Source organism: Antechinus flavipes, chromosome 2 (genome assembly GCF_016432865.1).
Source record: "Antechinus flavipes isolate AdamAnt ecotype Samford, QLD, Australia chromosome 2, AdamAnt_v2, whole genome shotgun sequence".
In the NCBI taxonomy this organism is placed as follows: Eukaryota; Metazoa; Chordata; class Mammalia; order Dasyuromorphia; family Dasyuridae; genus Antechinus; species Antechinus flavipes.
This window is the reverse complement of record NC_067399.1, coordinates 681,816,265-681,888,353: the sequence shown is the minus strand read 5'-3', so window position 1 is coordinate 681,888,353 and position 72,089 is coordinate 681,816,265. Positions and strand designations below refer to the sequence as shown.

At 38.6% G+C, this 72,089-nt stretch overlaps 1 long non-coding RNA gene across 1 annotated transcript; it reads left to right on the top strand.

Moving 5' to 3' along the window:
• The first annotated feature begins 16,874 nt into the window (after positions 1-16,874).
• LOC127547219 (uncharacterized) lies at positions 16,875-71,055 on the top strand. Its single transcript, XR_007950097.1, has 3 exons — positions 16,875-17,123; positions 69,127-69,258; positions 70,505-71,055. It is a non-coding gene; the product is annotated as an uncharacterized LOC127547219 (long non-coding RNA).
• Positions 71,056-72,089: the final 1,034 nt, after the last annotated feature.

Below are 72,089 nucleotides of genomic sequence, written 5' to 3'. Positions count from 1 at the left end.
GATACTTGGGCAGCAGTTTGGCAATGCTTGGATTTACTTTGTTATCTATCTTAAGAAATCATTGCATCAAGCGGAGGTCTAGAGTCTTACACTGTTATTTTCCTTATTAATGTTTGAATTATATATATATATATATATTTAAATTCAGATTATTTCAATTACACATCAATTCATAAAATTCACCAAGGCTCTTGGCATCCATATCTGTTTATTTCTTACAACAAAATCACATATCATTATCTTTATCACAATTTTTGCAGATACCCTCAGATTAATGGGTACTCGTTCTTTGTAACAAATTCTTTTTCTGTCTTTGATCTCTTTGGGATATGTCTTTAATAGTGGCACTCCTTTTTTTAGCCTTGAGAAATAACTGTGTAGTGATTTTTTTTTCTTTATTGATCCAAATTTCTTTTCAAATTTTTGGACCATTGTGCACCTCCACTAATATAGTACATTATTTTATCTGTCATCCTTCAATCAATAAATAAACATTAAGGGACACACACTGTTTTAAGTTCTGAGGAAGAAAGAAAGGGCAATCCCTGCCCTTTGAGAGTTTATATTTGAACAGAGGAGATGACTTGCGCAAATAATAAAAAATAATCATGGCTAACATGTATTATAGCACCCACTATGTGCTATGTGCTAATAAGTATTATTAAAAGATGAACTACAACCTACCTCATTTAATCTTCACCAATCTTGGAGAAGAGAGTGTTGTTATTATATGCATTTAACAGATGAGGAAATTAAGATAGACAGTGAGTGATTTGCCCAGGATCACCCAGGTAGCAAGTGTCTGAAGACAAATTTGAATTCAGAATTCCTCAGCTCCAGGCTTGATAGTATATTCACTCTTCCAACCATTGCCAAAATTTATACAAATCAAATTATATATAGGATAAATAGGAAATGTGAAGGTCACAAGTGGGCCAAATCAACATTATAAAAATGACAATTCTAGCTAAATTAATCTTTACTCAGTGCCATACTGAGCTATTTTATAGAGGAGAAAGGTAAATAACAAAATTAATTTTGAACAAAAGCTGAAGGAAATCAAGGGAATCAATTAAAAAAAGGAAAAGATGGCATGCCTATACCAGATCTCAAAACAGTATTATATAGAAGCAATTAACAAAACAATCTTATGCAGGCTTAAAAATAGTGGTGGATCAGAGAAATACATTAGGTACAAATTATATTATATAGTAAATGACCATAGTAATCTAGTATATGATAGAATCAAATTATTGGAAAAAAACTTCTGGGAAAACTGGAAAATAGTTTTACAGAAACTATGTCTAGATTAATAGTTTATACCATATATATATATATATATATATATATATATATATATATACCAAGATAAGGTCAAAAGGGGGTGGTGGTGCATGATTTACAATCACAGGATGATTCCATAAAGAGAGAATGAGATAGTATATCTGGCAGATTTATAAAAAGGAAAACTTTTAGAACCAAAAAAAAAGATATAGAGAACATTAAAAATATAAAATAATTTTGATTATGTAATTTTTTTGCACAAGCAAAACCAATGCAACCAAAATTATAAGGAAAGCATAAATGGGGGTTGTAACAGATACCTCTAATAAAACTTTCATAATATTTAGAGAACTGAGTCAAATTTATAAAGATGCAAGTGATTCTCCATTTGGTAAATTGTCAAAAGATATGAGCAAGCTGTTTTCAAATCAACTAAATCACTACTGATTGGAGAAATGAAAATTAAAGCTATAAGGTTTAATCTCATAGTTATCAAATTTATTAATAAGAAAGAAAAGGAAAATAATAAATTTTGGAGATTTGTGAAAATTGGGACACTAATGCATGATTTGTGAAATGATCCAATCATTTTAGAAAGCATGCTCAAAAAGCTATCAAACGGTGCATAATTTTTTATCCAACAAAGACATCCAAAAAAGGGGAGGAAACTAAAAGTCATTTTTTTTGTGGTGGCTAAGAATTGGAGATTGATAAGATTAGGGAATGGCTAAACAATTTGTGATATATGTAGAATATTGTTGTTCTGTAAGAAATAAATAGAATGATGTCAGAAAAATCTGAAAAGACTTGCATGAATAGATACATAATGAAATCAGCAGATACAGAAGAACACTTTACATAGTAAAAACCATATTATTGATGAAGAATTGTAAATTACTCAGCTATTCTAAGCAATACAATGATCCAAGACAATCGCAAAAGGACTTGTAATGAAGCATATCATCCATCTCCAGAGAAGGAGTTGATGCTTGAATACAGACTGAAGCATGTTATTTTTTATTTTCATAGAAATGCTTCTTGTTTAAAAAAAAAACACAGGGATGTTTTACACAATTACATAAGTATAACCTATCTGATTGCTTGCCATCTCTGGGATGGGTAGAAGGAGGAGGAAGGGAAAGAATTTATAACTCAAAACTAAATAAAAATGTAAAAAAAAAAAACTAAGCAAAAGAAGATAATAGGATTAATAAGGACTAGGGAAGGATTCTTATGAAATATGGGACTTGAAAGGAACTCAGGAAAATTGCATCTAGCACATTTTTTCCAAATTATTATTTTTGGTTGTTGATAAGCATGATTTGGGGTCCCAGTTGTTTGCACTTCTCATCATTATTGAAATGAAAAGCCCCTTTCCCCAAACATAGTTATTATAAGTTAGCTTTCTTTTGACTATTAATATTCATTCATTTTTACCCTCTCTTCAAAAATGTTTTCCTTCTGACCATCCTCTCAATATAGCTTCTCTTCTATCATCCCCTCTTTTCTTAAAAATTTGCTTTCTACTTTTCTGTAGAGTAAAATAGATTTTTATACCCAATAGAAAATGTATAATATTCCTTCTTGACCCAATTTTGATGAGAGTACGAAAATTCTTCCTCAATCCTTCCTGTCTTCCATTCCACAATACTTTTTTTTTCCTTGGCTCTTTTATGTGAGATAATCAATACCTTTCTATCTACCTCTTCTCTTTCCATTTCTCTCAGTACATTTAACTCCCTATTGTTTTAGATATCCTATGTCCTCGGTCTATACATATATGTGTACTACTCCTTATGCTCTAGTGAGAAAAAAATTGAGTATCTTGCCATGTAGGAATATAAACAGCTTAACCTTAAGTTGTTTTTGATTTTCCTTTTCTATTTATTTACCTTTTTATCCTTCTTTTGAGTCTTGTATTTGAAAGTCAAATTTTCTTTTCAAATCTGATCCTTTAAGAATGTTTGAAAGTCATATATTTAATTGAATATCTTTATTTTCCCCTGAAGAATTATACTATTTTTTTTTAAATTGGGTATGTGATTTCTGGTTATAATCCTCATTTCTTGTCCTTTGGAAGATAATATTCCACAGTCCTCTGATCCTTTAAAGTAGAAGCTGCTAAATCTTGTGTATGCTGACTATGGCTCCATTTTATTGAATTGTTTCTTTTGGGATGCTTGAAATATTTTCTCCTTGACTTGGGAGTTCTGGAATTTGGCTGTAATATTCCTGATAGTTTTCATTTGGGGATCTATTTCAGGAGTTAATTGTTGGATTCTTTCTCGTTACCATAGTACTCTCTGGTTCTAGAATATTAGGGCAGTTTTCCTTGACAATTTCTTGAAAAGATGAAGTCTAGATATGCTCTCTTGCTCTCTCTCTCTATGTCTCTCATGGCTTTAAAAAGGGTCATTAAAAAAAAAAAAAAACTCTCCTGGACCTATTTCCATATTGTCTTCTTTTAGTTTTGTTTTATTGTTTATTTCCCACAATCATTCATTTTCATTAGCTTAATTGTAAATTGTAAAGAAATATTTTTTCATTTGGCTAATTCTATTTTTTAAGGATTTTTTTTCTTTAGTGAATTTTTGTCCTTCCTTTTCCATTTACCCATTTCTGCTTTTCAAGATATCCTTTTTTCCCATTGAATTTTTGTGTCTCCTTTTCCATTTGACCTATTCTTTTTTTTAAGATATTATTTTCCCCAGTATTTTTGTCTACCTTTCTAAGTTGTTGATTTTTTTCATGATTTTCTTGCATCACTTTCATTTTTCTAAGTAACTTTTTTAGCTCTCTCTGCCTTGATTTTCAAAATCCTTTTTCAGCTCTTTCATAGCCTGAGAATAATTATTTTTCTTGGAGGTTTTGAAGAGAGCTCAGTAGATTGACTTTATCATTTACTGAATGTGTGTTTTGATTTTCTTACCATGCAAATTTTATATGATCAGAATTTTTTTCTATTAATTTGCTATTTGTCCCAGCCTATTTCTTGACTCTTTGTTAAAGTACAACTCTGCTTCCAGGGGGAAGGGCCCACTGGCCCAAGCTTCAAGGGTTTGTTTTCAGAAATACTGAAAAGGGCCAGTAAGTTGTCAGTTTTTGGTAGTATTCTTAAGGAGCTGTGTGCTTACTGTTCTGACCTGTAACCTGCTTTGTGCATGACCAGAAGCACTCTCCTCTGCCCAAGAACTATGAGGATGGTCCCTGCTTCTCTGTAGCTGCAAGCTCTGGAGAGCTCGGGCTCCTCCTCACCTTGGGACTGCTACCCAGGACTAGTCCCCAAGTCTGAGTGGACAAAACAAAGACCCTGCAATCTCCTCCTAATCAGGAATCTAGCTCCCTCACCATCTGTGGGCTGAGGGCTCTGAAAGCAGCTGCTGCCTTCGCTGATACAATTGGCACATTATATATGCTGATATATATGTAATATAGTTATTAAAGTGGTTCTCAGGGCCAGCTCCTGACCTGCTGGGGCTGAACTACACTGGACTGCACCCTAGTCTCAGCCAGGCCCAACAGATGTTTGCCGAGCTAAGCTGTAAGGAAAAGGTTACGTCCTGTGGCCTTTGTGGATTCTGCTGAGTCCAATAAAAAACTAATTAAATAAAACATGTTTAAACTGTTGATTGCTTAATACTGAAAGTTCACAAGTCTATGGATAACCTGAAAAACATTTGATTTCATTTTTTATTTATTTTTATTTTTTATTAAAGCTTTTTAATTACAAAACATATGCATGGGTAATTTTTTAGCATTGATCCTTGCAAAGCCTTCTGTTTCAAATTATCCCCTCCTTTCCCCCATCCCCCACCTTAGATGGCAGGTAGTCCAATGCATGTTAAAATATGTTAAATCCAATATATGTATACATATTTATGCAGTTATCTTGTTGCATAAGAAAAATCAGGTCAAGAAGGAAAAAATGGGAAAGAAAACAAAATACAAGCAAACAAAAACAGAAAGAGTGAGAATGCTATGTTGTGGTCTACACTCAGTTCCCACAGTCCTCTCTCTGGTTGTAGATGGCTCTCTTCATCACTGAACATTTGGAATTGATTTGAATCATCTCATTGTTGAAAAGAGCCACATCCATCAGAATATATCCTCATACAGTATCGTTGTTGACGTGTACAATGAATGATTTCCTAGTTCTGATTATTTCACTTAGCATCAGTTCGTATAAGTCTCTTCAGGCCTCTCTAAAATTCATTCTCCTGATCATTTCTTACAGAAGAATAACATTCCATAACATTCCCATACTGCAATTTATTCAGCATTATCCAATTGACAGGCATCAAATCAATTTCCACTTTCTAGCCACTACAAACAGGGCTGCCACAAACATTTTTGCACATAGGGGTCCCTTTCCCTCCTTTAAGATTTCTTTGGGATATTGGGATACAAGCCCAGTAGTAACACTGCTAGATCAAAAAATATGCACAGTTTGATAACTTTTTTTAATTTTTTTTTTATTTAATATCTTTTTATTGACAGAACCCATGCCAGGGTAATTTTTTACAGCATTATCCCTTGCATTCACTTCTGTTCCGATTTTCCCCCTCCCTCCCTCCACGCCTTCCCTGAGATGGCAAGAGTCCTTTACATGTTGAATGGGTTGCAGTATATCCTAGATACAATATATGTGTGCAGAACCAAACAGTTTTCTTGTTGCACAGGGAGAATTGGATTCAGAAGGTATAAATAACCCGGGAGGAAAAACAAAAATGCAAGCAGTTTATATTCATTTCCAGTGTTCTTTCTCTGGGTGTAGCTGCTTCTGTCCATCTTTGATCAATTAAGGCTCTCTTTATCGAAGAGATTCACTTCCATCAGAATACATCCTCAAACAGTATCGTTGTTGAGGTATATAATGATCTCCTGGTTCTGCTCATTTCCCTCAGCATCAGTTCATGTAAGTCTCGCCAGTCCTCTCTGTATTCATCCTGCTGGTCGTTTCTTACAGAACAATAATATTCCACAACACTCATATACCGCAATTTACTCAACCATTCTCCAATTGATGGGCATCCATTCATTTTCCAGCTTCTAGCCACTACAAAAAGGGCTGCCACAAACATTTTGGCACATACAGGTCCCTTTCCCTTCTTTAGTATCTCTTTGGGGTATAAGCCCAGTAGAAACACTGCTGGATCAAAGGGGATGTGCAGTTTGATAACTTTTTGAGCATAATTCCAAATTGCTCTCCAGAATGGTTGACTTCCTTCACAGTTTCACCAACAATGTATCAGTGTCCCCCTCCAACATTCATCATTATCTCTTTCTGTCATCTTAGCCAATCTGACTGGTGTGTAGTGGTATCTCAGTTATCTTAATTTGCATTTCTTTGATCAATAGTGATTTGGAGTACCTTTTCATGTGACTACAAATAGTTGCAATTTTTTCATCTGAAAATTGTCTGTTCATAGCCTTTGACCATTTATCAATTGGAGAATGGCTTGAATTCTTACCAATTTGAGTCAATTCTTTATACATTTTAGAAATGAGGCCTTTATCAGAACCTTTGAATGTAAAAAAATATTTTTCCCAATTTGTTGCTTTCCCTCTAATCTTGTCTGCATTAGTTTTGTTTATACAAAACTTTTTAACCTAATATAATCAAAATTATCTATTTTGTGATCAACAATTGATCTCTAGATCTTTGGTCACAAATTCCTTCCTCACAGATCTGCGAGGTAAACTATATATATACTATGTTTTTCTAATTTGTTTATAATATCATTATGTCTACATCATGAACCCATTTTGACTTTTATCTTGGCATATGGTGTTAGGTGTGGTTCAATGCCTGGTTTCTGCCATACTAATTTCCAATTTTCCCAGCAATATTTGTCAAATAATGAATTCTTATCCCAAAATCTGGGGTCTTTGGGTTTGTCAAACACTAGATTTCTATAGTCATTGACTATTTTGTTCTGTGAACTTAACCTATGCTCTATTTTTTAGCCAGTACCAAATGATTTTGATGACTGCTGCTTTATAATCTGTTTTTAGATCTGGTACAGCGGGGCCACCATTTATTTTTTTTATTGATTCCCTTGAAATTCTTAATCTTTTGTTCTTGCAGAAAAATTTTGTTATTTTTTCTAGATCAGTAAAATAGTTTTGGGGGAGTTTGACTGGTATAGTACTAAATAAGTAGATTGGGTTAGCTAGTATTGTCATCTTTATTATATTCACTCGACCTATCCAAGAACACTTTGATATTTTCTCAATTGTTTAGATCTGACTTTATTTGTGTGGAAAGTATTTTGTAGTTTTGTTCATGTAGTTCCTGACTTTCCCTTGGCAGATAGATTCCCAAATATTTTGTAGTATCAACAACTATTTTAAATGGAATTCTCTTTGTTTCTCTTGCTATTGGGTTTTATTTAGTGACATATAAAAATGCCAATGATTTATGTGGATTTATTTTCTATCCTGCAACTTTGCTTAAAATAGCAGACTGCTTCTGATAGTTGTTTAATTGATTATCTAGGGTTCTCTAAGTATACTATCATATCATCTGCAAAGAATGATAATTTAGTTTCCTCGTTACCTACTCTAATTCCTTTAATCTCTTTTTCTTCTCTTATTGCCAAAGCTACCATTTCTAATACAATATTGAATAGTAATGGTAATAGTGGGCAACCTTGTTTCACTTCTGATCTTGTTGGGAGTAGTTCTAGTTTATCTCCATTGCATCTGATGCTTGCTGATGGTTTTAAAAAGATGCTACTGATCATTTTTAGGAAAAGTCCATTTATTCTTATACTCTCTAGAGTTTTTAATAGGAATGGGTGTTGGATTTTATCAAATGCTTTTTCTGCATCTATTGAGATGATCATATATTTTTGTTGATTTGGTTATTGATATAGTCAAAACTATTAAGTCTTCCTAATATTGAACCAGCCCTGCATTCCTGGTATTCCTACTTGGTCGTGGTGTATTATCCTGGGGATGATTTTCTGTAATCTCTTTGATAATATTTTATTTAAAATATTTTCATCAATATTCATTGTAGGAAGATTGGTCTATAATTTTATTTCTCTGTTTTCATCCTACCTGGTTTAGGTATCAATGTACCATGTCTGCCACACAAAAATAATTTGGTAGGACTCCTTCATTTCCTATTTTTTCAAATAGTTTATATAGTATTGGAATTAATTGTTTGTGTTAAATGTTTGGTAGAACTTGCATGTAAATCCATCTGATCCTGGGGATTTCTTTCTTAGGGAGTTGATTAATAGCTTGTTGTATTTCTTTTTCTAAAATGGAACTAAATAATTTGTTTTCTCTTCTGTTAATCTGGGAAATCTATATTTTTGTAGATATTCCTCCATTTCGCTTAGTTGTCAAATTAATTGGCATAATGTTAAGCAAAGTAACTTCCTCATTATTGCTCTAATTTCCTCTTTGTTGGTGTAAAGTTCTCCCTTTTCATTTTTAAGACTGATAATTTGATGTTCCTTTAAAATTTTTAAAAATCAAATTAACTAAAGGTTCATCTATTTTGTTGATTTTTTTCATAAAACTAAGTTTTATTTATTAATTCAATAGTTTTTTTAATTTCAATCTTATTAATATCTCCTTTTATTTTTGGAATTTCAAGTGTGGTATTTGATTGGGGTTTTAAAATTTGTTCTTTTTCTAGCTTTTTTAGTTGCAAGACCAATTCATGGTTTTCTCTTTTTCTAGATTATGCAAGTAAGCATGTAGATATATAAGTTTTCCCCTTATTACCACTTTGGCTCCATGCTACAAATTTTGGTTTGTTGTTTCATTATTGTTGTCATGCTCTTGGGTGAAATTATTGATTGTGTCTATATTTTGCCATTTCACCCCTTTATTCTTTAAGAGGAGATTATTTAGTTTCCAATTTTTGGTCTTTTTTGGTCTTTTATTGGTCTTTTATTGAATGTAATTTTTATTGCATCAGGATATGAAAAAAATGAATTTACTATTTCTGCATTTCTGCATTTGATTTTGAGATCTTTATGTCCTAATATATGATCAATTTTTGTATAGGTTTCATGAACTGATGAGAAGAATGTGCACTCCTTTCTGTCTCCGCTCAATTTCCTCCAAAGATCTACCATATCTAACACCTCCTTAATTTCTTTCTTATTTATTTTATGGTTTGATTTATCTAAATGCATGCTGGGTCCATGCTGACTCATTCCTGGTGTTGGGTGGGTATGGCTAGGTCCCATGAGATTCTGGTGTTTTGGAGTTCATTATTTACCGTTTGTGTTTGTGTTGGGTGTTTTATAACTTCTCTGCTGCTCTAGTGGCTTGCAGCCAGAGCAGAGTGGTAAAAACACTGCTGTAGATTCCTCCCTATAGATTTTCTGGCCCATGGAACTCACACCACCCTGGTTCTGTGCTGTTTGCATTAGTATCTGTGCTAGGCCTGTTTCGCTTGGCCACCTCCCTCTGTGCCCGATTGAAATAAGACTTTTCTGGGGTCTTTAAAATCATCTTTTACTAGTAATTTGTTTCACTTCCAATATTCATTGATTCTGCTGGTCAGAGCTAATTCAGAGGCTTAATTTGGAAATTAGTCTGAGGGTTATAGGAGGTCAAAAAGAAGCACTATCTCTTCTATCTTGACTCCAGGCCCCCATTTGATTTCTTATAGCCAAACATATTATTCTATTTATTAAATTGTGACAATACCTTAAAATTAAATAATCCCAAAATTTATCAGGGAAGTTACTGTGATTAAATATAAGTATCAGAGAGACCAACTAGAGTGTTAGAAGCCAGAAGACCTCCTAGGAAGTGATTTTTAAGAAGCATAAGAATCTGAGCAAAAGTGTTTGCTCTATTGAAGAAGAGCCAGATATACCAGAGGTACTAACAGAAATAGAAAATCCAAGATTTGACTAATAAAATGTACATGTGAGGTAGAGAAGAGTGCAGAGACAAAGATATTGTCAAGTTTACAAAAACGTAAGTTGTTTGATATCTTCCACCAAAAAGAAAGCATATTGGGGAGTACCAGATTGGAAGTATTTATTAGGGAAGTGATAATGAATAACATTGTTTTATTGTACTTAGTTTGAAATGTCAGTCAATAAATATTATCTACACTGTGTCTGGCATTGTGCTAAAACACTGAGGATAAATATAGAATAAAGACATTTACTCCCCAGGAACTGGAAATCAAGGACGGGGAAGGAAACTGGGCAGATAATTAACACAGGGAATAGTGGAAAATTCCGAAGTACTGTGGGCAAGTGAGAAATACAATGTTTTTCTACATGATGTTCCTTCCCAAAGGAGGAATGCCCCAAACTTGCATTCATGGCTCTCCACCTCGGATTAAACACACAGAAGTGTTGAGGAAATGAGCACCTACGGTAGATGACACCTTTCAGAATGATAAGATTTTGTCACCAATGAGTTTTTTGGGTCCTGGGGGAAAGCCAGAAAAGTTACAAAGTGTTACAGACAATTAAGAAATGAGGAAGGTCCAATAGACATGGTAGATTGTCAATAGACATGTCAACCGATGGGATTTTTTGTATATGTCCATGCAGATGGGGAAAGGAGGAGAATGGAAAGCTTTTTTTGTTGTTGTTTTTTGTTTTTGTTTGTTTGTTTGTTTTTTTTTCTCCTTGACAATGGCAATAAAAATGCAAGAAAAACTCACAGGGTTTTGTGCAAGGAAGAAAGGGGTCTATTCGAGAAATGAAAGAAAAAATATTTTCTTAAAATCTGCTAACCTCCCCTTCACACACACACACACACACACACACACACACACACACTCTCACTCATACACTCACTCCACGTGATAGTGGAAGCAGTTATTCCACTATCTTAGGTACCCAATTGGAAACTCAATATTAAATATTGAATGAACTATTGAGTAACGGAATGAGACAATATTTGCAAAGCACTTAACACAATATCTAACAAGTAGTAGGCACTTGATCCCACCCTTCCCTACTCATAGTTGAAAAAGGAAAAGCATTATTGTGGAATAAGCTGACAATTCATGGACCACTGGTAGGCAAAGTTGCTATCTGCCCCGGGTACAGCACAGAAAGGAGGCAATGAGGGACATTTTGTGTAGAAATTCGTAGAAATGATTGTTAGTATAATTGAACTGCCAACTTATTGAGGAAGTTGTGTTCCCAACACTTAGCCTGTTGGCTGGCACATAATAAGGGTTTAGGAAACATTTGTTGACTAGACTTGAGTTTTAGCGGCTGGGAAGTTCCCCATTCCTGACATGGGGATTTATAGTGATAGAGGTTGTGACTTACATGATTTATAGGGAGGGATCTAACTCTCTCTGGAATAGGAACACATAAGACAGTTCAGGATCTTCCCACTGGCATCTAATTGCCAAGCTTTAACTCATTTACCCTCAGTCACCTTCTGGCTTTTAACCAAAGGTCTTTTTTGTTTTCTATAACAAAAGAAAATGGGCAGCACCATGGCAACAGATGGCCTTCATTGTGAGAGATGAGAAGGCATAACAGGCTGGCAAAAATAATCTTCACAAGGATGCCTGTAGACTAATGGATGTGAATGAGACTTAACCTCATAGAAATGGGCTGCCATAGTGGGAGCTAGTTTGAATAAGCAGGAGGTGTTTGTATTAGACAGAGAATGACAAGGGTAAAACATAATTCTGACGCGAGTAGATATCATGGTCCATAGTAGTAGCTACTCTGATGTATTGGGATAGCTTTATCTCAAGATGCACAGAGAGAAAAATGGGAAGGACTCAAAAGGATGAAGCCTTGACCTCTAAATTAGTGCTTTCAAGGAGCTGGGCAGACCTGGGTGATGGTCAGGTGCCCCCGCGGGCTCACTTCTCTGATCAGATGGAGAGAGGAAATATAGTATGAAATGGAGAATTCGCCAAGAGATCATTTACATATTTTCTACAGATTTTTTTTCCCAGACAATGATGACAGAATTGAAGACACGGCTTGTAGAGTTCAGGAATATATTTTCATTGTTTTAACCACAGCACCCAATATGACAGAATCCTCTTACCTCAGTTCTTCTGGAGAATTTTCTGGGTATAAAAATGAGATGTCCCCAGCTGCAAGTGACCAATAAGGAAATGTCTTAATTTGCTTATATTATAGTTGTTTTCATGTTGGCTAAAAATGTCTACATTCTTGAAATTAGTATTTTAAAGGAAAGATTCTTATTTATCTTTTTGTTTTCTGTGTTACTGAATGGGAGATTTAGAGCATTCTATACAACATATATAAATTCACATACAACCTTTTGATCTTAATTAGGTGCTTTAAAAACCTCTTGAATACCGTTGGTATTATTGTTCTCACTCCCAAAAGGAGCCACAATCCACTTCCCACACTTTTCAATAGTTAAGAGAGAAAAGAGGGAGAGAGAGATTAGTACAATACTCCAACTGCTACTGGTACTGTTGCCTATATTAAGTAGAGATTTAAAATTTGTGATGCATTTTACTAATAGGAACTTAATCTTACAACTTTTCTGGGTGCTGTGCAATTATTCCCATTTCACATAGGGTTTAAATAACTTGTCTGTGGGAGCCTGGATTTGGTCTCAGGCCTTCCTGACTGGAGGTCCCGTCCATAGCTGAGGTTCGACCAACATGATTCTCTGGCTGATTTGGGCTCAGCTGCCCCCCATACCTGCTCCTGGGAAGACTGGCCCTGCCCCTTTGTTTCTCACACTCTCCGCTGAGGGGGCTCTTGGTCTTAGGGGATTCCCCTCCCTGTCAGCCTGAGTTAAACCTCCCCTCAGCCGCTTGACTATTAAAACTCGAATGTGCATTTCAGATTAGACATTTTCTCCCCTAAAGTTTGTGGGTCTCTGACTCTGACGTCCCTTCTCTCTGGAGGACACCACGAAGGGCTATTGGCTCAACTGTAATACTAGGGATACGGAGGCGAGTAGAGACTGCTTCAATGTTAAAATGGAGCATTTAATAAGCTAGCCGGCCCATGGGGCTGTGGTGCAAAGCATTTGGGGCAGAGGAACTGAGGCCCAGAGTTTATATGGGATTGTAACTAGCAAAGCAAGCAGGTGGTAATAGAAGTAAAGAGAATGCACTTGGGTCATTTCCTATTTATCATCAGGCAGCTGTTATACAAGAAAAATAGGTTTTTCACAGCCTAAAACAAAAACAGGAGGCGGACAGTGGTGGGTGCAGGGGGCCCAGGGGGCTGAGCAGGAGGAATAGGGTCGGCCTCAAAGGAAGAGAGCAGCCGTGGGGTAGTTTGAGTGAGGAACTGGTGGAAGTGATGCTCCCCCTTCTCTCAGGCTCCTTCAGGCTTTGTTTTATATTATATCATAATCCTACACATTTCTTTAGGTGAACATAGTCTTCAGCCATGTGTCTGACTTACTGACCTTTAATGTTACTACATTTGACATTCAATATTTGAGTCAGTTTTTTATGGTTAAGTGGTAATTATTGATCACATTACATGAAACCAATAATAATGAAAGGTAAAAGTTAGACAGGGTTAAATGTCAGTGGATTTTGTTAGTTTGCATATATCTTGTCGATTCTATGGATTGTTTGATTCCTCTACTTCCCTGATTGAAACCACATACATGGTCACTTAGGGTAATTCCTAGGTATGCTGGACCATCTTTTGGTTCCTAGACATACTGGCCTTTTCTGAGTCCGAGTTGGTGAACACCATTATTTCCTGGACCTTTGGATCCTTTTTGATAGTGACAAGGCTTCCATGGCGTTCTCTCCTTTATCATTTGTCTCAGTGAGAGATTGGTTTTATTAGGACAGAATATGCAGGTGGAATCGTTTCCAGTTAACTTGCCCAAATTCCCCATCACCAGATTTTTTAGACACTGTTTCAATAATATAGGAAATGGCAATCCACTAATGGGAATCTCAGAAGGAGACGTTGTTCCTGCACGAATGCCGGGCACGTTTGGCCTCAGGGCTGGGCTTTGCGGCTCCCAACAGGCGGGAATGAGCTTAGGATGCAGGCAGGGGTGGGAATGGGTTGAAGGACCTTCCAGGGTCAGTATTTTCCAAGAACAATAACTGATCTTATCTTGCCCGAGGAAGGGGAAGAACAGCAAGAAGCAAGGTCACTCTGTGGTCACGTTTGTCACTTTGACCTGGCGTGTGAGGTTCAGGTTCTCGTGAGAAACTAGGGGGTCCTTTTTGGTTCAGCACGTTGAAGTTGCCCGCATGGCTCTCCTGTCTGTCCCGGGTTTGGGAGTTTCCAGCCCTGCTAAGGACCACGAGTGATGGGCGCTTGGCTGCAGATCATGGTCTGGCTGGAGCCCCGAGCACTAGAGGGAGGGAGGGAGGCAGGTGTGATCCCCCCCCCGGGGATGGAGGCTGGGACAGGGGAAGCAGGAAGGCCCGTGGAATGCTGTCTGACCGAGCTTTCACCCTGCATCTTGGCTAACTCCAGGCAGCACCACGTGCTTGGTAGGGATGGCAGGAGCTTCCATCCTCGCCAAACTGAAGGCCGGCAGGCCATGCCCATAGCTGCCTAGGGCAGGCAGGGGCCCCACTGGTATTCTTAGGTCGGGCTGTGGCCAAGAGGCCTAAAGACAAGACCCCTCCCAAACCTCCAGAACCGGGCATTTTCCTGGTAGCTGCTTCCTTCTCCATCCTTAGGACAACTGAGGGTTACATCCCCAAATGAGCCACATGTGACCCCTCTGGAGCCATAAAAATGATGCTGGTTTTCCTAGTAACTGGGCTTTCCTCGCAGCCATGGAATTGTTTTATGGTTGCGTGTGGGGCTAGAAAAGCACCATTGCTCATCTGGACCTCAGACTCGAAAGTTGGCAACAACCATTGTGGAGGCAGCCGGAGCCTCGGAGCTGGGTCCAGGGGATGAGACAGGGAGGCAGGGCCAGTGTGACTCTGGGAGGCCGAGAGGGAGCAAGGGAATAAGCATTTATTAAGCACATGTTATCAGCCTGAAACTGAGACTAGTGCTTTATGCACTTCTCAATTCGCTTGTGAAGTGGGTGCCATGATTATCCCTATTTTTACATATGAGGAAACTCAGGCAGAAAGGGATAGATTGAGTTTCTAGGGGTCACAGACAGAAAAGTAGCTAACTCCTACTATGTGCACTGTGCCCTCCCCCCCACCCAGCAGCCCACGGACGCAATAATTTCTTGTCTCTGGAGCCTGCCCCACCAAGACGCCATCTAGTCACAGACTCAATCTGAGGAAGCTCTGAATGTAAAAGAAAAGACAGGAGGGAGTGAATGAAGGAAAGGAGGAAAGGAAGAAAAGGAGGAAATGAAAGAAAGGAAAGGAAGGGAGGGAAGGAAGGAAGGAAGTCAAAGAGGCGTACAAGATCCACAGAGTGCTGGTCATGGAGTATAAAGGACATGGGATGGAACTGATACACACTCCAGGAGCACATCCCCACCTCCCTCTGTAGCATCTCAAACTCAACATATTTAAAACAGGGTCTCATCTTCTGGCCTTGCATCTTCCTCGAGAGGGCACAAGGCACCCAGCCGGGGGAAGGACTATTGAGTTCCTCCTTGACTCCTCACTCTCACCCACCTGTTCCCAAATCCTGTTATTTCCCCCTTCACAACATTTGGAAATACAATGATTGCAGGCGCCGCCCCATGCCCATCACTGCTTGGCTGGCCCCTGCGTTGGCCTTCTACCTGAACTGCGCAGCCTGTGCTCACCCGGCCCCTCCACCCCAAACACTGGGGGTCCCTAGCACTCTGGGCAGCTAATAGCTCACGTCCAGCAGGCCTTTCACACTACTCTTGTGGCCCCCCAACTCTTCCCAGGACCTCCCATGGGCTCTGCAGGAGAGTCTCCTTTTGCTTCCAGGCCGTCACCCTCGGGCCATGCTAGGAACGCCCTCCCACCTCTGCTGGGCCACGAGGGCGTCCTGGCCTTTGTCCCATCGGGCTCTGCTTCCCATGCTGGCGTCCTATTATAATGTCGTTTCCTGGGGCAGGATGATCTGTAGCACACACTCACTCAATGCCTCGCCGCTTCTTGATTTGCTGACTGACTGACTGACTGACTGACTCACTGACTGACTGACTGACTGACTGAAATGCTGTGTTATTCCCCAAACAATGAAACGAGCAGGAAGAACCGCTCACAGACCGGCCGGTGGCCGGGGTCAGCTGAGGAAACGCCCATTCACGTTAAGATGATGGAGGATAATCGGTGTCCTGACCTCCCCACTATTTTATCCCCACGGTGCATGACTGTTAGGTGGTACAGTGGAGAGAGCCATGGGTCTGGGGGCTGCAATCTGGTCCGGACACATCCAGACTGCGACCCTGGCTAGGTCGTGTCACCTGATCTTATGAGTTTCCTGAATACTAAAATGGACCTGACAACCCCCAGGGCTGTTTCTCTGAGTGTTAGCACAGCACCCGGCCAACAGAAGGTGCTGCATAAATGTACTGATGGTCACTGCACTCCTCAGGATGCTTAGACTAGTGAAGGGGGCTGAGGGGAAAATGGTGTGTTCTGAGTCTGTAATAGTTTCCACTGTTGGTTTATATTTGAGATGCCGGTTCCAATCTGGGGGGTGGGAGGGAGGGTGAAAAGGGTCTGAATATTTCCCTACATTGATGTAAATGTGCCGTCAGAAGCTCTCCCATTTCTAACCGCAGCCCCCCCCTCCCCTTCCCCCATTAAGCCACCAAGTAGATCATTAACAAGGAACTAACAAGCCCCACCATCGGCTCTCTTCTCCCCTCTCTCCTCAGCACCTCCATTAAGAAGCGTTGAGAATGATCTACGACCCCGAGTTCTCAGATTCTGGTGTAATTTCCTCCCCCACATCCGGGAGTGACAGTGTGTGTGCCCTGGCAAAGCCAAACAATAAGTAAGTACTTTTTAATTTTCTCCAGAAAGATGAATGCGGCTTAATTTCCGACAGGTGTTGGGATGTTAGCGGCGCGATGTACTTCATCAATCAGTCAAGCTCAGGGATTGGAAGGAAACACAAGGACTGAGCGGATAATGAGATTAAGGGGGCGCCGGGAAGGGCTCGTCTCCAACCGCTGTCTGTGTGTTTCTGGGGCTGTGGGTGAGCACATTCTGAACCCGTCCGTGGGAAGCCCAGGAAAAGCCCAATCCTCAGTCCGGAAGGAGCTTCCGGAGACTTCGGGCACTGGCTGTGGACTGGACGAGCAGTGCTCTCTCTCTGACCAGGAGACAGACAAGAATTCTAGTTTCAGAAGGACGTTTGTGTGGACAAGGCAGGGAGCGTCCCTTGTTTTAATCTGTTAGCCTTTCAACTTGACAGACTTACTCTGTTGGAGACGGGAAAAGCGAGCAATATTCTTGGGCAGCCATTTAAGATTTCCAAAGCTCTTCCCTAATCTCTCATTTTATCCTCACAACAGTTTTCCAAAGGTCATTTTAAGGATAAGGAGATTGAGGGAGAGAGTGGTTAAGCGGCTTGCCCAAGTCACACGGTGATAAGTGTCTGAGGCCAGATTTGAACCTAGAGCCCGATCCACTGTGCCACCAGCCTTAGGAAAGACCAGTCAGGGGATCTCAGCTGAATGATGCTTGCAAGGTAATTTCTTGAGCCCACATATTTGATAATCGACACTTTCTCCTGGCTAGGCCTAGGAAGGAGAAAGGATTTCAAATAAAGATAGGTGAATATTTATTATCATTATTATTATTTTGGCTGAGGCAACTGGGGTTAAGGGACTTGCCCAGGGTCACACAGACAGGAAGTGTTCAGAGTCTGAGACCAGGTCCTCCTGACTTCAGGGCTGGTGCTCTATGCCCTGCACCACTTAGCTGCCCCGATAATGAATATTTTTGAACTTAATTGCCAGATGCCAGAGAAATATTATCCTGTATTACAGACATTGATCCTCTAGGGTTTGTGGGAGGTAATGTATGTGTGTTTTATAGTATTTGCAGTGCATGTATTATGCATATCATGTGCATGTATATACAATAGTATAAGTGCACACATATTCATACACACACATGTGTATGTATATATTTATTATCCTTTTTTATTTAGAAAAATCAGCAAATTATTACCATTGCTGCTCTGCTCCTGGTTCCCAACCCAGACTCTTTTACCCCCATGCACAAAAACAAACAAGGTCATAGTTACTGTGGACACACACACACACACACACACACACACACACACTTCCAGGTGTCCCACCTGTTCCTACTGAAGAGTTTGCAACCAGAACATCTGTGAGGCCCTGGCTCCTCCCTCTAATCCTGCCCCCCAATCTCCCACTGCTGGAGGCCCAACTCCCTGTTCATTGGCCCCTGAAAGCATTTTCTTTGTCTCCCAGAGTAGCCTCTGCAGAAGAGCTTTGGAAACTGCGATGCTAATAATCAGCATTACATTTTCCCCCTCAATTGTATTTTATTTTCCCAAAAACATGTAAATAGTTTTCAACATTAACTTTTGTAAGATTACATTTACCAATTTTTTTTCTCCTGCTTCCTCTTATCACCTTCTTTCCCAAGACTGCAGGCAATCTAATATAAGTTAAATATGTACAATATTTCTAAATGCATTTCCATATTTGTCACATTTTGCAAGAAAATCTGACCAAGGGGGAAAAACTATGAGAAAGAAAATTCCAACAAAGAAACAAAATGTGAAAATACTGTGCTTCAATCCACATTCAGTCTCTCATAGTTCGTTCTCTGGATGCAGAGGGCATTTTCCATCCCTAGTCTTTTGGAATTAACATGCATCCTCTGCCTTGTTGAGAAGAGCCAAGTCCATCATAGTTGATCATCTCCCATGAATGATGTTCTCTTGGTTCTGCTCACTTCACTCAACATCAATTCATCATGTGAGTCTTTCCAGGCTTTTCTGAAATCAGCCTGCTCATCATTTCTTATAGAACGATAATATTCTATTATATCCTTATACCATAATTCACCCATTTCCCAACTAATTGGTATCCACTTAATTTCTAGTTCCTTCCCACTATAAAATATATATCAAATTTATTGGCACATAGGGGTCCTTTTCCCTGTTCTAGTGTCTCTGAGATACAGATGCAGTAGTGAGAGTGCTGGCTCAGAGAGGATACACAATTTTATAGCCCTTTTGGGCCCAGTATCACATTGTTCTCCAGAAAGTTTGGATCAGTTCCTAACTCCACCAACAATGCATTAGTGTCCTAGTCTTCCCACTTCCCTTCCACCATTTAGTATTACCTTTTCCTGTGATTTAGGTATGAAATGGTACCTCTGAGTTTTCTTAATTTGCTTTTCGCTTATCAATAGTGATTTAGAGCATTTTCTCATATAACCATAAATAGCTTTAATTTTTTCATCTGAAAATTCTCTTCATATCCTTTGATCATTTATCATTGAGAATGACTTGTATTGTTGTGAATTGGAGTCCATTCTCTCTATTTTAGAAAAGAGTTCTTTCTCAGAAACAATGGCTGTAAAAAAGTTTTCCCCAGCTTTCTGCTTCCCAGCTGTCTTGGCTGCATTGGTTTTGTTTATGTAAAGCCCTTTTTAAGTTAACATAATCAACATCATCCATTCTGCATTTCATAATATGCTGTTAACCTCTCCTATTTTTTTATTGAAGTTGTTTTGTCCTCATTATTACGGCACCAGACAATGGCCAAATTGTCGCATCGGAAAAAGGAATATCAAAATGGAAAGTTTAAATAACAGTCCAAATCTTCGTCTTTTCATTTTCATTTTTGTCATTTTGTCATTTCAAATTTTCAAAATTTCTCAAGTTTATGCTTCTGAAGTTAATAAAGCTTAAAACCGTACCAAGACTTGGATGTTTTGAACAAACACTAAAATCCACTAAAAATCACTATCTGTAAGTGGCTCCCTGTGGGCCTCTTGTAGACCCACACATTGTCTCGGTTTTACGACAAGGGCTTGGTGGCGCCCTTGGCTGTGCTGCTTCTGGACTTCATCAGGTTCCTCCGGTGGGCTCCCCCTCCCTCTCCCCACCCCTGCACTGTTCAGTTTTCTTCTGTGTGTTGTTTCCCCCAATGTAAGCTCCGTGAGGGCAGGCCCTTTATTTTTTGTATTTCGGCACTTGAGAAAGCACCTGCCACATAAGTGATGCATGATGTTTGTTAATGAGTGGGCTCACTACCGAGAGTGTTATATTAGTGAAGGCTCACGGTAGTAGGGTGTGAAGTCGCAAGGAGATTGGCAGATCCCACAGAAAGCCATAAAGAAAAGGTGGCAGAAGTCGGCCTGGGGGAGGATCCTGACTGAGGGCACCCCCTTTGGCGGCAGCAGCTGGGGCAGTGCCGGGAAGGAAGCCGCGCTGGCAGTGGGCGTATTGTGAAAAAGCAGGACTGAGAGTCACAGGGATTCGCCCAGAGGTTGCTGAGATGGATGGAGAAAGGGCAGGAGCCGCGTGGGCCACGGGCATGCAGGCGTGGGCTCCTTCCAGTCACGGTCAGTCGTGTCTGCACGACATCTGTCCATGAGGGGCCTGGGCCCCCTGAGCCTGGGAGCACCCACAGCTCGCCAGCCACCGGCTCTGGAGACCCTCAGCGGCAGCTGGCTGAGTCTGGGGTCTGCCTGCCTTTTACTCTTAAAGGGTTTGCTGAGACTTGGAGCTGACAGCCGGCCTCCGGAGCCCTAGGTTTCCTCCGTTCTGTCCTGCATCTTTTCCATAAGTGAAGCAATGGGAGAAGGGGTGACCCGGAAAAGAGATGCACTAATGGGAACACGGTCACGGGGGGATTGGGGATAAAAGGCTGGCCGGCTTTTTTAGTGCTCTATGCACTGTGCCCTGGAGGGGGGGATGAGAACACTTGTCCCAGCGGCCGAGAAGGCGGCAGATGCCGGCACCGCGGAGCGCCGAGGGCTTGGTCAGCCACTACGCCTGGCCCTTTGTCCTGCCAGGGACTCCAGGATTCAGGAGGAGGGAAGGAGGCCACCGGCTCCGTGCAGCTCTGCCCCTCTCCAAGCCATCGGCCGTGAGGATGCCCTGAGAGGGACCTGAGGACAGATTTTCTATAAGTTGCTCGGAGACCCAGAATGGCCTGGGCGCTGGAGGCTGAGAAGCCGCAGGAAGGACATCTGGCCCAGCGCTTCCTGAGCCCTGGAGGGACCAGAGTCTTCCTGAGCGACCTCGGCTCCTGATCTTTGGGGTAATAACTGGCCTGGTCCCGAGGCTCATCCCAAGGAGGCACAGTTGAACTCCAGTGAATGTTGGGTGCTTTTAGGTCTAATGGTCTCACCCAGGCTTGAAGCAGCCATTATTCACTGAGATAACGCTTTATTTCCCAAATCCATTGCACAGACAGCAAACAATGAGCGAAGCCTCGTGGTACATTTCTGCAGATGCAGAACCCCCCAGTGAGGGACCCTCTCAGAGAACGGGCTCTATGGCAAAGCAGAACTGAACTGTCTCAGAAGAAACGAGAAATGCTCAGCTAGAGACCCCGCCCTCAGGCTGTTCACAGGGACTTGTATCCCACAGAGCACCGACCTTGTTTGGGTCTGATCAGTCGGCCTTGAAGCCAAAGTGATGTCACTGTATTCCTCTTCCAAAGTGAAGGACACCAATGGGCCAAGCCCGGGCCAAGCGCTGTGCTGAGCAATATTGTCTCATCGGATCTCCCAAAGGCACCTGGCAGGTTTGGTCCAATTTTTCAGTTGAGGATACAGGATTTGAACTTGGGGCCTCAGCCGTCCAAGCTACTCTTGTCAGGTTCACCGCCATCACACTGGCATCCTCCGTCACAGGATCCTACAGCCTGAGGAAAAGGCTCCTCCAGCCCCAGGTTTGGGACCCACAGTCAGCGTGCAACCCCCTGGGCATCCTCTGGGCATCTGATGGCATTTACAACCAGGATACAGCATGGTCATAAAGAGTCCTCCCCCGGCAGGGCGATTCTCCGGAGTTTGTAGCTGGAGCAAAAGAAGAGCAGGCTCCTGAGGGATGAGGGGAAGTCCAGTCATGAGGGCGTGGAATCTGGTGAGAACCTGGCCCCCCATGGGCCGGGGAGGAGAGTGGGGCTGCGCCAACCTGACTTAGAGCCCCCGAGACAGCAGACAGCACAGCAAGGCCGGATGCAAGGGAGGAAAGGAGTCCAGGCAGAGCCCCTGCACCAGTGGCACAGTTCTCATCTCCGCCGGGTCTGTCAGAAGTAGCATCCCTTGTAGTCCCTGCCTCTCTGGGATATTGCGAGGAAAGCCGCTGGTAAAGAGCCTGAAAGTGTGAGCTGCTGAGGGTTACGGTCAGCCAGCAGACTGACTCAAGGAGCCGCTCAGTCCCAGACACTGGGCTTGAAATGGGTCCGGCCTCCTGGAGAGAGACTGTGAACCTGTGCTAATGGTGGGGTAAGTTGTGGTAGTTAGCAGCAGCAATAGTAACAGTCGCCGTAGTAGTCATAGCAATAGTAATTGTAATAATGATAGAAGCAGAAGTGGTAGTTGTAATAGAAAAAATAGTAGTTGTAATAGTAATAGTAGAAGTAGTAATAATAGTAGTAGCAATAGGAATAGTAGTAATGGTAGTTGTAATAGTACTACTAGTAGTAGTTGTAATAGTAATAGTAGAAGTAGTTGTAATAGTAATAGTAGAAGTAGTAATAATAGTAGTAGCAATAGGAATAGTAGTAATGGTAGTTGTAATAGTAATAGTAGTAGTAGTTGTAATAGTAATAGTAGAAATAGTAGTTGTAATAGTAATAGTAGAAGTAGTAATAATAGTAGTAGCAATAGGAATAGTAGTAATGTAGTTGTAATAGTAATAGTAGAAGTAGTTGTAATAGTAATAGTAGTTGTAATAGTAATAGTTGAAGTAGTAATAATAGTAGTAGCAATAGGAATAGTAGTTAGTGGTAGTTGTAATAGTACTACTAGTAGTAGTTGTAATAGTAATAGTAGAAGTAGCAGTTATAGTAGTAGCAATAGGAATAATAGTAATGATAACTGCAATAGTAATAGTACTAGTAGTTGTAATAGTAATAGTAGAAGTAGTAATAATAGTAGTAGCAATAGGAATAGTAGTGATGGTAGTTGTAATAGTAATAGTAGTAGTAGTTGTAATAGTAATAGTAGAAATAGTAGTTGTAATAGTAATAGTAGAAGTAGTAATAATAGTAGTAGCAATAGGAATAGTAGTAATGGTAGTTGTAATAGTAATAATAGTAGTAGTTGTAATAGTAATAGTAGAAGTAGCAGTTATAGTAGTAGCAATAGGAATAGTAGTAACTAGTAATTACAAGTAGTAAATAGTAGTAGCAATAGCAACAGTAGCAGTAGTGATAGTAATGGTGGTAGAATTAACAGTGACAGCAGTAACAATGATAGTAGTTGTAGCAGGATATATTGTAGTCATTGTTATAGTAGTGTATGATAATATTATAAAATAAAACTAGTACTTTAAATTTTACAAATCATTTTTTTATTTTATCTTTTCAATGATTTAATGACCATTGCTGTTGTTTAGTCATTGCAATCATATCAAACCCTCCGTGAACTCAGATCTTTCATGATTCCAGATTCTGAGCTGTATCCCCTGTGCCACCTAGTTACCTTATTCGAAAGAATATATTGTTTTTGAAAGAAAGTACTAATAGTTGGAAGAATCCAGAAAGGTTCCAAGGTTCAGCTATATTTTACTTTATTTTTTTACAAGTGGCTTTTCCTCCAGTTCCTCTCAATGCTTTATAGGCATGTATATGATATATGGATGTATAGCTATATTTATATATGTGTGTGTAGTGAAATAGTTATTAGATAATTATATACTTGTTATAAAATTGGATATACAGTTTTATATATAATTATATACTTCTATGCTTATAAATAATGCATACTGATGTATATCTCATATATATATATGTGTGTGTATATATATATATATATACATATATATATATACACACACATGAATCCTGTATCTCATATATATACACACACACACATATATATACATGAATCCTGAATACACACATAAATAAGAAAATCATTCTCACATTCTGCAAATGAAATGGCTTTCCTACTTTCTCTAAATTCTATATTACAAGTTGTTTCAAGAGCTCCCATGATCCTTTTTCTCTATGCATATAATACACCCATTTTTGGATAGAGACAGTGTATATATACATAATTATATGTATATATATATAATGTGTGGGTGTGTGTATGACAGTCCTATTGTATATGTGTAACTGTAAATGTGAGTGTGTGTGTTGTATTCCCTATTAGAATGTAATTTCCTTGAGGGCAGACACTGGGTTTGCCATTCTTTGCTGCTCCAGTTTAGCACAGGGCCTGGAACATGTTATTGCTGCTATTGTTTGGGTGTTTTCAGTCATTTCTGACACATTTTGACCCCAGTTGGGGTTTTCTTGGCAAACACATTGCAGGGGTTTGGCATTTCCTTTTTAAGCTCATTTGACAGTTGTGGAAACTGAGACAGGTGTTAAGGGGCTTGCCCAGTCTCGCATAGCAAGAAAGTGTCTTATCTGAACTCGGCACAATGTCCTCCTGACTTCTCTCCCCTGTGCCACCTAATGGAGAGAAACTGAGGAGAGGGAAATAAACCATAGTGTGATTGTGACGTGTTGTCCAATTGCAAAATGATGAGAAACTGCTCCAGGGATGAGGGAACGCTGGAGATGATTGTCAGGGATGTGAATGGAGAAAAGGAGACTAATCTTGACCAGGGATATTCTAAGGGGGAAGCAGAGTAAGCAATGGAGAATGATGCAGAAGCTGTGAACCCAGGTGAATAAAAGCAGGATGGTGTCTTTAGCAGAAATAGGGAAGTTTTGAAGAGAGAAGTGGGATGGGCCCTGTAAACAGTTGTCTCCTAATGCTTGGGGCAGGGGGGGTGTCGAGGGTGGGGGGGAGGAGGCACCTGGTTTTTAAATCAGCAGCTGATGACATAAGACTATATATAGCTCAGGGGAACGATGGGAGCAGGATTTATGATAGGAGTCATATAGATCCAGATGACCTCTAATCCCACAGGAACTCCTGAGACCAGTTGGTGCAGACAGAGGAGGAAAGCCATCTGAGAGTCCCAAAAGCAGGCCTGTGACCTTGCTTGTTAAGTATAATTGCACAAACTCATTCTCAGTATCATTGGGCTCTTGAGCGAAGCAGATCGTCAGAGCCGTGGCCATAGGAAATGACTGCGCTGTGGAGGGAAAGACAGGGAGAAGGGTGGTGTCTAAATAGAAAGGCAGATAACCACTGTCTGTGTGAGGGGGCAAAAGCCTGGGGTTCTGAGAGAGAACCGCAGACAGATCCCGTACTGTCAGTGAGTAGTGAGGTGATTTTGAGCACGTTACCTCTTCCCCTCCCCACCAAGTACTTCCTAATAAGCCTTTGGCTTTTTATATTTCTTACCTCAGAAGAAGTTTTCTCCCATGGTTCTGATGGCCGGGACAGACTCTCCTTTGGAATTCTCAGAATGTGCCTGTACGGTCTGAGTGATCTCTACAAGATCTTCTTTAGGTCTTAGAAAGTGTGTGTCTTATTCTTAATCCTGAGCGGCCACCGTGGGCCCAGGAGCTGCAGTCGTCGCCATGGATGTCCTTTGGCTTTTACTCATCATTATCCCAGAAGGGGAGATGGCACATTGCAGTGAGTTGTGCTTCTCGTTGCATCGGGTTAAAGATTGAAATCGGTTCTTTAGCTAAGCTCTTTTATCTCAGCAATCCTTCTTGGGGTGGCAACTTCCTCGTGTTTTCTAGTGTCATTTATAGTCACAATGTCAATATTGATGCTGTTCTATTCCTTCAGTAGCATATTATTAACTTGATGGCCAATTGACAAAGATCTCACATTTAGAGAAGGAGCGGCACATCAGTCCTTGCCCAACGCTGTAACACTGATCGCTTTGTCCTGGGATTGTCTGATCATCAATATTCAGTGAGACTGAAGAGAGGGAGATTGATTGGTACTCTTAGTATGAAAGGGTTGTCTGAGGATGCTATGTTGGATGTGTTGTACAGTCCAGGTTGAAGGGTTAGGGAATCTTTGTTTTGCACCGGCTCTCCTTTGGGCTTACTTCACTGGGTCCCAGGATGCTACAGAAACCTTTCAAGGGAGCTTATGCCTAGCACAGTCTGCCCAGAATGAAGAATGGCTGTTCTTAGTCTGTGATGGGCAAAGGCATGGGCAGACCATTGAGTCAGACTATCAGAACGCTTAATTTTGACCGACATTGGTTGGGCTGCAAGTAGTGTTCAGAATGACACGGGCAAAAGAGACAAGGTAATTGAAGTTGAATACTTAGGGCAGTTTTTCCAATGATGCTAAGCTGTTCAAGGCACAAAGTCCGACCTTTTAGATAGATGAAAAATAAAGTGGAAATAGCATCTGATGAACCACTGTATGGTGCTGTATTTTTACACGTGATGTGAGGTGGGTCATGGATGATTTTAGTTAGGAAATGTACGATTGCAAAAAAAGATCATGTCATGACAGCCAGCCCTCTTGCTGCACTAGTTTCTGAAAAATATTTTAATAGAATTAATAAAACAAAATCTCTGGCTAGAATTAAGTTTTTCAATGGGGAAATATTAAAATAAAAGGACAAAAATGTCACGGGTTAAGAAAATGCTTAAGGATCACATCTGTCCATTTCTATAAAAAGAAATATGGACTATGAATACTATGATTGTATGAAGTTAGCATTTAAATAAGTATATTGGCTGATTTTTCTGACAGTAGAAATATGTTGAGTGAGGATTTTTTTTCTTCTGCACCATAGAATGCAAAATCATCAAGGGAAAGAACTGCTTCCCTTTTTTTTTTTTTTATTATTTCTCTAGTGTCTTGCTTGGGGTGAGTTAGGACTTGAACCACTTCAGTCCTTCTACTTGAGGACTTACTTGATCTCCACAATTGCTCCTTCCTCTCACCTATTGCTTTATGTTTAATTTTATACATGTTAGATGTATTGATATATATGGATATTATTGTCCATAATTAAATATAAAATCTTTTTGTGGAGGAACTTTATCCCAGACACCAGGTAATAGAATGTACTGAACTGAATTCCCAGATTGGAAGTTGTGCAAGAATATATTGCTTACTCCCTACCACTCCCATCATCACAACCACTGAACAACAACAACAACAAAATTAAAAATAATAACATAACTTATGAGGTTGGGCCTAAAGGAATTGGTCAGAGTCGATATTTTGTTTTCAAAAAGTGCTCCACTTAGCTGGGGAATTAATTTTGCTATCAAAGTCTGAGCTCTTAATTATTGCCATCTAGAGAAAATTGTACGATGTTCATAACCATTTGACATATTTACTACATTTTTGTTTCCTGAGAGATCTGAAAATATTAACATGTAAAAGAAACGTTCAAGAGAAATGTTTTATGTACTTACAAAATAGATTTAGTTGTTGATCTTTTGGAATTAAAAAGCAAAGCTATGCATTTTAAATTGATGTTTTTATTTTTGTTTTGCAACCATCTTATTTTCTGAGAATATTCTTTGGTTCTTAATGTAGTTTTAAGGTTTACTGATAAATGCATCCGAATGGATTGGATTTCAGGTCTTTTCACTTTTTCCTTTCACTTTTTCCCCCTATTAATTCTTTGTGTGATATGTCTTTCATTTTTAATACTTCTGAAGAAATTTCCTGTATGCTTTCCTGAAAAAGTGGTCTGATTATTATCATCTTTATACTTCACTTGAAAGCTTGACAAGTCAGATTTTCTCCTCCTTGATGTGTCCTCATGGTCAAAAATTTTCATTTCCTTTGCTTCCAAATCTTTGTTTTTCATATTGGATTATTTCCTGCTCTATATTTTCTATATTTGAGGTTAGCTGCCATTTTCCCTCTAGATATAAAGATGCTGTTGTTGGTTTTGTTGTTGGTTTTAAATTTCATTGATGTTTTCCATGTAGATTCCCAAAATTATTTAATTTAATATTATTGAAAGATGACTTAGATCTCCCCAAACATTCTACATTTCTTAATAATTTTTCACTAACTCTGTTTATCCATGTAAATACTTTGGTGTATTCAGGAACTGTTTTCTTATGACTAGAGGAATCATTTGTTCCACTTCTAATGTTACTCTTGAGGCTGACTTCTATACATTTCCCTTCTCATTGTTATTCTGCTTATGATTTTTTATTATATTTTATAACTTATCTTACTATTGTTCATGGTGTCAGAAGTAGACTTGGTCATTGTTTTTGTTATTTTAATCATTTGTTTTCAGAATTTCTATCATTTATATTTTCTTGATTTTTTTTCAATGTGCTTGGTAATATTGAGAAAAGTATTCTATTGGTATTTCTTCCATTATCTTCTCCTAAATCTAGACATTTTTAAAAGTGATTTCCATTATAATTCATTATAAGTTTTCTATAATTTTCTTTGCCTAAAGTAGGTTTACCATTTCAATTTTTTCTCTGATACATGAATGTTCTTCTGCAGACAAATTACTCATTTTATCTGAATGTGCAGTAATATTCGGGTTCCCCTCCACACTCCTGTCTAGAATAGTGTTTCCGTTGATTCATGTTCCACCAAATCCTTTCACATCCCTGGCAAAGTTCTCGAAATTGTACTCTACATGCTCACGAGAGATCATTGCCCTTTCTTCTTTCTTTCAAACTCCACCATTTGAAGAGAAAGCTCAAATTGCTTTGTACTATAGTGCTTCTTATGTCCTCACATTTTCTTGTTATTTCATTTATTGGTTGTCTGGCTTTCTTCCTTGTCTAGAGGACAAATGCCACCGGTTCAAAAATTGTAGTGTGGCATTTGAACTTCACGGTGACCGTCATAGTGTCAGGTGGACAGTACATGCCGTCCTTTCCGAATGATTGCTGAAATAATGGCTCAGAGAATTCTTTTAGAAAGAGGATGTGGAGTCAGCATAGGCTATGATTATCCCCTTATAATTTGAAAATCAATTATTATATTCTACAACACAAAAACAAATCCACATTCAGTGACTTCATAAAGAATTGGGGATTTGCTCAGTATGGAGGTTGTTTATTATTGACCAATGACTTGTCAGGAACAGATTAGTGAATATTAGAGTGAAAGAGTCCCTGATGCTGTGCATTATACAACCAGGACAGAAGTATTCTAACTACCGCTTTCAAGACAAGTAGATCCATGGACTTGCTTGCAGGCAGCCCTTCAATGAAAGGGAATCTACTCCCTTTCCAGGCAACAATATTCCATTGGAGGAATGCTCTGATGGCCAGGAAAATATTTGACTCTTTCTAGCTTCCCCCCCCCCATTGTTCCTTGTTTTAAATTATGTAGCCAAGTGGAATATGTTACCCTGGGAATGATTCTAACCTTGAAGAAGGAGTATTCTGTAATTGTCTCAGGAAAAGAGAAAAGAAGTCCCTTAGCCAAAGAAATAGTAAGAGCAGGAGGCAGAATTTGAACCCAGGCTTATATGATTGCAAATCCAGTTTTCATTCCACCAAGCCACATTATGCATCATGGATATTGTAAACCAAGTCAACCCCCCAAAAATTGGTTTATGAGAAAATGATAAAACTACAGTGACCAATTGGAAGAGATATCAGATTCATCCAGTCTGATCTTTGTGTGTGAACAGTAATCCCAATAAGAAAATGCACCACACAGAGTGAGCCACCATTTGAATATTTCCAATTCTTAGGAATTCTTCCCCTGAACCCACAATCCCCCAATTTTTTGGAACCGTCTTCCTCAAGGAAAGATGATTTAAAAATGGTTAATCTATTTCTACTTTCCACAGCATCAGTTAAGTGCCCAGAGCATGGAATAGGCAGGATTATGTGGGAAATGATCCTACTGCAAGTGCAAACAGGTGCCTTTTATTCATCCAAGTCATTGGACACTGATGAAGTCAGATCTTCAGCGGCTGGTGGAGCCACAGGCCGTGATCTTTGATGCAGGATCAAGGAAGACAAAAGTAGCAGAGTTTAAAAAGGACAAGAGCTAGGGTCTATCCAAAGGGGAAGAAAATGTAGACTGCAATTTCTAGACTCAGGAAGCTGTGAATTCTACTTGAAATTAAAGGATGCGTTATTGACTTATCATTACAATAACTATCACGTTTTTCTTGGAGTTGCTAGATGGCAGAGTAGATAGATCACGAAGATCTGAGTTCAAGTCCAGCCTCAGACACTTGAAGCCGTGTGATTCTGAGAGAGGCAGTAGGTGGCTCGGTGAATGAGGTTCTCAGGGAGAACTAGGACCTCCAGCGTGAGGGCTTGCTGAGTCAGCCTTTTGGGGCTGTCCGTCCACTCTGGGTGTTCACCTTCCACCAAGCTCTCGCCTGTAGAATAAGCTATGCCATGAGGAGCTCCCCACTGGGTACAACCATGGTGGACTAAATCAGACTGAGAGTAACGGGCAGGTTTCAGAGCTGTTGGCGAGTTGGGGGTCTATCCCACGCATGGGAAGTCCTCCCCTGGAATGAGCAGATGGAAGCAGTCTGTTCCATGGACGGGAAGGCTGAAGCAGGGATGTGGAGATATGGAACACCCCACGCTCATCCTCTGCATGTCAGGCCATCGCAGATTGTTCTGATTTTGGTCTTTAGAGATGTGATAACTCGGGAAGAGAGGAAAGGTCACAACTTTGGGATGCTCACTTAAATCCAATTCCCCTGCAAGTCAAGACATCATTCAGTGATGCGATTGTTCTTTCAAACAGGACAAGGCACCATGGCAGCTTGGATAGAGTTCTGGCCTGGAGTCAGAAAGTCCATGGGTGCCCTCATTAAAATGAAAGTTTGGGAAGAAACCAGATAATCGGAGGGAGAGACCACAGGAATCCCAGGAAATCTGGGACATCCAGGAGCAGAGTGAGCTTTCCGTGGAAAGGGGCAGAAAAAAATCTGAAGGATTTGATTTTACCCTTCTTTGTATCCCAAGTGCTTAGCAAGTGCCTGGCATATAGTTGGGGTTAAATAAATGTCTGTTTATTGACTGACTGACAGATTTAGACAACTGTCTACAGAGGAAAACAGCCTATTGGGAGTCTTCTTAACACACAAGCCACATGCTTCTGAGGCTGCTCAATAGTGCCAGGATTGTAAATGATTAAGCAAAAGTCACTCCATTTTTCAGTTTCCTATGAAAAAATTCTATGAGCAGAGAGCTAGCTTGCTTATTGTAAACTGAGAAAACGATCGGCCCTTTCCTTTTCTCAAGTGCTCCTCAGTCTTATTTGTCACTCTCTCCGACGGGCCCAGTGGGCAGCACCGCCGCACTGAGGCCCGCTGCAGAACCGCTTAATTCAGTTATTCCTTGTAGCCCTCACAGGGCTGTAAACTCAGAAGGTCTGATAGGAAGACCTTGCACCCAAAATGGTGAAGAGTCCAGAAGTGAATCCCTGCTGTTAGTGATCAGGTTTCTCTTAATAATGTTCTTGCCATCCCGGTGAATCCCACTGCCTTGGACTGTGGCCACAACGTCGGCCAATGCCATCTTGGTCTGGTGGATATCCTAAAAGAGAGCAGAGAGTCCGGACTGCCAAAGGGAACAGGAAGGTTTTGCTCAAAGGTATCAGTGAAAACTGTTTCCTGATGTCATCCAGTTGTGCAATCTTCTGTGTCTTATCAGCCTTTCCTAAGTAGGGCGATCGTTTGTAGCTCCAATGAGGACAGACAAACCAACGAGGAGGGCTTTGGGGGCTTTGGGGGCTCTTCTCCTGGAGTACTGAAAATTGTAACTGGTGAATATCGTAGGAACGGCAGAGAATCGGAGCTGACCCGTCCCTTCACAACTCTGGGCAGAATGGACAGTTGATGAAATCCTCTCCTGAGTAGATCATGGAGGGTCCTTGGGCCTCTCTTTATAGAGACACATTTTATCTTTGAAAGAGTTAATGGCAGGATGTCAGCCCAGGCCAGTCATTATTCCACCTGTATGCCCTGAAGAGTTCCTCAGTACTTACTTGTTAGGTTGTACCTGGACTTGTTTAATTATGCAGAAACCTTATTATTGCCTTTCATTCAAACAATATGCTCTGTGCAAGAATAAGAGATTTTGTTGACTTTAACACTTGGTAAATGCTCATTTGATTGCTGAATTTGACTAAAATTGGCTGGAAATGTACCCATGGATCTCAAGATTTCTTATTGATAAGTCCATGTTACTCTCTCTCCTGAAGTTAATATATTATTTGGTTGGAAAATGCATTGACAATGGTTCCTCATGCAATGTAGAGACATTTGGGGAAAGTATCCATGCAGGGACTTTTGGCTGCTTCCTCAGTTTAGGCACAACTTTTGTTTGACTTTTTGTTTCACCTAATTATTAATATTGATCTTGTGCTGATTAGAAAGCCAAGAAGGGATGTGGTCCCACTTCTGAGCTAAACCGGTCTCCAGCAGGTCAGAGTTTGCCGACTGGTGAAGGCTGCAATGGGAATGCTAGAGGGTGGAGGTGGGCTGCTTTTCTATAAATAACAATAAAACGTGCTGCTTAAAAAAAAAAAAACTACACCAAGATTTTCTTCAGATTTATTCAGATTGTTCTGTAGTGAAGGTTGCCAGTCACTATAACTACCCCACAAGGGTGATGGTAGTGAAGGACTCTCCGATATCCTCAGAGAAGAAAGGACACATATTAAAGTATCATGATATTAGGTTGTGTGTGTTTGCTTCTGAAAAGGCCTTCCAAGGCCTAGTTTGATAGAGCTGTTAAGTGACAGAAAATTGCATTTGGAGCTCTGATGATGGGAAAATGAAATTCTGCTAGGCAGGACCTGGCCTCCAAATATTGTCAGTAAGTGAACTTTTAGAAAAGTGTGGCTTTGTCATTATTATAACCAAAGACAAACAGCTGCAAGCCAGAAGCACGTGAGAAACACACACACACACACACACACACACAGAGGTTCATGATGCCATCTGGTTTGTGTCTTTTGAGGAAATATAAAAGTGAAAACTGCAGATATTCAGATGCCCATGTAATCTTTCTTCCTTAGCCATTTTTAACCTCCTTTTTAGGATAGTTAGGTGGTTCAGTCCCCTCCTGGATCATTGTCTTGTGATGGTAAAGGAGATTGTGTAGCTAAGTGAAGCTGGGTTATGCTATCGAGGGTTACCTAAGAAAAGCCAAAGCACAAGTACTAAGATAATAAAAAGATAAGAAGAGGAGTCCCTCAGCAGGGAAAGTGTCCATGTACCACTGAGTACTACTGAAGTGGCTGGGCCAGAGCCCAAGGAAGCTCAACTATGGATGCATCTGGTGACAAAAGGAAAGTCTAGTGATTGCACAGGAACCTACAATGTAAGATCTAAAAATCTGGATATGGTTCAAAAAACAACAAGGAAATAAGAAAGATTAAACACCAACACCTTGTCAGGGAATAGACAGGATTAAATCCAGGTGATCTTTGCATCTACTACTGTCAACAAAAATCTCTTAGAAGAAATGGAGTTGCTCTCCTAATCAATAAAAGGGTGATAAAAATAATACTGGGGTATGATCTCAAAAAAGACAGAATAATCTGTGTTATAAGCTAAAGCAAAAGATATAGCATCACAAGAATACAAATCTATGTTCCAACTACTGATGCTGGAGGCCAGTGTTGTTCAGTTTTATGAAGATTTACACCATCTAAAATAATAGGAAAAATGTCACACTCTTCATAGGGGATTGAAATGCTAAAATTAGGAAAACACAAGATAATTGTATTAATAGGAAGTTTGACCATGGATAACAAATACAGGACAGAAACTAATTGTTTGTTTGTCAATATAAATCCCTGGTCATAGCAAACACTTTTTTAAAATCTAAAAGGTGATTCCACACATGGACTCACCCTATGGGCAATGTCAGAAGTAGATTAATTAGGTACTTAGCAGTCAAAAGTGGAGAAGCATTAAACGATCAGTTAAAAACAAGACCTGGAGTTGACTGTGGCTCACGTTATGAGCTTTTACTTGCAAATTTCAGACTTAAATTGAAGAAAGCAGGGGACACCATTAAGACCATAAGGTTTGACCTAAATAACACCTCTTATGATGTGTAAATGATGAATGGGTTTAAGGGATTAGATGTGGTCTACAGAGTTCCTTAAGAACACGAACAAAGATTTGCAATCTGTATAGGAAGCAGCAACGAAAAAATCCCAAAGAATAAGAACAAGAAAGCAAAATGCCTGTCTGATGAGACCTTGCAAATAGTTGAAGGGAAAGGGAAAGGGGAAAGACATATCCAACGCAAAATAAATAGCAAGGAGAACTAAAAAGGTTTTCTTATATGGGCAATGCAAGCAAAATAGAAGAAAAAACAAATAGGAGAAAGATTGCTTTACAAATTTAGTTAAGGGAATGTTTCATTCAAAAATAGGCATGATAAGAGAAAAGATAAGGATTTCACAGAAAGAATTAGAGATTAAGAAAGAAGAGGTGATAATAAGTCCACAAAAGAACTAGACAAGAAAGATCTTAATAGTGCCTACTGAGATATTTAATATATAAAAATGCTGCTGGTAAATGTTGTGCTCAATATGCCAGCAAATTTAGTAAATGCAACAGTGACCATAAGTTTACATCCCAATCCTAGAGAAGGGCAATGCCAGGGAATATTCAAATTAGAAGTACAAAATATCCAATTATAGTCATTTCACATGTCAGAAAGATTATGCTTAAGATTCTTCAAAGCAGGCTTCAGCAATAGTTATAGAGTTATATAGTTATAGAAAATTATAAGACAGAGGAACTAGAGACCCAATTATCAACATTTCCTGGATTATGCAGAAATCAAGGCAGTTCCAAAAAAATAAAAATCTGCATTTAATTGATTGACTACACTGAAGTCTGGGGCTGTGTGCATCACAACAAATTTGTTTGGCAAGTCCTCAAAGATATGGAAGTACCATCTCGTCATAATTGTCTCTTGAGGAACTTGTATATTGACATATTGGCCAAGAAGCAACATCTAGAACTGGAACTGAATATATATATATATATATATATATATATATATATAAGAGAGAGAGAGAGATTGAGATTCCAGGCTAGATGAATCAAAAGGTGGGAATTATTAGCAGCAGCAGTAGTAGTAGTGGTAATAGTGGTGGTGGTGGTAGTAGTAGTAGTAGCAGTATTTTCTGGCAAAAAAAGGAAACCAGTATCAAATTTTATGTTTTTCAATTCAATATTCAATATTGAATTTGAATTGTACTGGGATTTTGAGTCCCTCAGAATATAAAGAGGTCGACTCAGTTTATAAACTACTCAAAAGAATTTAATTCAGACTATTTGCTGGGAAGTCAAATACTGAAACTGAAGCTTAAGCTTTAGCCATGTAATGAGAAGATGAGATTCATTGGAAAAGTTCCTGATGTTGGGAAAGAATGAATCAAAAAAAGAAAGGGGGACAGAGAATGAGATGGATAGATGGGATCCACAAACATGAGCTTGGTCAGACTACAGGAGATGGTGGAGGGCAGAAGGGCCTGGTGTGTATGATCGATGGTGTTATGAAAGTTTAGACAGGACTGAATGACTAGAACAAGGTGGTGCAGCAAGGCCTGAAGGTAGGACGTTATCTGTCTGAGTTCACATGTGGCTTCAAACACTTAACCGTGTCTGCCTCAATTCCTCAAATGTAAAAATGAACTTGGAGAAAATATGGCCAACTCTTATAGTATCTTTGCCAAGAAAACCCCAAATGGAATCATGAAGAGTCGTTCTGACTCTGACACTGACATGATGGAACAACAAGAAGTCATTTTTAATTAATGTTTCATGTCTTTTTATTTAAAATCCAATACTGAACAGCTTTGAACAATTAATGAAGACGAGTTTGTCATTCTGTCATGTCTTGATGCTTCCTAAATATCACTTTTAAAAAGAATCGTGACTCTGACAAATTTAAGGAAGATAACGTTTGTCTGAGGAACATTTGATGTTTGACTTCACTTAATCTTTGTCATTACGATGAGTCAATACAAAGATCTGTGATTGGTAAATATGGAATGGGCTAAAATTTGACTTTTTGTGTTTCACAACGGATGTGGAGTCTATTTGACAACAGGCCATATAAAATAGATGACAAAAGGAACCATTCATTGGTCCTAGGCATCTTGTCCTAGAATTGAGGGTTTCGTATGTGCTGCTTCTAAAGGTTTCAAAAAATTTGAACAAAAGTAAAGTTTTGTTTTTATTATTTATTATTATTATTGGTTTTATTAAGGAAAACAAAAACCTCTACGGCCAACTTAGGTGTGCTACTGTTTCTAAGGCTGCAGAATGGGGCTGGCTAATGAGGCGTACAGACATTCAGAGCTGTTAGGGTTCCTCCCTCCCCCCATCCCAAGCTTGTGTCATGGGCTGTGGGCCCAGGGCTGCCTCCTGGTCCTTTGTGTGTGTGCCCGAGCCTCTGACCGGCCTGTGCGGCCCGACCACAGCGGCCTCCTCCAGGGGGCCGGACCCTTCGCCTCTGGGTGCTCTCTCTGGGAAGCTGTGAGTGGTCGGGAATCGCCTGCACCGGAGCCTCCTGTCATTCCAGCTGCTCTTGCAGCCAAGGTTAAAGGAATGAGTGACCCATGAAAAGTTTATCAAGTTGTCTTTTCTGCTTGCAAAGGGCCTACTGCAAATGTATGTCAGCTTCACCTGCCTCCGGCCCAAGGAACGTCATGAAAAGGGTTTTAGTTCAGCAGGAGCCCGAGGTTTGATGCCGGCAGAGCCATAGCCATACGCTGTTTTCTGTGGCCGGGCTAAGCGGGATGCAGAGCTGGGGCAGATGCACATCTCCCTGGGGGACCCGAGGGGCTCATGGCTCGGATAGCTGGGGAATGGCTGGGGGCGAGTCACCTGTGCCTGCCTGCCCTTGCTCAGTCTCTCTCCCTCTGAGGGCACAGCCAAGGCAATGTCTTGAGATAATGTCAGCAGCCATTGTTGGCCAGACCCATCCAGGGACTGTGTGGTCTTATGTGTAACTACTGATGTTGTCTCAGGGAGACGGGTCAGGGACGTCAGAAAGAGAGTCTGGGAGTCACGACTTTGCCATCTACCAACTGTCTGTCTGAGGACAAAAAGCTTCCCTTCTCGGACCTTGCATTCCTCCTCCACGTGGATAAATGGAAACCCGGCCAGGGATGCCCTCTCAGAGCCAGCTCCTCCAAAGCTAAGAAGGCAGCTCCAGCTGGGCAGCAGGGTATTCAGCATCGTCTGCGCTTTCCATTAGATCCGGTCGTTCTGAACCTCCCATGGACTTGTTTGGGATAAAACTGATGGTTCCCTGCAGCAGGATTGTGTTAAAAGAGTTATCGAGGGTTATTACAGTAAGCTAATTTGTTGATGATGAGCCATATTTATGCCCCCCAAAAAAAAAATCCTTCCCTGAATCCAAGGGGATGCAAAGACCCCAGGTTAGGAACGTACATTTTGTCCGATGCCCTTTTTTGACTTACTCTAGGGCAGCTCGATAACATAGGGTGTGGAGATCTAGAGCTAGAGTCAGGAAGACTGAAGTTCAAATTCCATCTTGGCTGTGTGGTCCTGGACAAGTCATCGAACATGTTCCTCTGTTTCCTCAACATAGCCATCCCTTCTCCCAGGGTTGTTCTACAAAGTTCAAGTGAGATGCTATTTAGAAAGTACATAGCTCAGTTTCGGCACATAGTAGGCTTGTTGGAAATGGTATACCTAGCTAACATTACTGTTACACTCTGGTGATACATGGATGTATATTTGTGTTTTGAAGGAGGAAAGGAGAATCTCACTTAAGGAAATATAATGGGTCCATCCTTCCAAAGCAGCACATGGGGCTCCTTTCCCCACTGAAGATGGGAGGGACAGAAACAATGAAACATCTTGTTCAGCTACACTTTGTTCTGACGGTGGGCTTAGGGATGAAAGGAGTTGGACTGATAATTCTCTCCATCTGAAGAAAGAGGTCATCTCATTCTGTCTCATATATATGTATATACAAATATGCATATATATAAATATAAAAAACACACTTCAATGAAACAATGCAACTCATGTGCATTGTCACCCTTAAAGCACCTGCCTGAGACATGATGGGGGGGATGATTTTCTGGTATTTCTTGCCTTGATAGAAGCATCTTAAAGAGCAGAGCAGTGTCTGCTGTGCAGGTAGTGCTTTTGAATGTCAGGGAACAGATCTCTGTGGGTGCTCTCCCCTCACCACAGGGAACAGATCTCTGTGGGTGCTCTCCCCTCACCACAGGGAACAGATCTCTGTGGGTGCTCTCCCCTCACCAAGAGGGGAGCTAACTTTTCTTCCTTCTTTTAAATTCAGATTCATTCTGTGTGAGTGTGTGTGTGCGTGTGTGTGTGTGTGTGTGTGTGTGTGTGTGTGTGTGTGTGTGAGAGAGAGAGAGAGAGAGAGAGAGAGAGAGAGAGACAGACAGACAGACAGACAGACAAACGGACAGAGACAAAGAATAGTAGTAGTGACAGCCCAGATCTGTAAGAGTCTCTTATTCCAAAATGCAGCTATTCATCATCCACTTGGTTTTTCCTGTGTGCGGGGTCTCTGGAATATCTGTCAGATGATTAAATCGGCACATGATCTTTCACTCATGGGAATGCTTGGGCTCTGATGGCATCTCTTTGCTGAGGACCTTTTGGGAGCACATGCTCTAGGGTAGTTGAACAAAGTTCTCATTGGGGCAGCATCTAAGCAGTCATTTAATCCCTGGTTGCCGAGGCAGGGGGAGAGTTTTTCAAGAGGATCATCATTTGGGCTACAGGTTCTGATCTAACTGAAGGAGGATCTTCCTCCTTTCTCTACTTTTCTATCACATGGAGTGAGAGGGTTGTAGAAAACCACTGCTGGATGTTGCCTTTTATACAACCTTCTCATCTAGACACTGAAAGATTGATTTTCAAGATATTTAAAAGAGGCAAAAAGTCACTAAATGATTAGAGGGAGGAGGAAGATTTGAGAGGACATTTATAACTTTAAGACCATGAGTTTATATTCTTGTTGTAGATACAATTTGTGAGAGGGTTATGAAGGAACTGCCCTTCTCATTAAAGAGAGGTCAAGAATAATAAAAGTGCCTACTGTGGTGAGCATGAAGCTGCTAGATACTAAGAGATGTCTTTCGAATGTTGAATGAATGAAGGAAAAAGAACATTTTCTGCATAATAGGGGAGGATAGTGGGCAGTGTGATGGTGGGTAGAGTACTGAACTTAGAATCAAAAACTCCTGCATCCTATTAGCTGCATGATTGTGGACACACTTCTTCCCTTCTCTCATCCTGACCCTTTTCATCCATAAAATGGGTTAATAATGCAGGTATTTTCTCTATAATTGGGTAATTAAAGAACTTCTTTTTGCAACTCTGGTACGCGATGAATAATGGATTATTTGGACATAGGACAAAGCATCAGAGAGCTTTAGGATTCTACTAATCTCTCTTGTATTAGAGAGGAAAAGAGGGAGCAAGGAACCTCAAGGCTGGTTTTGAGGATATTGGGGTCCCCCTGAAGCAATCCTGAAAAGCAAATCATAATGTTGAGAGGAGCATCTAGACCAACAGGACCTAGAGCATATACTTAGACAACCAGGACAGGCTCCCAGTGAGACCTGGGCTGCTCGGATTGTGGATATCAAGAGTGCGTCAGCATGGGTCCTCAGACAAAACCAGGATAAACATGGGATCTCTTGAGAAAGGAAACATCCTGACAAGAGCCAGGAAGGAAAAGTGAGGAAGTTAGAGAGAAGGGACATGATTGGAGAATAGAAGGTAGAATAGTTGTTCACTTGATGTTGCAGAGACAGTTTCCTGTACAAGCAAATTGTACCAAATTGTCCGAGCAGGCCCAGAGACAGAGAAAATGAATCAGGATCAAGGTTGAGAGCTTTTCAGGGATATGGCATCATGACCAGCATGAGAAGGGTGGGGAGACAACTGTCTCCAATGGTCCCCAATGAAAAGGACCTTGTAATTCCATTCAAGAAAAGGCAACTTAACATCAAAAGCCTAGGAAGAAGCCAAGATTTTCTCAAGGAAGAGCCATCTCTACTTGGGTCAGAGGACTCTGGGGTCCAGAAGAGACTTGGTTGGGGAAGGGTTGCAAGAGTGAGTCTATGAGTTCCTACATTTGTTTGTCTAGGTTGTTGAATTCAATGTAACATAGTTGGGCCACCAGAAGCCCTTGAAAATAAACATCAATTAGAAAAATAAAATTAAAAAAAAACTAAAATAGGGGCAGGGAGCACTAGCCTTGAATGAAGCAGGACCAGAGTTGAAATACAGCCTCAGATACTTGATGCTAACTGTGTGACTTTGGACAAGTCACTAAACCCTAATTTCCCTGGCAGAGAGGTGGGGAACTAAAATGGACCTAATCTTTATTTTATTAAAGCTTTTTATTTTCAAAACATATGCATGGATACTTTTTTCAACACATCCTTGCAAAACCTTGTGTTCCAATTTTCCCCATCCTTCCCCTACCTCCTCCTCTAGAAGGCAAACAATATATGTAAAACATGTTAAAATATATATTTAATTACATATATACACATACATATTTATACAATTACCTTGCTGCACACAAAAATAAATAGGATCAAAAAGGAAAAAAATGAGAAAACAAAAAATAAGCAAACAATAACAAAGAGATATGAAAATGCTATGATGTGATCCATACTCAGTTCCTACAGTCCTTTCTCTGGGTGCAGATGGCTCTCTTCATCACAAGATTATTGGAACTGGCTTCAATCATCTCATTGTTGAAAAGAGCCACATCCATCAGAATTGATCATTGTATAATCTTCTTGTTGCTGTATACAATGATCTCTTGGTCCTGCTCATTTCACTCAGCATCAGTTCATGTCTCTCCTGGCCTCTCTGAAATCCTCCTGCTGGTCATTTCTCACAGAACAAGAATATTCCATAACATCCATATACCACAATTTATTCAGCCATTCCCCACTGATGGGCATCCACTCAGTTTCCAGTTCCTTGCCACTACAACAAGGGCTGTCACAAATCCTTTTGCATATGTGAGTCCTTTGCCCTCCTTTATGATCTCTTTGGGATATAATAAGCCCAATAGAGACACTGCTGGATCAAAGGATATTCACACTTTGATCGCCTTTTTGGAATAGTTCCAAATTGCTCTCAAGAATGGTTGGATCAGTTCACAATTCCACCAACAATGTATTAGTCTCCCAGTTTTCCCACATCGTTTCCTATCATCTTCCCCAATCCGAGAGGTATGTAGTGGTACCTTAGGGTTGTCTTACTATTGATTTATAACTAGAAATGGTTTCAATTTCTTCATCTGAAAATTCCCACTTCACATCCTTTAACCATAAGACAAAATCTCAAGAAGATGAGGTAGAAGTAACCACAGAAGGAACCTGAAATAACACCTTTATTTCCTTTCACGGAATCTTTTTGTCAGCATTCCCATTGAATTTTGCAGCTCTTAACCTTACCATGGCATCTCTTCCTGGGTGATTTTTGCCCAGTGTTCAGTGTTTATTCCCTGAACCCTCAAGAATTCTATCCCATATATGGGAGGCTTCAATCTTGGCGTATCTTGGCATATTAATGGGGCAGTCTATAGGAAGTAGCACATCGATGAAATATAAATGTCAAAGTAATCTCCCCCCACTAAAAAAAATGCCATGATATTGGAGATTTTGTTTGTAATAGCCACAATTCGTGCCCCAACAAAGGGCTTCATTCCATTGTTTGGAAAGGTCAGATGGAAGTGAGAGGACTAGAAGAAGCAAAGATCCTTGAGGTACTTGGGGATTTTGTGATCCCAGCTCAATGCCCATCTGGGGGCCAACTGGTCAGGCGCCATTAAACCCAGGCTACTTGAGGCAATTGCTGAGTTTGAAATGTACCAGGCAAGTGAACAATAAAAGAGAAATATTCCACTTGGTCCATCCAAGGTCTGAATCAGACTAAATATACAAACCCTAAATGACCTCTTTGTATTCTGTAAAGATACTCATCTGCTTATTTGCCCATGAAAGGGATTTCTTCTTGCAGTTTATATCAATAGATCAAGGCTGGGGAGACAAGGGAAATTATTTTCACATTTCATTCACATAACAAATGAGATCCTGTAGATGAGGAGCATGTTCCCTGGAGGCACAGTGTTTTGCATAGCAAACAGTAATACATTTGGCTTGTAAGCATTTGTCAAAAGCTGTTGGAACATCTCACTGTTAAAAGCATAAGTAGTCATCTTCAGCTTGGGTGTATAACTTGATGTAGCACCTGCCTGTCCTTCGTTAAATTCTCTGTCATTTCCAATTTATCAGCTCTAGTGTCTTCCCTACTACCGTCGAAGTCTCATCCCTCACTCAGATGGTTTTGTGGAGATAAACCTAGATTCTCAAGGACTCTTGACAAGAGGGCACAGGCTCTCTGACTGATTCTCCCAATCTGGAAGGACATGAATGGCAGAAAAATTGCCATCAGATTTGATACTCAAGTTTAGATTACTATGCCAGGGGACGATGGTCCATCAAGTATAAGGATTTTATCCCTTCCCCTCCATCACAGGGCCCAAAATGGGTATGGAAATCCATAGATAGAATGTACAGAAATAAGATGCCTCTGTGATCCCTTTCCCCCCTTGAATTGTTAGTGCTGTAGCTGTGGAAGAGTAGTCAGAGAACACTGTAATCATATGGTTTCTGAGGCTAGCTACAAACATTAATTTTTGGTACTGTTCATAATTATTTGTAAAAAAGACAACTAGAGAAACTAAATACAACCATTGTCAGTAAATGTTAGAAAAGAAAACAAACATCATGACCCACCATGTGGAAATTAACTGGGAAAGGAGTTAATAGAGTCGACTCCATCTTTCCCCCAGTGCATCTCTGCAGTGCATCTCTGAACTGTTTATTTCCCTTTGCAGTCCTGCAAATGATCTTAAACAAACACACACACAAAGCAAGATAGTTTGGGGGTCAACACATTATATCCCTGTGACTTCCCTCCAAGCTACTGTAGTCAAGTGATCAGTGGTTGGTTGTTGCCTTTTGTTCTTGGAGGATGAAAGTGATTGGAGTCACATCACTGACTGACTGTTGAGGATCAGACCAGTGTGAGCTCCGAAGGCTTTAGCACAGGAGAGAGTGCGTGAACATTTGCCCTGGAGATGTTGCTAAATTTGTGCTTCTCATATTTTTCAACTGATTAATAGCAAGTCTTTGCACCCAGGTATTGAGCCATTGCTGAATCCCTCCATTGGCAGATGATCCCTGTTAAAGGTCTCCCGATCTCGCCCTCAGAAGATGCAGGAGAGTAGTATGCTCAATTAATTTGCTGAAGATATTTCTTCATTCCACTGATTTAACTGTCTGGTGAACAGTTAATTGTGTCAATCACAATGGGAAATTAGGTTCATCTTGTCAGGCCCTCCTCTTGATAATGACATATTGCTACTTAGGTACATACTTCCCCTCACTCAGATGTAAATGAACCATCCCTTTAATATTTGATTATTTTTCCCAGAATCAACTTCATTGATCCAGTTTCCAGAATCCATTACTTCTACTTTTTATGGTCAGTATTTACTCATTTTTCATCATGCAATGGCTCCTCCATCCCCTTGCCCCTGCTACACATCCTCAGAGATCACTGGCCATACTTTGGCAATCGTGCTCTTTGATTGCAGTTCTCAAAGATGGTGTCCAGATGAGCCAGGTGACTTACCCTCACCAGAGGCACCATGTGATTGCCCACTTACTACTACTTCCTCACAGGGTAAATAACTAGATGGCGCCAGTGCCTCCTTTTGTCAAAATCAATTTAAAAACACAGAAGAACACCTTTTATCAGTTGAAAATGTTATAGACTCCTGCTCCTCCTGAAATAAATAGTTAGAAGATCCTGCTAATCAGAGGGAAGAAAATGGTCAGGTCTGTGTAAGTCCACACCATAACATACTTCCAGGGCCAGGTGGCAGGTCAGTTTAAACTGCTTTCATCCACTTACTTGTTTTTTTTTAAGATTTGGAGCAGTCTGGGTGACTTGAGGGTGTCCTTGAGTTGATTTTTATGTGACATGATTAAATGGGAAAACTTTCTCTCTGCCTTTTTTCTTTGTCCTTCTAGATCCCACTAGTGTCCTCTTTAGAGCACATATTTGTCAATGAGCATCACCACATCAAATCACATTTTTTATTTTGTGAACAGTCAAGGTTAAGTGACTTGCCCAGGATCACACAGCTAATCAATATTAAGTGTCTGAGGCCAGATTTGAACTCGGATCCTTCTGACTCCAATGCTGATCCCCTGTGCCACCAAGCTGTCTCTATCAAATCATTCTTAGTCTCAGTGGTGTCTCACAGACCCTTTCCTTGTTTTTAAAAAGGGAAGAGGAGGGGTAAAAGAGACAACATCTGGTCTGGCTATTTACCCAAACAATCTTGGCTGGAGAATGGGTGCAACCAATCATGTAGGTACACACACACACTCCCACATACACACACACATATGTACACACTTTGACTCATCTACTTCTGATACTGGGCATCCACATTTAGTTTAAGGGACAAAAATTCTGAAGTGGGGCAAGCAGAGAGAGCGAGCATCCCTTTTGGCACTGACAGTGTGGACCATTCCATCAATCTTTGGAAAGCAAATGGCATCACTTAAGCTCTCTTAAGACCTCAGACCAGATCAAAATCTCAGATTTCTGTTACTATTAAGGTTTTTGGGAATGATCATGGAATTCTACTGGTATAGGGAACTCTCTCCCCTAGTACAAGCTAGCACTTCCTTTGATAATTCAAGAGGACTTTAACTTAGAGACACATAATCATTATATCAGAGGCAGGACTTGAACCTGGGACTTTCTGGCTTTCAGGTGAACCTTCTATGTATGCTCTGGGGTAAACTTATCAGCATCTCTAAGTTTAATATTAGTGGTCATGAATTTCAAGTAATAGGACCACAGCCCACCCCAATTTTCCATGTGTGCACAAGCACACATTTTCTGACCAGGGATTGGCACATGCTGTGGGTGCCAGAGCATCGAATAGCATGGATCTTCTTTTTCAAGTAGGAATTGCTGTCCTTTGAACCAAATCTTGTGGTCTGTGAGAATCAAAACAGTGGCAGCAAAAATGGATCTAGTGGCAACAAAGTGCATATTCAGTGACACAACTTTTAGAATGTGAACATGGATGTCATGGGTGAATGGGTGTGTGGATGATCAGCTGGTACGAATGGAAAACAGTTGATGTCCTAGTAGGAGTGTCTGGTGTTTTGGTCTAGGACGTCACCATAAGGTTAGAAATGGAACAAAAAATTGGCTCACAGCCAAGCCACCAGATCCAGCCATCAATCATAGTCCAGGTAACTAAGTGAATGATGTGTAATCATTGATCCTGGAGCAATCTTGTAGAACTGAGAAAAAGTTTTAGGACTGGAGAAGGGTTAATGGCCCAAGGAGCCATTTACCCTCTGCCAAATCTACTCCAGTAAGTTTGATTCCTATTCCTAGTAAAGTCATGCAGTTGGCAAACTGCCAGATGACTTCCCAGACTGAATCTTCTCAGGGCCTCCCAAAGCTTAGCCCCATTATCTTATGTTCTCAAGGCTGTCTCTTCCTCTTGACATGAGGAGCCCATGAACAGCCCTTCAGTTATATCTGACTCATAACTGAGTCAGGATAACAGAACAGGATAACATAACTGCTACTGCTTATACATTTAACATCATTAGGACAATTTAAGTGACTGTTTTAGAATTCCATCCTTGATAAAAATAGGCTTTAAAAAACTCACAAGGATTACATCCTCATCCTCCATGCCAGTGAGGAGCACATTTGCTGAGCAGCCTCCCACTCCCCTTGAGAACACTTCATAGGAAATTTTCTCAATTTTTAAAGATTTTTTTATTTAAAGTTTGAGTTCCAAATTCTATCCCTCCCTCACCTCTTGAGAGGAAAAACAATCAAATATAGATCATACATGTACAATTATGCAAAATATTTCCATATTATTTTCTACAAGAAGACAAATAAAACTTAAAAGGTGAAAAATAGCATGCGTCAGTCTATATTTAATCAATATCAATTCTTTCTCTAGAGTGGATAATTATTATTATCATTATTCATTTTTATTCCTTTGGGATTGTCTTGGATCATTGTTTAGCTGAGAAAAGTCTTGATCTTCATCATCACACATTGTTGCTATTACATGTACAACGTTCAACTGGTTCTTTTTGTTTACTATGCATCACTTCATGTAGTTCTTTCCAGGTTATTTTTCCTGAAGTCATCTCGCTTGTTATTTCTTACAGTACAATAATATTTTCATTGCAATTATATAGCTTATTTGGTCATTCCTCAATTGATGGACATCCCTTCAAATTCCAATTCTAAGCCACCACAAAAAATACATATTTTTGTACAAATAGATTGTTTACCCATTTGTTATGTCTTTGGGTTATAGCCTTACCAGTGATGTTGGTTGATCAAGAATAATGCATAGTTTTAGAGCTCTATGATCATAGTTCCAAAGTGCTCTCCCAGAATGATTGGATCAGTTTACAATTCCACAAAAATATATTAGCATCCTAGTTTTCACATATCACCTTCAGCAGCCAACATTGACCTTTTTTCATAATAGCCAACCTGATATATGTGAGGTGGTACCTCATAGTAATTTTAACTTGCATTTCTCTGATAAATAGTAATTTAGAGCAAAACTTTTTAAACTATGTGTAGCCCCATATACAAAACCCAAAAGTTTACTTTAAACTAAATGTGAAATGAATTCAAGATGTTCCTGGCAGTGCTTGCCCATATTGTATACATCATATAACTTCATTGAAGCCTTGCTTATGAACACACATGTGCACTCAAGAGTTACACCTCAATTTAAATTTAAGATAGGTTTGCATAAATGTTTGTTGAACAGAAAAGGGACATGAGTGGAAAAAATTCAAGAAGTCCTTCAAGCAGTTTTTCACATAAGCATAGACAGCTTCCCATCATCTCTGAGTATAGATTTTAAAGAAAACTACCTGTTCATATCCTTTGATTATTCATCAGTTGGGGAATAACTTTTTTAAAATAAATTTTAATTCAGTTCTCTATATAATGAGGTCTTTACTAGAGATATTTACTGTAAAATTTCCCCACCCCAGTTTTCTGTTTTACTTATAATTTTGGTTGCATTGATTTTGCTTGTACAAAAACATTTTTTAAAATTTTCTATAAACAAAATTATATATTATACATTTTGCAATGATCTTTATAACTTCTTAATCCTAAATTCTTCTCATCCATAAATCTGATAAACTATATTGTTAATTTGCTTATGGTGTCTCCCTTTATTTGTAAATCATATACTCATTTTGACCTTTTCTTGATATGTGGTATAAGATAATGGTCCATATCTAGTTTCTACCATATTTTTTTCAGTTTTCCCAGAAGATTTTTGTCAGATAATGAGTTTTGGTTCCAAATATTTGTTGTATGCTAGATTACTATAATCATTTATTATAATGCAATTTGCACATCATATATTGCACTGATTCACAATTCTTTTTCTTTACCAGTACCAGATTTGAGATCTGGATGGTTAGAGTACCTTTATTCATATTGATTTTATAACTGATTCCCTTGATATCTACCTCATAGCATATTAAAACTAAAATGTGGTTAAAGGATGCCAGGTAAATTTTTATCTAGACTAAAGTAACTTGTAGAAGAACCATGATACATACCTTGGAGACATCTGCTTAGGGGCAGCTTTATAGCCAGTGTTTTACAGCAGTCAATCCACTAAACAGAACCATTGTCAACATGAGTTCTATTATAGTATGGCATAGGTCAGCATCCTAGTCCCTCTCTAATAACTTCAAGAATTATCTTGATTATTTACATATTATAATCATATTATCATCAATTATATATCATCATAAATATTGTATGTAGATAGGAAAATATAAACTTGGAGCAGGATTTTTCTACTTTTTCTTAATTTAAGGGGAGCAATATGAGTTTTCATTTTGCCAGCCTGCTTTGTTCCTCCACAGGCTAATGACCCTATACTGACTATATTGCTAATCCAAAGGCACTTATGTGTTATGTGAGAAGATGGTAGTCAAGGTGTTAGTGGTGGGGATTTGACTTACATAGCATATGGTGTCTCCTTGCTAGCTTCCTGCCTAATATATAGCTCTATAGTTCCTGGCTGAGAGTATGGCCAATGTTTTCTGTTTGAGTTTTTGTTCTTATTGGTGCTGGGGGATATTGAGAATTTGGACTGATTTCCTATTATAAAGGTCCGATAAGAGTGAAATAAAGTCATCAAGACCTACTAGAGCTGAAAACCACAAGGCTACTGACTCATTGTGAAGTATTGTATGTCTGTGTATGTGTGTGTTTTGTAGGGAAAGGATAGTACTTTTAGTTCTCTTGCCCATTCTCATTGTAATTAAAGACAGTTTGGTACTTAATGGAATTATTTCTGTCTTTTCTTTATGATAATCTTCAAATGTGAATGTATTAGCCATTGTGATAGAAAATACAAGGGGGACATTGTTGAAGAAATATCTGGTCTATTTGACCCATATGACGTTCTGTTTTGAGATTATTTTTGTTGTCTTCATTGTAGTGATTTTGGAGTGAAGCTACTCTGCATCACAGTTTTAAGAGAAACAGGATAAAGGATATGTTGGAAAGACAAGGGATTTGGGTAGCAGCTTATCTTTTATCCTTCAGCACTAATAGACTTTCTCATTGGTAAATAAAATCTGGTCACTCACTTTTGGAGAGCACAGGTCTGGAAGCAGGGCAGCCACACAAAGGCCACTGCAGCCCAAGCTTTCTGAACAGGAAAATTCAAATGATTTCCATTCTATAAACAAGTTAACTTCATTCCATGTTAATAACCAGCTTGAGGTTCCAGCTTCATCACTTCTACTTGAGTACTGCCATCATTTGGGAGAGCAATGTCCTGGTTTTCTGACATCAAACAATCATATTAGATTTTTTTTCCTTTTCAAAAGGAAAATAATAATACTTAGATCTTATAGCATGCTTTTCATCTTCAAAGCATTTTCATGCACAAAGCTATAAAGATGAATTCTGATTTCTAAGAGTCATACTATAAAGATGCATGAGAATCATTGAATATGCTCAAGTAAAATGAAAATATAGTGCTAGGCAACACATTATTTTATGCCCAGAAACTCTTAGTTACAGTCTTAAGGAGAGAACACACAGCGACAATCATACATTTAAAGCCCGTATTTTACCACAATTGTCAGCCCTGCATTCTCCATCAAATGAAGTTCCCTAGTCGCAGAATGAATTAACTGATTATATCCTTATGGTTTAGTAACAGGAGAGAAAGAAAAAGGAGCACAGGAGAATGTTGTCATGACTTATTCGGTAGCTTTTCTCTGACTCTTTTTATATTTTCTGGCCCTCACTGTCTCAATTTCTCTGATTAATCTTCAAGACTAGAAGTTCTTGGCTGTTTACTTTTGGGTACCCGTTCCCTTCCATTTCCACTGAATTATCTCACCTCAATTGGGTAGAACCAAAATTCTAGATGTCCATTCCTGCTTCTGATTTCATGGACTCATCATCATTATAAAGGATAATCACTAACTCGTGGCTACCTTCCTAGCTTGTGCAACACACACAATACTTCACAAAGACATACTAAATATGTATTAAATACATATTTAATAGATGATCATCTAGCTTCACCTTTCTAAGATTCCTTTTTTCACTTAATATTTTTAAAATTTTTTCCCATTATATAATAAAGATGATTTTCAACATTCACTTTTGTAAGACTTTGAGTTTCATTTTTTTCTTCCTCCCTTCCTTTACTTCCCCCCTCCCCCAAAGTACAAGCAATCTGATATAGATTATAAGATTATAGATTCTTTGGATCTACTCTTAAGGTTTAATGTTTGTACCCATGTGTTTCTCCCATTAAAATGTAAACTTAGGACAGGGACTGATTTCCCAACTCCCCATTTTTAAATGATATCCCCAGAGCTTAGGGCAGCTTCTGGTACATAATAACTTATTTTGAGTAATTTAGGTATTTGCAGCACTGGGAAACTTCTTTGTAAGTCAGCTGATTTCATTGTTGGACAGCGTTAGGGGTTAGTTTTCTTTCTTTTTTTATGTAGAAAAATCTGCTTCTACCATATCTCTATCCAGTTTCTATTTTTTTTTTAATAGGAGGAAACCTTAATTTTCTATACAAAGTGTCCCTCAAATATTTAAAGGCAGTTCTTTGGAAGTCTTTCTATCTTGTTTCTTTATTAAATTTTCTATGCTATACTATTCCTACCAGAATCCATCACTATCTTTTTCTCGTATTTCTGGAACCATTTGAGTTTATACGCTGATCATTATGAAACACAATTGAGGAGGGGTTAAGATGACTGAGTAAAGGCAGGAACTTGCCCAACCTCTTCCAAAAATTCCAAAAAAAAGTACTCCAAATTCCCGTAAAGGACTCTAAATAAACATTTTCTAGCTAAAGACTCCTTAGAAGGTCAGCAGAAAATGTCTGTGACCCCAGAATGGGAGTCTAGCATGCAGTTCCAATTATAAGCAGCTACTGTAGGCCCTGCCCTGAGCCAGTAAAGCAAGAATGGGTCTGGCGATCTCTCAATTAGCATAAGTACTGATGGTTTCTAGATCTCTCAGCCCAGAAACATCAAAGAGGCCACAGGAGATCAGCAGAAAGTCTCTGGCAACAGGGTGGGAGTCCAGCGTGCGATCCAGGGCCAGGGCAGTTCCAGCCCCAGCCCCAGGTGGGCTAGACTTGATGGCTTTGGCACACTAAATCTCACAGCTAGAGAAGGCCACACTTAACAGTTTCAGGGCAGAAAGGTGTGCTTGTGCTCAGATCCCTAGGGAAATCTCTGAAAACAGCTTGGGACAGTGTACCTACCCTTCACCCTGGAAATGGAGTCATACTTTTAACAAAGAGTCTAGGAAACTGAGTAGAAAACAAACAAACAAAAAAAACTCCACAAATTCAAAGCTTCTACATCCGAAGCATCCAAGAAAAATAAGAATTAGTTATGAATAATTAGTCTCAGACTAAGGAAGACCTCAGAATGTATTTTGAGAATCGAGAGAGGAAGAAGAAAAATTAGGGAAATAATTGAAAATGATACAAAAGGAAACACAAAAAATGTTAATGAGATGAATGCCTTTAAAAGCACAATTGGCCAAAAAGAAGTGCAAAAGTTCACTGAGGAAAACAATTCCTTAAAAATTAGAATTGAGCAAATAGAAATTAATGACTTTATGAGAAATTGATATAATAAAAACAAAAAAAAAAGAAAAAAAATGCGAAATCTCATTGGAAAAACTGACCTGGGAAATAGATCCAAGAGAGATAATTTGAAAAATATTGGTCTACCTGAAAGTCATGATCAAAAAAAAAAAAGAGCCTATACATCATCTTTCAAGAAATTGTGGAGGAAAACTGTTCTGATATTCTAGAAATTAAAATAGAAATTGAAAGAATTTGCTGAAGTCACCTCCTGAAAGAGATCTCAAAATGAAAACTCCTGGGATATTATAGGCAAATTCCAGAACTTCAGGGCAAGGAAAAAATATTGCAAACATTCAGAAAGAAACAATTCAAGTATAGTGGATGGGGCCATAGTCAGTATAACACAAGATTTAGCAACTTTTACATTAAAGAACCAGAGGACTGGGAATTTGATATTCCAGAGAGCAATAGAGCTAGGATTACAACCAAGCATCACTTACCCATCAAAACTGAGTATACTCTTAAGAAGAAAAGGTGGTCATTCAGTGCCCAAGAGTCATGATACTGATATCATAAGGGACTGAATAAAGTTTATTTGTTTACATTCTTACATGGAAGAAGGATGCTTGTAACCCATTAGAACTTTCTCATTATTATGGAAGAAGGAGTACATATAGACAGAGGGCACAGATCTGACTTAAATATAAAGGGAAAATATACCTTTTAACAAATGAAATTAAGGGATGAAAGGAATATACTGGGAAAAGACAAAGAGAAAAGTGGAATGGTATACATTGTCATAAAAAAGAGGAAAGTAAAAGCTTTTCTCAGAGAGAAAATAAGATACAGTATATTAATATAGTATATAATGAGTATATAAATCTTTATCTTACCCTACAGAAAAATAGGAGGGGAATGGGATATAGGAAAGGGGAGAGGGCATATTGGAGGAGGCATTTGTTAGAAGAAAAATGGACAGAGGGAAAGAGAGAGAATAAATGGGGAGAATACAGTTAGCAATCATAATTGTAAAAAGAATTTTGAAGAAATTTTGTCAGATAGGGTCTTATTTCTCAAATAAATAAAAAATAACAGCCATCCCCCAATGATCAAAAGATAAAATTTATGCCCAAAGGACTATAAATTCATGCATATCTTTTCTTTGGCCTAACAATACCACTAGTAGGCATGAATACCAAAAAAATTGGTTTTTTAATAAAATAAATTGACCTATACTCTCATTTTCAGTGCAACATAAAAAAAAAAGAAATTGAGGGGATGCATCAATTAGGGAATGGGTGAATAAATTGCAGTATGTGTTTGTGATGGAAAATTATTGTTCTAGGAAATTAACAGGATGCTTACAGAAAAAAAAAATACTTGGAAAGTGCTCTGTGAACTCAAAAGTAAAATGTACTATTTACAAAAAAATAGCAATGATCTGGGATAACCAGGTGTCAATGATTTTACTATTCTTAAGAGTACAGTGATCTAGGATTATTCTAAAGGACTTAGGGTGAAAATCCTGTCCCTACCTAGAAAAAGAACTGTGTTTGAAATGAGATTGAAGTATTCTCCTCCTACTCCTGTCTCTTTATATATATTTCTTGAGGATTTCATTAGGAGGGGAGATGTGTTATTTTTCCCACATGACCTTTATGGAAATGTTTTGCATCATTTCACATGAGGTTTTCATTTGAATTTTTAATAAATGAATCTTCAATCAATAATCTTGTGGTTCCCTATAATTCCAGGACTTTCTTCTCACCCTATAACTATCCAAATTACTGTTAATACCTAAATGTAGTGTTAAATTATTTTTGCCAAATATATTATCAATTTTAACCCACTATTCCAATCTGTCAAAATAATATTGAATCATTAATCTTAAATAGGGGTTTTATTTACTTGTTTATTTTTTAATACAAAAGATGACAATGAGGATTTCAAGAATGATTCCTGAAACCTTCAAATGCCCCCATCTAGGAAATTCCCTTGTTCAAATCACAGGATTTGAGTTACAAGAGATGTCATATCAGCCAATCTAGGGCAATCCCCTCTCTACTATATTTGGCAGTGGGTCAGTTAACGTCTGTTTCTAAAGGTCTGAAGGGACTCCTCTTTGTGGCTTCCATCAGCTGGGGATGTAGTCCGTTCCACTCTTAGATAGCTCTCCTTTTTTAGAAGATTTTTCCTGATGTAATTAAGGTTAATTCCATTTTTCCTAGTTCTGACCTCTGTGATTTAATCTTCTAGGATCTGTTGCTCGGTTTTGTTTTGTTTTTAGTTCAACTCTTTGTGATCCCTTTTTGGGTTTTCTTGGCAAAGATTCTGGAGAAATTTACATTTCCACTTCCAGCATAATTTATAGATGAGGATAGTGAGGCAAACAGGATTAAGTGACTTGGCCAGCGTCACATAGCTAGTAAGTGTCTAAAACTCTTTTGAGATTTCTTGACTCCATTCCAGAATTGTACACTATGCCACATAGCCCTTCAAAGGTTTAGAGCTAGTTAGCACACATTTAGTCTCTGAAAATCTCTTTATTGTCAGTCTAGACATGATTAGATATGTCCAGTTCTTTTAAAATTCCTCATCTGCCATGAACTCAAGGCCCTTTACCATTTTAATACTCTCTAATTATCAGAGTCATTCTTAAAAACCCCATGCCTGGCACTACTGGGGAGATCTGTGGAAAGCAGAATACAGTGGGATTCCCTTCTCCCAATGTAGCCCCAAGATCCCATGAGCTTTTTTGGCTACAACATCACACATTATTGACTTTACTGTCTATTAAACTCTCCAGCTTTTGTTTAGTTTGTTTTTTGAATACCTGCCATCTTATATTTGTAAATAGGATTGGTTTTTATACTCAAGCATAGGACTATATATGCATCCCCACTGAATTTCATCTACTTGATTCAGCCAATAGTACAGCCTGTCCAAGTCCTTTTGGACCTTGACTCTATTATCAGCCATCTTAATTGTAAACTCTCAGCTTTGTGTCATGTACAAATTTGATGAACATGCTACTTTAGACCTTTATCTAATAAGCGATAGCAAACATTACACAGCAAAAGGCCAAGTAAAGATCCCAAGTGTCCTCCAATGAAAATCTTTTACCAATTTAATACTGAGCCACTAACTGCTTCTCTTTGAGCCCTCTCCTCCAACCAAGAACACAAAATTGATCTGATTGATTATATTGTTAAATATCTCCATCTTCTCAACAAAATGTTTGCTAACATCTTGGTAAACTACCTCTATAATGTTCTCCTTATCTATAGTATATTAATCCTGTCAAGAAAAGAAAATGAGACTAGTCTGGCATGATAGGTTTTTGATGAAACCACATCAGTATTATGTAATCATAATTTTTCTGTGAAGACAATCACTCACCATCTCTTTGCTAATAAGACTCAAATTCAAACTCATGGGCCAGTCATTTGTAAACTCTATTCTGATCCTTCCCATCATCTTTTTTTTTGAAAGTCATAATAATTTTGGCTCTTCTCTAATTTTATAGAACACCTCTCTGATTTTCCATTCAGTTGTCACTTAGAGTGACTCCACAATCTTAACGACCAGTGCTGCTTTCAGCTCCTGATGATATATTGCATTGCATGACACACAAAAATAAACTTAAAAGGGACCTTTCTTCTCATTAACTTCTCTTTTGGGGGGAGGGGTGTCTTCAGTATCAACTTCATTCTATGGTTCTATGATTTCCAGTCATTCTCTTCTGCAAAGAAAACAAAAATCAAGGGAAAATGGAACAACTTTGTCATTTGACTTTGTTGTCAGTTAAAAAAATTCTGAAAACACAGATCTTGAGCCTTCTTGGTTCTCTTATTCTCCCCTCCCCCAAGGCAGCTAAATTAATAAAGCATTTTTGATGTCTTAGCTTGTCTTACTTGCCTCAGATTACTGGGGGGGGTATAGTTATCAAATGATTATCAGAAAATGATACTATACTATTATCTCTTTTTGTTGTTGGTCCTCCTTTCATCTTCTGTACATTTATTTTTAGATCTTCTAAGGGGCATGTGTGTGTGTTTTTTGTTAATCTACCAACCTCCTGTCATGCACATTCTGGGTTAACATATATAATGTGTTTTATGGGGAACCAAAAATCCAGTCATCTTGGGCTGAATGAAGAGATCTCTGTTCAGGAGTTGATAAAGTGAGAGTTCCATTGTAATTCACCCTCTTCAAATTTCTTCTGCTGAATTGTGTTTATTATAGGAAAGAAACACAATTTAAGAAACCCATTGTAAGAGGGTTCTTGGAGAGTAAGCATGATGGTGAGGGGTGTTCAGGATATGATAAATAAAGATCAGTTGAAAGAAGTATGTCTGTTTACCTAGGAAAGAGAGACTTGATGGGGAAAAGAGGGGGACACCATAGTTTGTCTTCTAATATTTGAAATTCTGTTATATAAAAAAGACTTTAGAAACTCCTGTTTTTTTTTTTTTTCCTAAAAAACAGAAGGTAATGGGTAGATTTTTACAAAGGGCCTAATATATACACCTGATCAAAGGAGATAAAGATAAAGATAAAAACACAACAAACTACTTTTTCCCCTATTGACAGCTCTCCAGAAATAGAAGGAATTCACTCAAGAAATGAGAAGTTCATTCTCTTTGAAGACTTTCAAGCTGAGGCTGAACTTTTGTTTTGTGTTCAGCTGTCCATTTAGAAGAAGGACCCTGATAAATTCAGATGGACTTTCTCATGATTTCCAAGTGTTAACCAATGTGAGGAAAGACACAGGAATGGCATAACATTAAACTCACATCTCATTATATCTTCCAAGTTAGAGTAAAGGAAAATTAACTAATTAGGAATAGAACCTACAGAGAGTGAAATTTTAAGGAGTAAAATGTGAATGTAGATGACTATGTTCTTCTCAGAGAAATGCATTTCTAGAGTCCATTGAAACTGAATTAAACGTGTAAATTGTTATTTTTTTTAATGTCCACATGGGCAAGTGGGAGGATTGGGATTTGTAATAGGTCCATCTCAGTTTGCTACACAACAAGCAAATACTCATATTGAAGAGTATTCTTTATTTCCTGACTCTTATTGGATAAACGGCAAATAACCTGGTAGAAAAAGTAGGAAGGAGTCAAGGGACATAAGGAGAAGCAATGAAAATGTCAAAAGTGAAGCTTGGATTTCTGTATTTAATTTTGGTCAAAAGAAAAAGGCAGATGGCAACTATCACTATATAGTGAGGAGAGGTGCTTACACTTCTAATTGAGTAGTTTTCCATTGAAGCCATCATCTAATACATGCTCATCCCAAAGGACAATCTGAAGACTCTTACTTGACAGTTGCCTTCAGAGCCTTTTTTTTCCTTTGGGATTTCATTCAAGATATCTCTAAGCATGGTTAACCATCTACCATGCACTCTATACTATGCTAAGTAATAGAGAGACATTTAAAAGTGAGAAAGCACCTATCCTCAAAATCTTACAATGTACTAGGCAGAGGAAACCCAAAATACAGGCTATATAAAAAATGATAGCAGTGGAGCAATAAAACTGGACTCTTTTTAAAAAGGATAAGTGAAATAAATTAAAATTTCATATATACACACAAAAGATATAAGTCTGATAAATATGGTAGACATTTAAACCAGGAAACAAAATTTTTACTATAATAAACAAACCAATAACCAAATCAAAATGGAGTATAATCCCAAAGGAGTAATATAAACTTGTTTTCTGAGCTTGACAAATTGATTCTAAAGTTGAACTTCTCCAAAGGACACAGTCTGGAAATGTTGGGAGCTGTGCTGAGATTTTGAGTGTTAGGGGGATTTCCTTTCAGTATGATTTTTGGGGTGGGGATGGAAGGTAAGATTAGGGGTGTAAAAGCTTTTATTCTTGAAGTCCAGCTCCTTCCTCTCTGTAGATAGCTTCTAGATATTTCTAACACTTTTTAAAATAACATTTAAAATGGAAATGTCAAGCCTAAATAATTAGATAATAGCCAATTATTCTTTGGCGTACTGTGAGTGGGGGAAAAAGTAGCAACGGATTCAGCACAATAAAAAGGATGAGGTCATTGTGTAGATTATTTTCAGGGGGGATTGAGAATGTGAAATAGGTCAGCAGTTGTAGATGGGAGAAATTTAGATAAATTAGAGAACAATCTCAGGTTTATATTTTATTTATGATGGAAAAAAAAGAAAGATAAACTTATTAAGAACAATAAAAGAGATTGACGATGCTAAGGAAGATTGGGGAGCAGGACCCAAAGAATTCAAGAAGGAAGAGCAAAAAGTAGGCAAGAGAAGCCAAGGTAAAGAAAAAAATTTAAGCAGAATGTAAGAAACAAGGAAATAACTGGAATGGATATAGAACTGATTCAAATGGGTCTGAGAGAAGCTTGGTTCGAGGGGAGATAGGATTTGTCTTTGGAATTTTTCAAAATAAAAAGGCAATTAAATGGGGAGGTCAAGCCATTAATATGTGATGAAGTACTCTAAACAAAATAACAAAATCCTTTGGTATGAGGTTTCAACATCTACAAATGGTTGTTAAAAATAAGACTGAAATCCTAACCAAATGGCAGAGTAGGGGAAATGGTTCATTATATTTCTTCAAGTCTTAAGATTTTGGTATTATACTGGTTGAGTACCTGATTTCTCAAGTTGAAGTGGAAACTGAGCTCTCTTTCCAAGAAAAGGTGAAAGCACTCTAACACTCCTTAGGAACAAATCTTTAGTAAATCTTCTAAAGGAAACTGAAATGAGTTTCCAATGGAGGTGGTGCTAGTTGGAATAAAAATAAAAGCTTTGGCTCTTGTTATTTTAAGAGGATGGAAGAGAAGAAAGGAAAGGAAAATAGATGTATAATTTTGAGTTTACTGAAGCTGGTTGGTTGGTTGGTTGTTGTCCTTCATTCTCAAAGAGGATCAAAATGACATCACTATGTTTAAGAGTAGAGTTACAGTGTGTCTGACTTTGGCTGATCAGATCAATGTGAGCTCAGAATGCTCTGCCACAAAATGGAAACAAATTGTCATGGTGAACATTTCCTATGGCTTCTCTTAACTTTGTTCATCTCATGTTTCTTCTGGGTTAATTCAGTTCCTCTTTGCACATAAGTGCAGCACCTTCTCTGATGAGGTGCTCATCAGAACACCCAATTCCCATACTGGGAGGTCCTATGCCATACAATTGTCATACAATTGTCATGTCATACAATTGATTCTAAAGTTCTTAAGAGAGACCTTGAGTGTCATTGTATCACTTTTTCTGACTACTTTGTTATCATCCTAAGACAATTCAAATGGAAGTGATTCAGTTTCCTGGCATGGTGCTGGTACACTGTCTAGGTTTTATACAATAATGACATCAGCCCAACACTTCAGTTTGGTAATCAGTCTAGTACCTCTCCTCTTCCATACTTTCTTTTGGAGTCTCCCAAACACTGATCTAGCTCTAGAAATGCATCTGTCAATCTCATTATCAATATACATCCCTGGATATACCAAGGGAAGACAATGTATGCATAGCATTCAAAACTTCACCCTGAGCTTTAACTGATAGTTCAACTTTCAAGTTAAAGAATTTACTATCAGTGTGGTAGTCGACTTGGATTCATATGTGTCCTTATTGAAGGCGTTTGGCAACATGGCTGAAAACATCATACTAAAAATCATGGGAGCAAGCACATAGCTTTGTTTCATTCCACTAGTGACTAGAAAAGCTCCAGACTATTGTTCATTGTCCAGAACCCAAGCGAGCATGCCATCATGAAATTCATGTACTATACTGATCAACTTTTCCTAGGCAACCATATTTTTTCTATAAGCCCTCATGACTATGTCAAAGGCCTTGGTTAGAAGTACAAATGTATACAGACTTCTTTTCTGTTCCTGGCATTTTTCCTGGAGTTGTCAGTCAGTCATCACATATCAACTGTTCCTCAGCCACTTTTGAACCCACTCTGACTCTAGGTACATGATATAGGTGTAGGACTCTGGCAAGGATCTTTTCAGCAATGACTGAGAGAATCTCTGTGATTGTCACAGGAAAATTATTCCTTTGCATTTATAAAGAGGAGCAACGAAGGAATTTTTGAGGTCCAGGGTCATAGATTCTTCTTGACATATAATCTTGAAAATCAGCCAGCCTTTGTATGAGCAATGAACTCCCCATCTTGTAAATATCAACTATACTTATCAAGATGCACCATAAGTCTGTGACCCATAAATTTCCTTCAGTGCATCATAAACTTTAGATTGTTACTATCAGCATAAAACTGAATTTCATCTACTTTCTTACTAAGCCAAGAAGTCTGCATTCCAAGTTTTGATTGTTTTACTTTTGATGAAATTGAATGCTATCTTCATAGAGATGGATAAACTATCCTGTTGGTATACTCTGTAAAGTTCTCGTTTTTCATTTAGCAGCTTTTGAATTTCTCTATCATTTTCATCAAACCAATCAGTCTTGATGTTTGTGTTTTGATCCAGATGAGCAAATGCAGTGCTGCACACCAAATCTTTTCTGCTCCATTTTTGCCAACTGTGTGTTGGTTCAACTTATCCTCCAAGTTAACAACAAACTGTTCCCTATCAAAGAAGCCCTACTGTTTTTTTATCCTGGGGCTACTGCTTTTGTTTAATGTGAATATTCAGCTAGGAGAAGATAAGTCTATGATTGGTCCAGATCTCTGAACCATACATTACTTTTACTACTCTTTAGCATCCTATCTTTTCCTTCTTATTACAATCATATAATCTATTAAATACCAGTGTTTGCTGTGAGGATGCTTCCATGAGGTGTAGAGTTCAGATTAGGGTTAGGTTATGGTTTAGGTAAATGGAATACAGTGTTGGTGATGAGAAAGTCATGAGATAGTAAATGGCCATTGTTGTTGCTGTTTCCAACTCTCTTCCTCCCAATGACTCGGGTGGTAATCTTAGCCTAGTCTAGCATTAAAGTCACCCAGAATTATAAGCTTGTCCTCTTTTGGCACATTTATGATAAGGTCTTTGGGACTTTATAAAATTTTCCTTTGATCTCATCAGGGTTCATCATGGTGGGAGCATAGGTACTGATGATGGTGGCTTGGCATTTTACAAGTGGCAATCACATCATTCATTTCTTTAGAAAACGTGAGCTTGTTTACTAGATAAGTTTTGATTGCAAAATCCACACTAACTTTATGACATTCCCTTTCACTGTGGCCACTCCAGAAAATATGTATCCAGTTCCTACTTCACTAAGTTGGTCTTCATTTTACAGCTTTGCTTCACTTGGAGCTGCTGGTTGAATGTGATAACTGCTAAATTCTCTTGCAGCAAATGCTGTTCCACTGGATTTTCTGTAGTTTGTAGGTGTTTATAGATTTCACACTGCTCACCTCCAAGTGTGAGGAAGGGGATAAAAAAGGTATCAAATTGCTTTTTTTTTTTTTTATCCAACCCTATCCTGATCCCATGATCCCACCTTGTGGTCAAGAAACTTAAAAATGTACAAACTTCTGAAAAGTTGATTCCACTCACCATTGGTGAGCAGTGTGATATTTAAAAGCAGAGGGGCTTCTGATTCCCACTGCTAATTCTAGTGAGAACACAATGCTATGACCACAGGGTTTTATAGTATCTGTGCCTGTTGCTTTATCAATTGCCACAGGGCTTTGAGGTTAGGGAAATGGTATGATGATGTAAATTGAATTTAAGTGAAGCAAAGTTGCACAAAGTTGTCAAGCTCACCCTCTCTTCTAAAGCAAGCACTGTTCAATGATAGGATAGAGTCAAGAGTATGTGATGACTCAAAATGCAGTGGATGTCCTTAGCTCCTTCAAAGACTAAGGAAACTCTAAGCACTCCACAATATCTGCTAAATTTGCCTTAATAGCCTTTGGAACAAAATGTTTTCATCTATCCATTACACCGAAGAAGAATTTACATACTTGGGGTAGACACCCCCCTAACTCCCAACATAGAATTTGAGACTCCTTGATTACCTACACTCAACCTCAGCCTGTCTATCAAAAAAAGTTGACTAGGATGTTGCTGCTGTGTAAGCTACAGCTTCTTGGAGCCACAGATAAGAATTAAATGGATCAGGTAAAATATCAAAGATAGAAAGCAGCCTTGTAAGAACTCAGCAGCCTTTAGCTGGAGGTACTAGTCTTCCCTGAACATACCCCACACCCTGTTTACTGAAGTAGGACTCTCGGGAAAAAAAAATGATTACTCTGAACAGCCAGTATCTAGTATTTCACCCCCCCCCACCAGAATATGTAATAGGAGAGCAGCTAAAGGTCTCTAGTAGAGAAATCAGTTGGTAAGATCCAAGGATCAATTAGAATATTGAGATTAGGTGGGGACTGGGGTTACAATTAAAGTTAAATCCTATGTATGAATGACATTGTAAGAGTCAGTTGTCTTTCAAGAGAATGGATCTAAAACATTATAGAAAAACTTGAAACACTTCTAAAATTGGTGATGGTGCCTCACTTCTGATGATTAACAAAGGTTAAAAACCTTGCCAATGATGACAAAAACTTTAAAAATCACTCCAGAGGGATGTAGGTTATATTTTTGTCAGTATTACTCTTGGAATGCACAATGGTGATTTAGATGAGATAATGATATGGAAGGTAGAGTAAGAAGCTTCTGTCTGAAAATGACTTCAGAGTCCCTGGAAAATTCCTAACACATTCTAAGAAGAATTTCTTTACCAGGTTGCTTAAAATCTTGTTAAAGGAGTTTAAGCTATAAAATAAATAAATGAGTAAATGAATAAATAAAATAAAAATCCTTTCTTCAAAATGCATATTTACAAATCAGGTTTAATGAAGAAAACAGTTTCTGAGACTTTTAGCAGTACATACAGAGATTTAAAAATATAAAATAAAATGAGTCATGAATGAAAGCCTATACACAACAATATACAGTTATCCAATATTTAGACAACAATTTAAAGGGACTAGAATTTCTAATACAAGAAGGTAATTTTGACCTCATGTCACTAAGATTATTGGATTATTATCCACTATGTGTGGATTGTGGATTTAAATGGCTATACCTGATTATTCAAAAGAAAGGTGACTATATTATGGGGTCAAAGTCAGAACTAAATAGTAATATTCATGTGAGTAAATTGAGGAAACAGAAAAAAAAGTATTGTAGAACAGTTTAGGTTAGAAGTCAGTGGAGGAAGAAATGCAAATCAATTGCCACAGATTAACTAGACAGAAAGAAAATAATGAGCTATGTGCGAAGCAAGAAATAGATGATACTTTGGGAAGAAGTAGTCAAGCTAGTAGCAAGAAGAGAGGAGAGTAGCAAAGGAGTGACATGTCATCAAATACTACTTTTGCATATGTGCTCCTTCCTATAACACATTCTTACTTTTAGCCTTCCAGATTGTCTTATCTTGGACAAACCATTTTGCTTTGCCATTGCTTTTCTCTTGTCTTCCTTTACCTCAATAAAATAAGAATGAAATAATGAAATATGAGGGTAAGGTGATAATGAAATGTCACTTCTATATGTAAATTCTGTGATCTGTGTAAATAGGCAAATAAACATGTGAGCCTCTCTTAAAATGCAAAAACTTTTGGACAACTTAAACCCAGAGACTTAGGGACAACTTTCTTTAATTGAAAAAATGTCCTTAAGTTTCTTTTTTATTAATTAAAGCTTTTTATTTACAAAACATATGCATGTGTAATTTTTCAACACTGACCTTTGCAAAATCTTCTGTTCCAAATTTTCCCTTCCTTTCCCCCACCCTCTCCCCTAGAAGGCAAGTAATTCAAAACATTAAATATATTAAAGTAAAGTTAGCATTTCTAATACAATATTGAATAGTAATGGTGATAGTAGACAATCTTGTTTCACCCCAGTCTTATATGGGAATGGTTCCAGTTTATCCCCATTAAATATGATGCTTGCTGATGGTTTAAAATAGATGCTACTGACTATTTTAAGGAAAACTCCATTTATTCCTATACTCTCTAGTGTTTTTTACTAGGAATTGGTGTTGGACTTTATCAAATGCTTTTTCTACATTTATTGGGATAACCATATGTTTTTTGTTAATTTGATTATTGATAGATAATTATACTAATAGTTTTCCTAATATTGAACCAGCTCTACATTCCTGGCATAAATTCTACTTGGTTATGATGTATTATCCTGGGAATGATTTCTGTAATCTCTTTGCTAATATTTTATTTAAAATTTTAGCATCAATGTTCATTAGGGAGATTGCTCTATAATGTTTCTTTCTCAGTTTTGTCCTACCTGGTTTAGGTATCAGTATCATGTCTGTGTCATAAAAGGAATTTGGTGTAGGAGTCCTTCATTCCCTATTTTTTCAAATAGTTTATATAACTTTGGAGTGAATTGTTCTTTAAATATTTGGTAGAATCCACATATAAATCCATCTCGTCCTGGGCACTTTTTATTAGGAAGTTGATTAACACCTTGTTCTATTTCTTTTTATAAAATGGGATTATTTAAGTAATTTATTTCTTCTTGTGTTAATCTAGGCAATCTATATTTTTGTAGATAATCCTCCATTTCACTTAGGTTGTCAAATTTATTGGCATAAAGTTGGGCAAAGCAACTCTTAATTATTGCTCTAATTCCCTCTTCATTGGTGGAAAGTTCTCCCTTTTCATTTTCGAGACTAACAATTTGATTTTCCTCTTTCTTTTTTCTAATCAAATTAAGTAAAGATTTATCTATTTTGTTGGTTTTTTTCATAAAGCCATCTCTTAGTTTTATTTATTAATTCAATAGTTTTTTTCTTTCAATTTTATTAATCTCTCCTTTTATTATTTTTAGAATTTCAAGTTTGCTATTTGGGATTTTTAATTTTTTCTTTTTCTAGCTTTTTTAGCTGCAAGTCCAATTCATCTTTTCTTTCTCTGTTTTATGCAAGTAAGCATCTAGAGAGATAATATTTCCACTTATTACCATTTTGGCTGCATGTTTATGCTGTCTCATTACTGTCATTCACTTGCATGAAATTATTGATTGTATCTATGAATAGCTGTTTTACCCATTCAGGATGAGATTATATAGTTTCCAATTACTTTTTGGTCTATTTTCCCCTGGCCTTTTATTGAATGTAATTTTTATTGCATTATGATCTGAAAAAAATCATGCCTTTCTGCATTTGATTTTGAGATCTTTATGTCTTAATATATGGTCAATTTTTTGTATAGGTTCCATGAACTGCCAAGAAGAAAGTGTACTCCTTTCTGTCTCCATTTAATTTTCCCCAAAGATAGAGCAATCTCCCTAATGAACATTGATGCTAAAATTTTAAATAAAATATTATCAAAGAGATTACAGAAAATCATTCCCAGGATAATACATTCATGACCAAATAGAATTTATGCCAGGAGAGAGTAAGGTTGAGATTACCCACTAGTACACCACTTGATTGCATATATGTTTAATATTGATATTGCTTCATTATCTATGATACTCTTTAGCAAGATATAGTTTCCTTCTTTTATCTCTTTTAATTAGATCAAGCTTTTGCTTGATCTGGGATTAGGATGCCTACCCCTGATCTTTTGACTTCACCTGAAGCATACTAGATTCTGCTCCAGCCTTTTACTTTTACTCTGTGTGTATCCCTATGCTTTAAATTTGTTTCTTGTAAACAACATATTATAGGATTCTGGTTTTTAATCCAGTCTGATATCTGCTTTTGCTTTAAGGGAAAGTTCATCCCATTCACATTTATGGTTAAAAGTACTAATTCTGTATTTCCTGCCATCTTATTAACTCCAAATTACTTTTCTCTTTCCATTTCCCCTTTCCCTCCTCCCTAGTATTTTACTGATGAGCACTACTTGCCTCAAGCAGCCTTCCCCTTTAGAGTCGCTTCCCCTTTTTCTTCTACCTTTCCCCTACTATTTCTGTTTTCCCTTCTATTTAGCTTACTCTTTCCCTTTTCCCCTTACCCCTCCCACTTTTTTATGAGTGAAGTTTCTCTGTGAAACCTCATATAGCCTTTCTTTGAGCCAAATGTGATGAGACTAAGATTCACACAATGTTTATTCTCCTCCCTACTTTCTCTCAATCATAATAGATTTTCTTTGCCTCTTTCTTAAATGTAATTTCCATCATTTTACCTTCACTTCCCCCCTTTTTTTCTGGCATAATCCCCTTTCCACTTCTAGTTTCTTTTTTATAACAGTAAAATTAAATTATACATGCACTCTCTATGTATACCCATAACAGAGATACAGTTTTCAAGAATTCTTTTCTTTTTACCTTTTTATGTTTCTCTTGAGTTCTATATTTGGAGGTCAAATTTTCTGTTCAACTCTGGTCTTTTCTTCATCAGAAATAAATGGAATTCACCTGTTTTATTGAATGTCTATCTTCTTCCCTGAAAGAAAATTCTCAAGTTTGATGGGATATTCTTGGTTGCATTACCAGTTCCATTGCCCTATGGAATATCATATTCCATGCCCTTTGCTCCTTTAAGGTGGAATCTGCTAGGTCATGGGTAATCCTTCTGGGCTTCTGGGTATTTGAATTGTGCTTTTTTTTTCTGACTGCTTGTAATATTTTGCCTTAGTCTGTTAGTTCTGAAATTTAGCCACAATATTCCTTGGAGTTTAATTTTGAGATCTCTTTGGGAGGTGTTCAGTAAATTCTTTCAATGGCTATTTTACCTTATGATTCTATGACATCCCAGGAGTTCTCTTTGATGATTTCCTGAAAAATAATGTCTAGGCACCTTTTTTATCATGATTTTCTGAAAGTCCACCTTAGATTGTTTCTCCTAGATCTATTTTCTAAGTCAGTTGTTTTCCCAATTAGGTATTTTACATTTTTTTTCATTTTTTGTGTTTTGCTTGACTGATTCTTGATGTTTCATTGAATCATTCATTTCCATTTGTTCAGTTCTGATTTTTAGTGAATTATTTTATTCATTTACTTTTTTTAAAACTTTTTTTTTGTCCAATTGAGTTTTTAAATGAGTTGTTTTGTCTATGGATTATTTTTTCCATTTCCCGAATTCCATTTTTCGAGGAGTTTTCCTTTTCCATTTCATAAATTCTGTTCTTGAGTTACTTTATTTTTTTCTGTTTCACAAATTGTTTTTTTGGGAGTTGTTTTCGTTTTCCATTTTCTGAAATCTATCTTTTAATGAGTTATATGCCTTTTCTAAATCCTCTTGCCTTTTTCATTTCCTTTCCCCATTTTTCTTCCAGCTCTCTTTTAATATCCTTTTTAATTTCTTCTACAAGAGCCTTGTATAATGGGGAGCAAATTATATTACCTTTTGGGGCTTCATCTAGAGACAATCTACTTTTAGTCTCCTCTGGGTTTGAAATCTGTTCTTCTCTTTCGCCATAAAAAACTGTGTATTGTCAGAATTCTCTTAGCTTTTTTTACTCATTTAAAAAAAAAAAAAAAAAAAGTTAAGATCTGCTTTTAGGATAGGGGAGATTTTCCAAGCTTCCTCTACAAGCAGTGGCTTCTTTTACAAGTGGCAGCAGCTGTGCTGAGTTATGCTGACTCATTCCTGGTGTTGGATGGGCATGAAATTTGTCCCATGAAATTTGTTTGGGGGTTCATTATTTACCTTTTATGTTTGCATTGGGTGTTTTATAACTTCTCTGCTAATCTACTGGCTTGAAGTCAGAGCAGAGTAGCCAACACTGCTGTACATTCCTGCCTGTGTAGATTCTCTGCCATGCTGAACTCTTACCACTCTGGAACTTTGCACTGTGCTCGGTGTCTGTGCCTGGCCTGGTAGCACTTAGCCTGCCTCCCTAATGGATTGAAAAAGACCTTTTCTGTTGATCTTCCAAATCATCTCCTGCTGGTAATTTGTTACACTTCCAATACTTGTGGATTCTGCAATGTGAAGCTAATTCAGAGGCTGGATTTGGTAATTAGTCTGAGGGTCATGGAAGAAGATCAGAAAGAAACATGTGTCCTCTCCACCATCTTGGTTGTGCCCCAAATGTTTCAGTCATTGCAAATGTCTAACAGGAAATTCTCAAAAAAAATATTACCTTCCATCAATTGAGATCATTTGGGGTCACTCATTTCTTTGAGACTCCCCCCTCCCAGGACCTTGAATCATGGTAGCATTGCCTGGAAAAAATGCTCTATTTGAGCATTAGTTCCTGAACAGACAAGAAAAACCAGAAACATTTAAGAGCTTTTCATGAGTAGGATCCTCTCAGGGTTCCTTTGGGTAACCCAACAGGAAGGAAAGGGAGAAGAGACCCAGTAGTTGGGATAATTAAATGGGCCAATATAACAAAGGATTGAGCCAGGAGACTGATGAGAGACTTAAATGCCTTTTCTCACTCTAGTCCTCTTCTCTGTTTGAAAGTTTGGCTCCATGACATTTCACAAGATTCAACACCTGCTATGGTGCTGTTTGCCCTCCTTAGCATGTGGAAACTTACTAACCAAAATGTGGGGGGAAATAATCACATTTAAAATAAAAAAAAAAAACAGAGAATTGTCAAGGATCATGCCTAAGTGAACTGTAAGGGGCAGGTCAGTTCTCGAAGAGCCTCCACAGCTGTGAACATCTGAAGGAGTTGCAAAGCAGCCTTCACTGACACAGGTATTGCTTGTGGATTGGGAAAATAAATTGGAGGCAGAGGGAAGAGGAGAGAGGTCAAACAACCCAATCGCCTCTTAGTGGGGAGGTCAGAGAACAGCAACTGTCTCTCAGTCTCCTTGAATCATGATCATCCTCTCACAAGAAGAGAAGAAAAAATCTACCAGAGGTAAAGAAAGCAAAGTTACATATTGTGTTCCCAACAGAGCACTGCTCACTTGATTCAATTTTGTTTAAATAAACAATTAAACTCCTACTATAGATATGAGGATAAATGAAATTGTTGCAAACCTTGGTATGTGTAAAGCTATTCAACATACATAAAACTGCATATTTTTAAAGGGGACTGCAGTAGAGCAAAAGAAGTGTTAGACTGAAGTGTTCTCAGGCTTGATAAATAAGTGCTGATTCTTGAACTGAACCCAAAAAGAAAAGCTTTCTTCTGCCATTAGACAGAGAGGTTAGCAAAGAATTGGTCACCCATGGGGGTTGGGAGATTGGGTGACTGAGTACACCAAAAAGAAAGGCAGCATGGCAGGAGGTGGACCCATTGGGGGTTGGAGCTGGCCATTGGAGAAAAAGAGGAAAAAAAAAGATGGTAAAATTAAAACAGGTCTAGGGAGAGAGGAAAAAAAAAGTCTTTTATCAATGAACTCCCAGGGTGCATAGAATAAGAAACTGTTTTATAATTTTGTTTCTTTAAATTACTTTATCAATATCCATTGCTTATTTTTCATTTGCTCTAAGTTAAATATTCTAAACTAATCATGATAATAATTACTTGGCATTGTGCTCTTGGTAATGAATAGTAATAATAAAACATAATAATAATAATATTAGTTTAACATTCAGAAAAAGAAACACACTTTTTTAAAAGCTTGCAAAGTACCTTAATATATTATCTCATAACAACCCTATGGTTAGGTACTGTTATTATCCCCATTTTAAAGATGAGGAAACTGAGGAAGAGAGCTGAATCCACTTGCCACATAGTTTCATTCACACTCTTCCCAACTCTTCAGCTAGCTCTCTACCCACTGTTCTACTTATCTACAGGTATTTAATAAATCTTATCTTATTCCCACTTGGTTTAGATTTTGATTGACATCGATTGCTCCTTAATTGGGAACGTGAAAGCCTACTAGGAAGGAAGCCAAAAGACCAGTTGCATATGACTTGACTTGCCATTTATGATGTTTACTCCACAGGCTGCTTCCCGATAGAAGGTGAGTAGAAATCCTGAAGAATTGAGGAAGTATCTGGCATTCTTCAAAGATATGATCAATGTTGGAAAATTTGGGTCATGTCCTCTGTTATGACAGACCATTCAGGGCCACCAAGCCCTTCCCTTTGGGGTGAGCCTTAAGTGGACCTTGAGCTCAGGCTCTCTAATTCTCTTGGGTGGTTAACTCCTGTATCTTCTCACCTAAAACTCAGAACTGAATTGAAGGGACTGACTTAACCAGAGCATACAGAATGCAGTGAGTGTTGCCTCTCTCTTCAAGCATGGCCTTGTTGCCATCTCACCATATTCTTAATTGTATTTGCTTTTTGCCTATTCTATCATAAGATGAACTTAAATATTGAGCTTGTGCGCTATCAAAACTCCTAGATCTTTTTCAGATAAATTGCTACCTCTCTAGTCCCATACTTATGAAATTAACTTTTGAACTCCCATTTTATACTTCAAACTTCTCTATTAAAAATTATCATTCAATTTGGTCCAAAGTTGGAAACAATCAAGGAAATTTTCAGACCCTGGTTCTCATAGTCAATTTCTAATAGCCAACTGAGACCAGATGACTCCCTTACTGGGAATATTATGGAGGGCATTAGATTTAATCATATAGGTGGAGTAAGTAATCCATCTTTCAATTTCTATGGGTCAGTGTATGGGATCAGGGATCCCGTGCCTTGGAGCATGTGCATCAGACAAAGAAATATATAAATTGGTCCTTATCCTTCAAGGAAAAAGATGTGCATCCTTTAAGATAGCTAAATGTTTACTCTCACAGAACCATAAGAATATAGAGGTAATAAGATCAATAAAATTCAGAGTCAGGTTATTGTGAGCCAACATCCTTAAAGAGACCTTAAAGAAAGGATATAGAAAATGAATTTAGCCCTTAGTGGATCAAGTAGAAACTCATTGATGGGAGAAAGAAGAAAATATTTCCAGGTGAAGGAACTAAGTGAATAATTATGTAGGAATAGGAATTTGTAAGACTCAACCAGGGACGATTTGAATTGAAAAGCCAGTCTAAATAGAAGAGACTATTCCCCATCATGGCTACTCCTCTGCCCACAGGCTGCTGTTGGGCTCACTTGCCCTCTTATCCAAATATCTATGAAGGAAAGAGGGCATACTGGAGTTGTCAGGGAGTTCTATGGCAGTGTGTGGAATGTCTAACTTCTCATTTATATTTCCTCAGTTTTTTCCTTTACTAAAGCACCCCCATTTTCTTAATACAGCTTCTCCATTTAATCTGACCAAAGGAAGCAAGCCTTCACAGCTTTCACAGATAGATCTGCGTGTGAAAAGCTGAAGTAAGGGGAGTACAGACCAAGGGATCACATAAGGAAAAAGTCCAAATCCTGGATAGCATGCAGCATCAGCAACTAATTTGGAGGAGTCCCCAGCACAGTTGAACTTCTGCACAACAGGAGAGGAGCTTTTATCATACAAATAGCTACCCCCTTTCTTCACCAATGACCGATTCTGGGTTATCCTGGAACATAACAAAGCTACTGATAATTGTAGCTCAGCTCAGCCTCAGTGGGTCTCCTATGTTTATGTCTTTTGAGGATAGGTTACAGTGGCAATGAACCTTCCCAGAGGATTGAGATGGGGCAGAGATGTTGCTACTTGCTCCACACTAGAAAGTGTTTCCTTCTTCATTAGATTGTAAATTTGTATTCCTTCCTTACAAAGGGAACTGCCACAGTATCAGAGGGGGAGCCAAGGAAAGCTAGCCTCAGGCACATAGGACTGTGCTTTGCTGTGGAGAAGCTCTGACCTCCCAAGGTGGATGGAGCCACAGATAAGAATGAATCGGCTTTGGAGATCCTTGCACTATTGTGGGGCTCTACCTATAAGGCAATGAATTTGATGAAAATAGTTGTAGCTTCAAGTAGTGGTTAACGTGCTTCTCTCAGATTATTATGGATGGTCAGCTGAGATTTCTTCAGTTTCATTCATTTCAATGTAATATAACCTAGCAAGTGATGGGTACCCCTGTGTTCCTGGCTGCACTCTCCCCAGGGACACAAATCAAAAATGAAAAGGAGCTGCCCCTCTAGCAGGTTGAACTAGGGGATGACATCCATAGCATCAGGAAAGGAGACTGCAGCCTGGGTGGATGTAGGTAGCCAAGAGTGAGAGATGACTCCAAGAAAGGGCCAAGGTGGTTCAGGGTGGGTAAGGAGCAAGCACATCAGAGGGCAATGTAGAGAGTGTGGGGAAGCAGAGCAAGCTGAAATATGGCTGGAAAATCTGCCTCCCCTTAGACTCTGAAAGATGTTAAATCCAGAGAAATTGAGATTTTATTTGGGAGAGAATGGAGAGTCATGAAATCTTTCAAGAAGGGGAATAAAGCCACCATTGATGCAGTAAACATTTCCCTTTAGCAGAGGCTATTGCAGGAGATCAAATGAGATGAGAGCAAATAGAATTAAGCAGTAAGTAGTAAGTCTGAGTAGTAGGTATAAGCCAGAAGGGGAAGGATCCCATCAAGAGATAATACAGACAATTCATCAATTGATTATCTCTAGAAATGGCAAAGGGGGAGGGATTATTCTGAAGTTTCTGAAACAAAATAAGCAAATGGAGGAGGTGGAGTAGGGGGAAGGCTGGAAATGATGAAACTTGTTTTGGAAATAATGAACAATGGGTTAGACAAAGGTGAAGGACTACAACTCATGGGAGAAAAAGTGGGTTTCAATAGATTTAGGAGTCATCTGCATAGAGATGACAATTGAACCCATGGGAACTAATGAGACTGACCTCTTTTCTTGCCCTCTGCCCTTCCTCCTCTCTCGAAATCCTCAATATATAACC